This window comes from Macaca thibetana, chromosome 9 (genome assembly GCF_024542745.1).
Source record: "Macaca thibetana thibetana isolate TM-01 chromosome 9, ASM2454274v1, whole genome shotgun sequence".
Taxonomy (NCBI): domain Eukaryota; kingdom Metazoa; phylum Chordata; class Mammalia; order Primates; family Cercopithecidae; genus Macaca; species Macaca thibetana.
Window position 1 is genome coordinate 3,056,594 of NC_065586.1, and position 71,598 is coordinate 3,128,191.

The 71,598-nt window shown below is 46.7% G+C and overlaps 1 protein-coding gene across 3 annotated transcripts; it reads right to left on the minus strand.

The window, feature by feature from the left end:
- Positions 1-533: 533 nt before the first annotated feature.
- On the minus strand, positions 534-37,055 carry LOC126963269 (presequence protease, mitochondrial). 3 transcript variants are annotated; one of them, XM_050805456.1, is made up of 27 exons: positions 36,938-37,055; positions 34,236-34,338; positions 31,215-31,321; positions 30,112-30,263; positions 29,245-29,359; positions 29,070-29,166; positions 27,227-27,387; positions 23,483-23,609; positions 22,599-22,687; positions 21,656-21,784; positions 20,919-21,032; positions 20,314-20,410; positions 19,809-19,943; positions 18,479-18,617; positions 14,172-14,288; positions 12,586-12,718; positions 11,170-11,290; positions 10,986-11,062; positions 10,568-10,733; positions 9,765-9,865; positions 8,197-8,317; positions 6,550-6,624; positions 5,706-5,818; positions 3,479-3,604; positions 1,713-1,858; positions 1,028-1,130; positions 534-929 (listed from the first exon to the last, which is right to left on the minus strand). In XM_050805456.1, the coding sequence occupies exons 1-27, from the start codon at positions 36,991-36,993 to the stop codon at positions 836-838; spliced, it is 3,114 nt and encodes a 1,037-aa protein (XP_050661413.1). In that variant the 5' UTR covers positions 36,994-37,055; the 3' UTR covers positions 534-835. The 3 variants fall into 3 exon arrangements, with proteins under 3 accessions (XP_050661413.1, XP_050661412.1, XP_050661415.1); XM_050805455.1 differs by having other exon boundaries at positions 30,112-30,341; positions 36,938-37,015; XM_050805458.1 differs by lacking the exons at positions 29,245-29,359; positions 31,215-31,321; positions 34,236-34,338; positions 36,938-37,055 and having other exon boundaries at positions 30,112-30,163.
- Between the last annotated feature and the right edge of the window lie 34,543 nt (positions 37,056-71,598).

Below are 71,598 nucleotides of genomic sequence, written 5' to 3' on the forward strand. Positions count from 1 at the left end.
CAGTCCAAGCCACGGTCCTCGCTGGGACCTAGGTTGGAACTCTCCGATGACTCTTGCCAGAGTAGACATGGGTGCTGGGGTGACAGCCCTGCCGCCCTCGTGGGCCCCCCTCCTGTCGGGACAGCGTTTCTGCCTCCTAGCTCTAGTCTGCAGGAGACCACAGCTGTGCCTCAGAAACGGCGGCGGAGAGCTGTGTGGAGGGAGAGGAGACCCCAAAAACAAGCTGTTTGGGAAATCGGAGTCCAACGGCCAAGAAGAGCTGGCGTGCAGGCTCTCCTTTCTGGCTCTGTGAAGACGAAGCGAGCGCTTACTCACCCCAGCCCACCTGCTTCTCAGGACTGCTTCCATCCGGCCGCCCCGCTGAACTTCCGTCTGTTAGGAGGACGCTCCCACAGGGCCTCGGTGTGATTGAGTTTCATGAATCGGCACAGGCAGGCGTGGGACACCTTTGTGTACCTTTTCATTTCACTTCTGTTTTTTAGTAAAGGCCCTTAAAATAATGGGCCTACTTAAAATAATGACTCAAGCAGAGGTTAAGTCAGAGTTGCCCTTTATTTTTAGATTCTTAAATAAATATTCTAGAATTGAGGTAAAACAAGCCTTTCTGTCAGTAGAAAGTGAAAATTCTACGTGGTGCATCTTTGGCATTTCATGCATGACTATTTCAATGGACATCTTCCTGGTCGCTCTTAAGATTGACTTGCCAGTCAGTGGCAACACCTTAAGAATGACATAATATTCTTGGAAAAAGCAGTAGCATTTCTGACTTTTCATATTCAGCTCTAGAGGCCTGTTGTCTCAGGGGCTCCTGCGCAGTCGGGGGCGCCAGGGCCGCTCATCTGATGATCCAGGAGGGGTCCTTGGCGATTTTGGGGTTCTCGGGTCCAAGTATGGCCAGGCCATGCGTGCTCTTCCCAGTGCCGAGGTACCTGAGAGGAAGGCAGGTGAGGTCAGCAAGGACTGGCTTCTGCATCAGTGCTGTTAAGGCCTCCAATCCCAGGCGCTGTCTCCTGAACTCCCCACTCACCTATCGCTCACGGCCAGGAGCTTGTCGTGGCTGACGGCGAAGAGCTGCTCCCTGTGGACCTGCTTCATCTCATCCGAGAGGCCGTACAAGAAGTGGTCCATTCCTAGAAGACAAACCACAGGCACGGTGGGGCTGCCGCCCAGGAGCTCGCACAGTGGGCTGTGCCCTCGTGTCCCGGCGGGAACAGGTGCATCTCACTGTTACTTCACATACATGTTTCAACCACAGGGACATGTCTAACAGCCCAGAGATCACACCCTGACCTCCAGCTCCCACGAGCCACGCTGACTCTTACCAAGGCCTGCTTCTGCAGCGTGGATGCATTCAGGGCTGCGTGAGGCTGATAATGCTATGAGCAAAAGTGGCTCTACAGAGTAATGTGGCCAGGCCTGGGCCATGCCCACGTCGTCCTTCCACCCTAATGAGCCCAGACACTGCCGTGGGTTGGCCCCACTGGGCCTCAGATCAGTAAAACTGAAATGACAGGATGCACTCTTCTCGCCCGGATGTCGGGAAGCGTGTTTCCAAGGCCAATGTTTAGGGTGTCAGACGTGGAAATCCTATCACAGGCAAGGACGGAGACGCCAGAAGCTGGTGCTCCTGCCTGTACATGAGGGAACTCGGAAAACAGCAACGTCATCTGCGAGGCTGTGGACTGAGATTCTCACTGTTACACTCACAATACCTTTGTCTGAAGGAGCGACAGGAGCATCTACGGTTGAGAAGACAGAAAGTTTGGCTTCGTCGATGTCTTGCTGTGTGAATTTTCCAGACTTTGCCCAGTCAACAGCCTTCCCAAAAGATTGGAGCGTCTCTATTGTATTTGGGTCCCTAGGAAACCCAGAGAAATAAACAGGCAAGCATTTTACCAACAGACAAGTTTATGACAAACCTGTGACTTAACAGTTCACCATCTTCTATGGGTTAACAGCTCTATTTTACATCTGATCTAGTCCAAACAGCCCACTGACAAATTGCTCAATTACTCTCAGTGGAAATTTAAATCCCATCACATAAGACTTTCAACACGTTCTCCCTCTTAGACAGGGTCTGTCTGCATAAAGTCCTCCCCAGATGATTTAAATCCACCTTTCTGTGACCTCATCAGGAGAGGAAAGATGTGGAGGGTGGGGGCAGGTCAAGATTACAAGGAAATTACAGAAGACTCACATGGAAAAATCAAGCAAAGGTTTTCCTTTAATCTCCCTTAAGGACACACCCAGGGCAGTACAGGAATCAGCCTGAGGGGGCCGATCCAGACTTCCCTTTGTGTAAATGGAAAGAGCCCAGCCCTCCCTCCACCCTGACTCAGAGCTGCAGGGGGGCTGTGAGCTGCTTCCCCATCCTTGTCTAGAAGAGTGGCTTCCAGCACAGCAAGGGGGAGAACTCAGCAGGGTGGCAACGGCTACCGACTTCTCTACCTACGTGCCTGCCTACCTACCTAATCTATCTCTGCATCCATGAGCCAGGCTCTCACTCTGTCGCCCAGGCTGGCGTGTGGTGGCACAATCTGCTGACTGCAGCTTCAACCTCCCTAGGCTCAAGGGATCCTCCCGCCTTAGCCTCCTGTAGCTAGGACCACAGGCACTTGCCACCACGGGTGGCCAGCTCCTTCTTAAAAAGTGTTATAATATACGTTCTCTTGGGCAGCAAAGCTATAGACAATTAAGAATTTATTGTTTTAGAGTAACGGTGTTATGTTTATGAAAGCTAACAGTTGCATCCATATCAGGCACCTCCAACTGAAATGAGCTAAGAATGTTCTCAGGCTGTATCGCAGCCCCTCACCTGGGGCCTGTGTTCCAGGCCCCCCAGAGCAGGGCTGCAACCTCAGACAGCCACTATGGATACTGTGTTTTTCTCCTATACCTATGAAAAAGTGTATAGATTAGGTGCAGCAAGATATTAACAAAATACAACAATTATACTGTAATAAAAGTTATGCTAAGTAAAACAAGAGTTCTGTGAACAGAAGCTCTTGGATATCCACAGTGTATCAGATAACCTAGATGGCTACTGAGTGACCAACAGGCAGGTACCGTAGACAGCGTCAGCTTTCATCCCACTGCTTAGAAGAATGGTGTACAATTTAAAACTTCGGAAGTGTTTATGTCTGGAACTTTCCATTTAATATTTTCAGACTGAGGGTGACTGGGTAATAAACCGTGGAAGGCAAAACCATGGATGGAGGCACTACCGTGTTCTGCCAAAATATGCTGGCTTAAGCCAGGGTTTACTGAAGGCAAAATGCTTCCCGTTTAGGCTGCTGGCCCCAATCCTTGCACCAGAAAGGACATTGCTGGGTGTGGCTAAGTGCTCGAGAAGTGAAAAGCAGCACATAGAACAACTTTTGTCTAAAGTTCACTGCAGTAGAAGAAAATGACAGATAATCATGAGTAGGAGACTGAAACACCGTGTGCGTCCCAATGTGTGAACTACAGCAAAGCTCACCTGTAAGAGTAAAGGGTGAAGATCCCACTGTGGCTGAGTTTTGCGCCTCCACCGTAAGCGCCACCTTTTTCTCGAATTTCCGTATGCAAGAATTTAGCAGTCATCAAACGTGCAAGGATTTTAAGACTAAAATGAACAAGTAAAAAATGCAAGTTAAAAACACCATGGCTGATAAAAAGCATATAGACAATGAAGTAATTATTGGATTAAGTGAAAATGAAAATAAAATCAAGTTTTAAAATAATGCCGTATAAATTATGGTCCCATTTTTTGGTCTTGTTTTTTAAGAGATGGGGTCTCACTGTGTCCCCAGGCTGGAGTGCATTAGTGCAATCACAGCTCACTGCAGCCTTGAACTCCTGGGCTCAAGGGATCCTCCCACCAGTCTCCCGAGTAGCTGGGCCTACAGGTGCGTGCCGCCACACCTATTTTTACAGTTTTTGTAGAGGCAGGGTCTAGCTTTGTTGCCCAGGCTGGTCTCAAACACCTGGCTTCAAGTGATCCTCCTGCCTTCAAAGTGCTGGGCTTACAGGCATGAGATTTTCTTTTTAATTAACAAAAACTAAAAAGCACAAGGAAGCACAATTTTCAAGCAGTTGGCTTGGATTACAGGGTCGAAGGGAGAGGTGGTGGGGAGGGAATCTAACACTTCCAGCACCACACTGCTTAACTTGTTCCAATGCATATGTGGCATTTTTAGAATCTGGTAAAGCAGAAAGAGGTTATTTCTATTGTAAAGGCAAATGTGCAAATGAACATTTAAATGTCTCACATCAGAATATGGAAAAAAAAGGAAACAGAAGTCAAACTCTGAGTATAGGAATCCCTTAAGAAAACACACACTCTCCGATAAAGCACATTTCCAGGAACGGGGCTGATTTCCTCTGCCTTCCACTGCGAACGGTGACATCACATTCTAGATGATTCTAGAACACATCCACCTCCGACAGAAGGCAGGGCAGACAATGATGGTAGCGTCTGCAGCAAAGACACAGGCTCCTTAAAGACGCCCATGGCGAGATCAGCCCCGGGTCACCACTTCCACAGATGTGCCATTTCCCAAAGCAGATGAAGGGGGTCAAATAGGCCAGGTGGGAAATCAAGGAAGGAGTGGGCGTGTTCCCAGGGGCTGTGCTGGGAGAAGTCACGACCATCTCGTGTGGGCCCTCCAGGAGAAACCCAGCACCACTCGGGTGGCTGGGTCGCCGTCAGTTGGGACCAGCGAGGTTGGAGCCAGACCCTGGGGGTCTCCTCCTTGGTTTAGTCCCTCATGGGGGTAGCTGCCTGGGACAAGGATACAGGAAGTGAATTTCCGGGATATAACATGTATGCACAGATTTGTGTCATCCACACCCAACTGACAGGTCCCCAAAGGTGCATGTCTGTGAGTCTGTCCTCCTGGTCTGGCCAGTTTCCGCAGATGGGATGAACACAGCTGAGGGGCAGCCACACTTCGGAAGAAGGGGCTGGAGGGCCAGTCCGTAGGCTGCAAACTCCCTCGCCCCACGCCACTTTGGGAACAGGCCTGGCCCTCACTCTCGGCTGTGGCTTCGGCCGCTCAACCCAGGGCCTCCTTCTCTGAGCTTCTGACTTGGTGGGGAGACAGGGGAGGCAAACTCCTCAGAGGGACTGCGAGGCGGCCTCCAGCCCTGCCATCTGCAGGGCTCTGCAGGACCACCTGGTTTCTCCCCACCGTCCTGTCCCTCTGTGGCCCCGGGTCAGGCACCCCCCACCCACCCACAGTCTGGCTCATGAGGTTCTCCTGCAGCCCCCATGGCTGCCTGGGTCACCTCCCACTCTCCCTTGTGGCTTCGTGTCTTGATCTACCTTTGCTGTCATTCCATGCATCTGTCCTCACGAAGGCTTAATCTACCATGTTTATCAGAGGTCTCAGCCTAAATTCATTCAATTTTTACCTAGAGATGAGATGAGTACATGGGGCATTTTGAAAGGAGTCTGTGTTTAGGGTCATAAATATCTGTTTTGTTTATAGGACTCAATAACAGAAATTGTTTACAAAAATGACTGGCTCTAAAGCTGGGCCTTTGTTCATAAAGACTCTGCTGTTTAAAGAGGGCTGCTCGTAGACTCACACAGCCCCAGGTCCAACACTCAGAGTCAGTGCAGACTCTTCCTGTGCTAAAACATGCCCTGTGAACTTGAACAGGCTTGACCAGCTGCTTCCATAAGGCTCAGGCCTGAGAGGTCCCGACCTCCACCCTCCTACCTGGCATGATCTGGGTCCGTGTAGGGGACAGTTCGGATGCATTCGCCCACATAATTCACCGGGAAGGGCATCAGGAAGTGAGTCTTCATCTGCCAGGGCTTGAAGGTGGGTTCCTGAGGGACAAGGTGTGGTCAGAGGCGGCCGTGCTGCCACACACCACCCACGACGCTGGGACTGAACCCATCTCAGGGGTCCCATCTCCGTGACAGTCTGCAGCCAGGTGCTGGGACGCAAGAGCAAGGCACTGCAGTTACGTCGCTCCACACTATTTCTCACTGTAAAACGGACATGAAGTCCTCCAATCTTGACGTGATGCTTTAAAGTATACTGTTCAATTAAAAACATTTCATTCTATACCACTTGTATCATAGTTATATATTTATGTTTCATATGTTATACCATAGGAATATGTTAAATCACTTGACTCCACAAGGAACCAAACCAAACAGCATCAGCACCAGGCTGAGTGGGGGAAAGGATCTGTCAGGCTGCCCCACTGGAGTCGACTTGGCTCAGGAGCTACGTTCAAAGGAGGGTGAGTTGCCCGGGAGGAGACCGCACGGAGCAGTAGCCCTCTTCCTGGGCACAGGGAAGACGCACCCCGTACCAGGGCCCGCACCTCCTCGGCACAGGAGGACACACTCCCACCAGGGCCTTCACTCAGCACTGTCTGAGAGAGAAAAGGCTCAGGGTGGCAGTGACCAAGGACGCACTGAACTCGCAAGTCTAGGGACACGCCAGCCCCACGGACAGGCGGACGGAGGAACGTTCACCATCAGCGGCAGACACAGCCGTGGAGGGAAGCACCCGCCTGCTGGGAACCCAGATGGGCTGTGGTTCTTACCATGACCAGCTTCCTAATGATCTGGGAGCTGTGGAGAACGTGGGCATCTCCACCAGAGCTGCTGGGCACAGGTTTCTGAAAATCAAGTTTCCAAGAGAAAAGACAAAAATTCAGAACTCACTTGAAATATGTAAGAAGGAACAGTGGGCCGGGCACAGTGGCTCACGCCTGTAATCCCAGCACTTTGGGAGGCCGAGGCGGGAGGATCACGAGGTCAGGAGATCGAGACCACCCTGGCTAACACAGTGAAACCCCGTCTCTCCTAAACATACAAAAAATTAGCCGGGCGAGGTGGCAGGCACCTGTAGTCCCGGCTACTCAGGAGGCTGAGGCAGGAGAATGGCATAAACCCGGGGGGCGGAGCTTGCAGTGAGCTGAGATCCGGCCACTGCACTCTAGCCTGGGTGACAGAGCAAGACTCTGTCTCCAAAAAAAAAAAAAAAAAAAAAAAGAAGGAGCAGAGTTTATACAATTCACAGAGCTAATATAACAAGTGTTAGGGCAGACTTGTTTAAGTGTTTTAAATAATAAACGCTTAAAAAAAAAAAGGACAGAAAATAAAAATAGGCTGGGCACAGTGGCTCATGCCTAGAATGCCAGCACTTTGGAGGCTAAGGTGGGAGGACTGCTTGAGTCCAGGAGTTTGAGACCAGCCTGGGCAATGTAGTAAGCCCCCATCTCAACAAAAAATTTTTAAAAATTAGCTGGGCACAGTGGTGCACACCTATAGCCCCAGCTACTTGCGAGGCTGAGACTGGAGGATCACTTGTGCCCAGGTCACGGCTGCAGCTAGTTGTAATGGCACCACTGCACTCCAGCCTGGGTGTCAGAGTGAGACCCTGTCTCAAAATAACAAAAACTAAAAAAAGAAAGTGAATAAAAGAAATTAAGAAAATTTTAAAATAAATTTTCAGACAGTCAAGGAAAAGGTAGCCTTGTTATACAGTACAAAGAAAATATTTTAAGCTTTCTTTCTGCACTTTCTCGTCATTAATCTGTGAAATCAAGAGGACACGTAAAGTGAAAGGGCTGCAGGCAGAGGGGCCTAGAGCAGCAGGAGGCCACCTGCCATGGGCTCCACTCCCAGAGGCCAACAGAGACACCACACCCAGAACTGAACCAGGGATACGCAGACACCAAAGGAGAAGACGTGAGCGCCAACCTCGTCCACTGAGGAGCATGGCTTCTCTACTGACATCCATGAACTAGACTACAGTTCTCTTTGTAAGTTAATCAAATTTACTAAATTAGTTATCACCAACATCACTGTTCTATGTCAAATCCATGGATTCGGGAGTCATAGAAACAGCAGTAAAGCAGCCTTCTTGAGGCCATGGTTTTGGGCCATTCTTATGCCAGCATATCCCAGGCGAAGTCTGTTTTCCTATCAGACTACTCACTGCAAGGCACAGAAGTGAGTGCAGCATCTAAGGCCACACCACAGAGTCTGAACTCACTAAACTGGGCCAACACTGGACAACATATTTAATCCTCCTGAACCTGAGTTTCTTCATCTGCGTAACGGGGGATATGAACCCCGACACGCTGGACTATTCTGAGAATTGAGTTAATACGTGTAAAACATGACAGCTGCTCCTGGCACCTGCCAGGCGCTCACCAGGCGCCAGCACCACCATCAGCGCATACCTCGACCGTGTGTGGGCGCACAGGCCTCCGTTCCTTCTTACTCCGACTGATGCTTCTCAGGAAGTCTTCGACCACTTTTTCTGTCTGAGACATCTGCTGAGGAGTCGCATTCACTGAACACCTGTTTTAAAAATTACGTATACATAAAACCATTGTTAGAAAAAACAGTTTTAGTAATTCATCACATTTTGTATAATAACTCAATGATGTTGGTTTTATAGAAAATAATGTTCAAAGTGTTAAAACAAACAGCAGCCAAATGTGGAAATACCACAGCTGCCTCCCTGCTCTGCAGTGCTTCAGGTTATCAAGAGATTTCCGCACAGTTCAACGTGGCAGCTAATGAAGCCGTCCAGAGGTAGAGCCTGAGACCCTAAACTCCTGTTCTTCCGAAGAGCAAAGAAAATACAGAGACTATTAAGATCTGCTAACCATGCCTTCGGAACTACGCTATCAAAACACTGACAGCTTTCAACACTACTGTCCAGAAGTCATCCATTTGAAAATGTGAACTGGTTGTTAAAGCAGAACATTATAAAGTGCAAAAAATTACCATGCTCTCAAAGTTACATGAAAACAGAACTCGCCCAAATTCTACAGAATTGCAAATACTACTATCATATGAAATCTACTTGAACTCTACAGTGTATTGACAGAGTGTGTATTTTTCCTTTTGGCTGTAAATCCTAAACTTACTCTAGTTAAAGTAACAGCAGGTACCATTATATTAATACTAACTATATCCCAGGCATGTATGCTGCCTTGCAGATATTCTTTTATTCCTAAGATAAACCTGCAAAGGAAGGTTTTATGGAGGAGGAAGCAGAAGGCCCCAGTGGCTCAGCTGCCCAGGACCTCCTAGGTGCGAACGTGAGCGCTGACCTGGCACCAGAAGCTAGGCCGGCCTGAGCCCAATGCCAGGAGCCCCTGATCGCCAGGCTTCACCTCTGCCCACCCACAGACCGCCCTGTAGAATCTGCCAGGGATTCACAAGACATGACTGGCAAAAGGCATCAGGACTCTCTGTGAAGAAGGACAAGTGACTTCAGCAAACATTTTCTTGTTAAGTACTGACAAATACATCAATGTCACTGACAATAAGATGCTGAAAATAAAACTGTCAATCATTTTTAAACTTCATTCATGCTCACACACCTGAGGGCACATAAGGCCAACTGCAGGTGTAGGACTGAGCTGCCAGATATTTCCTCAAAGCATCACAGAATTATATAAGAAACTACTTTTACTCTGACCTTCGGCAAGCTCACCCTTACGGATATCTCAGTTACAGACCATTTGCTTTTGGAAGCAACATAACTACTGCTCTCAACCTATTTGCACTTCTAGAACAAAATTAGCCTGCTTTCTTCCCCATCTCCTACAACTTTTAATAAGCTTAAAATATTTCTTTCTTAGTTTATTAGAACACTTGACATCTACAATAAATTCTGTAATCTTTACCTTTACCAAGCACTTTCTATCTTGAAGTTTCTACAAGTAAAAAATACCTAAAAACTATGCTTAATAGAATGAATCATAAAATATTTAGAAACAAATCACAAATGCACCTCATATTATCACCATTTAACAGGTGTTTCTTGATACGCGGGAGCTTCCTCAGGATGGGTTTGATATCTGTCATTTCTGCAATCCTCTTCATCAGTCGCACCTGAGCCAGAGAAAGCTCGCTCAGAGAGAGGCAGAGGCCACGACAGACCCAGAGAAAGCTCGCTCAGAGAGGCAGAGGCCACGACAGACCCAGAGAAAGCTCGCTCAGAGAGAGGCAGAGGCCACGACAGACCCAGAGAAAGCTCGCTCAGAGAGAGGCAGAGGCCACGACAGACCCAGAGAAAGCTCGCTCAGAGAGAGGCAGAGGCCACGACAGACCCAGAGGAAGCTCGCTCAGAGAGGCAGAGGCCACGACAGACCCAGAGAAAGCTCGCTCAGAGAGAGGCAGAGGCCACGACAGACCCAGAGGAAGCTCGCTCAGAGAGGCAGAGGCCACGACAGACCCAGAGGAAGCTCGCTCACACAGAGGCAGAGGCCACGACAGACCCAGAGGAAGCTCGCTCACAGAGAGGCAGAGGCCACGACAGACCCACTCAGTCTGAACCAAGCACCCGTGACATCAGAACCCTGCATCGGCAGGGGTTATGTGTGCAAGTGTGTGGCTTGAGGAGGGCTGGAACTGGGGTACAGGGTGGTACAAAGAAGAAGATGAGTTAAAACCAACCAATCAATTCTTCCCCATATTTGGTCAGTTAGAAAGTTAGCATTTCTGGGACATAAGTTAATGTATTCCCAAAGAAATCAGTAACTCTGGAATATGTGGCTAAACCAGAGTAACAGAGGTTCCTTCCAAGCTTCTTACCTGATCCATCCCGCTGAAGGTCTCCTGCAGGTCCCCTGCGGGCGTGAGGGTCCGGCCTGCCCTGATGGAAGCGTACAGGTGTCCAGAGTCGGGAATTCCATTGGCGAGCTCCTGGGCGGTCATCTTCACCAGCACCTTGAAGTGCTCCTCTTCTTCAAAGCATGGGCTATGGAAAAAGGAGAAGAAGAAATTCCTGGAGACCCATTCATCATGTCCCTTCAATATCGTGGAAAATTGATTAAATATAAGTTTGCAGACTACTTTAACGACCAAAGAAATTTTATAAGTCCATACGAACTACAAGTAAAAGTCAGACTTGGAAATCAACACACACAAGTAAGATTGTCTATTTTAAAGTACTTCAAATGAAGATCTCTAGTACACCCCAAGAATGGACAATTCTTGCAAATAAAGTTACTTGTTAAATATTTCACTCCACAGATGCATCATGTCCGGCAGGTTTCGATCCAGGCAGAGAGAGGAGAAAAGCACACCCTGAACCAAAGAAAACACAGAAGAAAGGAATTAGGGCCGAATCAAACAGTGACAGACACTGGAGAAAAGCTTCCCACCGCAGCTGTCATCTGACGGTAACCGGCTACCTGCTCGTAGGTGTCCATGTGCGAGTCGTCGGGGAGCACGTGGGGAGAAGCGCTCATCCCTCCGGTCTTCAGTTCTATCTGCTGAGCCTGCTTCCGGTAGTCAAGAAGGCCGCAGCCCAGCCTGACACAGCAGAGAAGCACAGCCCCAATTACAAGGCAGTCCTTACTGAATCATTTTTAAAAGCATGCATCTTGAATTACAAGTTGCTGCCATTAATTGAATAACTGCAGCTTTGCCAACCTCTTCACAGTTCGAAGGTCATCAAGCAGGCACACGCTCTAACCTTTGCCCTCTAGAGTTCACGCGTCCCCTCCCCCAGGAAGACCCCAGTTTCTCCCGCCTGGGAAGTCAGTGTCCAGAGGCACAAGACACTTGGGTGGCCAGTGTCTGCACTCAAAACAACATTCTAAAATACGCATTTCCAGTTGTAAGCTTTTCAATAAATGTTTTATGAGGACTCCCTACTCTCTTCGCCCAGATCACTGTGATACATACTTCCTTTGCTCAAATGTCTGGTAGCCTGGGCGAGGGAGTCCGAAGGCTAAAGACTTTGTAAATTTTTAAGAAAAGTATTTTCCTCTCAGCACTCACGCTTGTGAAAGAAACATTCACAGTGACACTGCTAATGCCAGAAATAACTGAGTCAAGGGAATGACCAGGAGGTGTTTTCTAAATGGCTACAAAAGGATGAACAGCAGCAGCTCTATTTAAAAAGGCAGGGAGCTTTCAAACCCATGAAGACATTTCTCCATCTGAGCGGACCCTCAGCCAGGGTGCAGAAGGGCCACAGCCAGCAGCTTTCTGCTGCACGCCGACAACGTCACCTCCACCAACGGAAGACCCCAGCTGCACGTCAGCTTGGGCAGCGGTCTCTGAAGCTGGCTGCGGGGTTCCATGTCCCCCTATTATCCTGGATAGGAACGGGAGCCCACAGCCCTGTCTACTGCTTGTCCTGCAAGCTCGGCCACCGCAGAGCTGGGCAAAAGGTCAAGTGTTGATGTGGGTACTCGTGTGTGTGTTTCCAGACCTGTGCACACCCCACCTAGGGAGGACGCCAGCAACTACAGGTCAGCTCGGAGGAGGAGCAACGCAGGCAGGAGGCACATCCAACTACTCACACTTTCGGATTAAACCGTCAATCCTTTCCAAAGCTTCACAGATTCATATGCTAAGATAGAGATCTCTAAGTATATCCTTACATTATACCGTAGATTCATAAATATTTCAATGTAATATAGTAAGAAAATGTTACTTTCATAAAAAATTCTAAACCAATATATTGTACACCATACTTACACACTAACATTGTAAGCTGTGATTCACTGAAGGTAATTCCTACTGATGCATTAGAACAACACAGTTATGCACACAAAGCAGATGTTAGTAAGACACACAAGGGTGTGTTGCGATCGTACTTGGTGAGGACGCTGCAGAAGAGGGGCACATAGGGCCTCAGCTCCTCGGGGAGTGTGTTCAGGCTGGAGAAGGCCCGGAAATACACCATGCCATTGGTGGGCTGGGCGCAGTACTGAACAGGGATATCTCCGGCTAGAAAAACAAAAAGGATTTCATTTTTATTGTTGCCAGTAAAATTTAAACCACTTATAATATTTAAAAAACGCTATTTATTGCTTTTCAAGCATGGAGATTTAAAACTTATACTAGAGTTTATATAAACTTCTCTACTGTATTTTCATGATAAAAAACTGGTGTCTTCAATAGTAAAGCAACCCGCGCTCTCCAAGGAAAGGGAAAGGAAGGACGGAACCACGACTGCAAGTTCCAGTTACCCAACCTCTCCCCGTCAACCAGAGAGAACTCCGACCAGGTGCCCCCAAGAACCCCGGGCCCACATCACACCCGTCCTCAGCGCTGCTCATCTTCCCCAACAGGCCCTGCCACCCTCTGGCCCCACAACAGAAGGCTGCCCCAGGGCCCCAAACAAGGCTCCTGGTGTTCCCCACCCACTCTTCCTGACCTCTTGAGGGGAGGGCTGGGCATTCAGCTTCGTACGTAGGTTCCTACCTAGCAGAGCGCCCTAGACCAGCGGAGGGACCAAGGCATGGAAGGATGACTGATTTATTCTCACTCTTAGCAAACACTTAATGAGATTCACAGACAAAAACTGCCAGGGTTAACAGATCAGAGAGATGTCAGCCTCGATTTCCACTCACATGCGCGTGCACACACACGAAAATAAACAGGATACAAACACGACAAGCGCTGTTAGAAGACAAAAGGCGGGCTGGAGACGCTTCACAGGACTCAGGGATGCCCAGGGTGAAATCCCATCCCCGTCCTCGAGGTGCAAGTGACAGCCATGCTGCCCTCAGCTCAGTCACGTCCGGCCACACCTGCTGGTAAGCTCAGCATCAACACCGTCCCAGGTGAGGGCCTCTTCAGCTACCCGCCGGGAGCGAGAGAGAGGAGGCACCCCAAGAACTCAAAAGCAGCGACAGACCATGGAACAAAAAGTACCACGGAACGAAAGGTGCCACGGAACGAAACATGACATGGAACAAAACGTGTCACGGAATGAAATGCCAGGACACAGAAGGGGGATAAACTTGGCCTCCAACTCCCTTTCAACTCAACACCCACCTTTCCGGGGGATCTCCTCCCTCTGCTTCCTCCGTGCTGATGGCAGGGGAAACAGTTGGGACAAAGGGCTCTGAGGATGCCTCTATTTTTTAAACTGCACTTAATACAGTCACAGCATAACCCAAATCCTCATTTGATTCTAGAAGCAGGAAATCAGAGCACCCTATCAAACCCCTCTCAGGAACACACACATAGGCTCTTACTGAGTGAACGCGTCTATCACCACTGAGAGTTAGGAACAAGGCAGAAGACACGTATGGAGCAAGACTATGAACGCACAGGGCTGCTCAAGTGTTTGAGGGAAAACCTCCAAGACGTGATTCTAGTGCTTCTGTGAGGAGCGGTATTTAATTTCCCCAAGGACCCCGAGACCCGGAAAAAGCGTAGTGTTCACAGTGACCTGCCAGGACCACGTCCAACTGTGTGACAGGTACGGTGGGCTCAATATCTGACACTTTCAACGCCGGCAGGCAAGAGGCATCTTGAGGTTTGCTTTGTTGAGTCCGTAATTCTAAACCTAAAAAAGAAACAAGAAAAAGGAATATTCGGGGCCATAATTAAAAGGATTGATGCAACTTATCTCCTATGTTATTATCTTACATCCAGAATTAGTCGTCCGTGCCAAGTGTGAGGAATACAGGAGCACTATGGTTTGCAAAGTATCTCCTATTTCCAGGCTGACCAGATTTAGATGCACTAATAACTTCCTTAGTGGGAAGCCCTTTTCCTAATTCTCACTTTCAATTACTGAACATTCTGCTGGGGAGTGGTGGTTTGCTCAAGAAGCTTCTCCTCCACCCCTCCAAAGTTTACATTAAATAGATTCGACTTGTTTTCAGAGCTTTCAAACCACTTCTTGTTGGACTGACATTTAGTGATCTTTATACTTATCTTTTTTGTTTTCAGACACGGCCTGGCTCTGTCACCCAGGCTGGAGTACAGTGGCACCATCTCAGCTCACTGCAGCCTCTGCCTCCTGGGCTCAAGTGATCCTCCTGCCCTAGCCTCGTGACTTTTTTTTTTTTTTTTGGTAGAGACGAGGTTTTGCCATGTTGCCCAGGCTGTCTCAAACTCCTGACCTCAAGTGATCCTCCCACCTTGGCCTCCCAAAGTGCTGGGATTCCTGGCATGAGTCACCACACCTGGCCCTATACTCGTTTGCTATTGCTTCATTTTCACTAATTTCAACAAAAGACTTACACAATCACATAAATCACACAAATTACAGTGGTGCTTAGAAAGACACTTCCTGGGCCTGACAGTCCATTCATCAATGAGGGAGGCAGCACCTTTACAGCGGACCCCTCCACTGAGCCACAGCCTATGCGGAAGATCCTAAGACCCAGGTGTGTCCCCCGCCCTGATGGCCATCAGTGAAGCGGCTTCACAGTGCTACACTGTGCCAAGCAAGTACACGAGTGCACGATTCCACGACTCCCAGGGAGGGCTGTGCCAGGTTCCCGCTTTAACTCAGTCCCCACAGACAGCACTCCTGGTGTCTGCTGGGCTGACCTCCCCCATGTTCCATTTCCACCTTCTGAAGTGCCCCGAGAGCGTGCCACACACTTAGACACAGGACCTTGGGGCACAGTGAGCATCTCAGGCAGTGTTTCCCCTCCACAGGTGCCCCACCGTGGGCTCCAGCCCTTCCGCCCACCTCTGGAGCTGCAACTGCCATCAACCACCCCCGCTCCCAGAGGCATCTGGAGCCCAGGCTCCCAGTGGCAAGGAGCTCAGACCCGGACTCGGCAGGCTTCCCTCACCGGCTCACCACCTACCTAACATCTTGACTTTCCCGACCTCATGCCACTCGGAGGTTTTGTAATCTGTGGCTTTGCCAGGAAGCTCCCTCCTGCCTCTTCCCTTACCTGGCCTTCCCCGTGGTTCCTGGGCCCACCTGCACTAGAGCACGCCACAGCTACCCTGACATCCCAGAGCTCCTTCTCTGAACACACTCACTCACAGTGGGTAGAAAAAGCCTCTGGCACGTTCTCTTCTCTGTTTCCTTTCAGCACATCACACACTCCCTGATGGTGGAGGCTTTACCCCTGCACAGTGCTTAAGACACACACAAGACCAGAAATCAGAAGATTCAAGCTTTTACTAGTTTCCCATTCACCTCTTCTGCATTGTTGTTCTCTACAGATTGGCTTTAATTCACAGAATCCTAACACTGCCGTGCACACTTTAAGACTTACTGACCTGAAATAACCATTCAACGCACTAGCACTGTGCCCTCCTTTAAAGGAGCTCTGCAGTGAGTGTGTAAAGGAGAACTCTGTAGTGTGAGGACTGCTCATTAACCTACTGGTCTGGACTACAGTATACTGGGTTTTCTTAAAGCACAGCTCTGAGGTCAGGCCAACGAATATGAAGTAATTTAGGAAACGTACAACCTGTTGCCTACTCATGGAATTATCTTGTGTACTCATGAATAACTTCAGTAAAAGTGGGAAGATTGGAGCTTGTCAATTATCACAAAACAGAGCTTAAAAAAAAAGACTAAGGTTAAAAAAAAAAACCAGCTTAAAACAGTTGTCTCTAAACAAGAATTCAGATAGAATAAGAACAGATTACAAGTTGACATTAATTTTTCTTTTACTATATAACTTCAACCTTAGCATGATCAAATGAAGTCACTTACTTTCCACCTAATGTCCACTCTTACCTCCTGACAAGCCTGACAATTTCTCACAGAATCCCAGCCCAACTAGCTTTTTTTTTTTTTTTTTTTTTTTTTGAGATGGAGTCACGCTTTGTCGCCCGGGCTCAGCGGCGTGATCTTGGCTCGCTGCAAGCTCCGTCTCCTGGGTTCATGCCATTCTTCCTGCCTCAGCCTCCTGAGTAGCTGGGACTACAGGCACCTGCCACCACGCCCAGCTAATTTTTTGTATTTTTATAGAGACGGGGTTTCACTGTGTTAGCCAGGTTTCGATCTCCTGACCTCATGATCCGCCCTCCTCGGTCTCCCAAAGTGCTGGGATTACAGGTGTGAGCCACTGCGCCCGGCCCCAACTAGCTTTTTTAACAGGAAAAGTGTGTGTGTATGTGTTGCATTTATTTTTAAAAGGCTTTATTAATACATAACTTACAAGCAGTAATATTCACAATTTTAAAGACACAATTCAGTGAGTTCTGAAAAATGTGGCAAGTTATGAAGCCACCACATCACAGCACTGGGCCTTTCTCGCACCCCCAAAACTCTCCCATCCCCCCTAGAGTCAACCAACCCCCAACCCTGGGCCTCCAGCACTTCTCATCTGCTCTCTGTCCCTGCAGCTTTGCCACATCCACGGCTTCCCATGAATGGTCTCGGTATGTCACCTGGCTCCTGGCTTCTTTCCCTTTGTGGGAAGTTTCTGAGATGCACCAATACCAAGGGTGCATCATTGTCGTGCTCCTTCGCAGCTAGTGGCATTTCTTTGTAAGGATGTATGTGTTGATGAAAGTCTGGGTTGTTTCAAGTTTTGTGTGGATACCTGTTTCCATTTCTCTGGAAGGAACATTAGGAGCGGGGCCTTCCTGGTCCATGCGTGTTGGCTGGCACTGTGAGAACTGTGACCCTGTTTCCTAGGTGGCCACACCAGTTTGGCTCCTTTGGCAGTGTGTGAGCATTCCCCCTGCCTCTCAAGACTGACGACATTTGGTGCCGGCAGTAATTTTTAAACTGCTAGTCATTCTAGTAGGTGTATAATGGTGTATCACTGTAGTTTTAATCTGCATTTTCCTGATAATTATGATACATTTCCCTAAGAAAGTAATGAGATTATTTCCATGTAATGATTTATGTGCCTAGTTGCCATTAGGATCTCTTCGATGACATCTGTCAAAATCTTTTGCCCATGCATTAATTGGGTTGTGTGCTCTCATGACTGAATTGTTGGTTTTTCGTATATTCTGAATACAGGTCTTGATCAGACACCACTTTTGCAAATGTTTTTTCCCAGAGGCCGAACTACCTGTGAGAATCCACCTGGGTCCCCTTCTCTCCCGTGGCCTCCTCCCTTCCTTCACTCCTGCAGCCGCTCCCGCTGCCACTGCCAAAATCCCCTGCCTCTCAGCAGTTTTCTCCATTCAATTTCTCTATTTTTCTGCAAAACTATCCCGAATGAGGCTGCTGCTACGCTGCTCCCTGACCTGGCAGTTCTCCTGCCTTAATCCATGAAGCACCCATGTGCTCCCCGTCTTCCACACAGGCCCTCCCCAGGGCCACTGGGCACACCTGTCTCCCCCACACACGCTGTCTTCCCTCCATGCCCAACGCTCCACCATCCCTGTGTGCCCCACGCCTGTCCCACAGAATCTTGGTGCTGCTCTGTGGCTGACACACCCCCTCTATGCCTGAGACAGGCCTCTTCCCAACACACAGCTCTCACTGTCCACTCTGCTCACAGGCCATGCAACACGCACTGCAACATAACAATGGTACTGGCATGTTATGGCACCTGATAAATACAAAGTATTTACAAAATCTGTAAATACATCTTTCCAAGCTACTTCTTTTCAGTGACTCCTGCCTTTCCTACTGAGCTATGAGGGCAATTTTCTGAAATTATCTGAACCCACTGCACCGAACGTGAGCTCTGTCGGTGCCCAGTGGACACCTGCTGGTTGAAATAATACCTGTCTCCAACTATTAACTCACTAACAAGTGCACTCGGCCTGAGTGCAGGTCAGGCCTCGCCGGCTCGGAAGGAAGCCTCGGACCTTTCTCGTAGATCTGCTGCCTGTCTCCGGGGGACAGAGCCTCCACCTTCTGCTTGAGTTTCGTGGCTTCCACTTGCGCCTGCTTCTCATGATACTTGTCATCTGGCCTCATGGACAAAGTCAGCTTATGCTGGTTATTCTGCAGCAACCACAGCAACAACAAAAGCCAAGTGAAAACAAGATCTTATTACAATCTAACACTCAACAAGCTTCTGCTGGTGTGTTCTTGGTCCTGTGGTTCCACTTTCCCACTTTAAAAACAGTAATAATAGAACGAACCTCAAGAGTTGTTTTGCCGATGAAAGTACACAAGTCTTATAAAACGCTTACCACCATACCTGCCTGTGTAGTAGTTACAGAATTCATAAATGCTATTATTCTACTATTATCATGATTATGGTCATTAGGTCTTAAGCATATCAATACTAAACATTTTCACTACATCTTAGTTGTAAAAAGGTTTGCACTTTTAAGTACTATAGATCTTGGATTTTAGTCTAAATTGAAGTTAATACAGAATTCTGTTTTTTGTCTAGTGTTCATTCTACTATTAACTTCTAAAAGGCTAGAACTATATTTCCCATTCGATACTTTATAAATTATTAGAACAAAACACATGTTGATGTAATACAAAAATAAACGTTAGGTTATTTCATGTACTTTCCTTGTTTCAACAATTAAAAAAACTACACATGCACAAAATGCTCCCATATAAAATACTACAGAGGTAAGATAATTAGAAGACACCAGAAAGTTCATGGAAAATAACTTACAATAGCTGAGAGAAACTGCAGGTCAAGTTATTAAATCGTATCTCATGCCTAAAACAACGGAACCTACTGGAGAGTTCCCCTTCAAAGTAGACAACAGTCTTTCCCACCATGGGAACACTTTTTAAAAGTTCTACCATAATAACGAGTACAAAGCAAGGAACAGGCAACCAAGCACAACTGCCCAAAAATCTGAGAAAACAAACGCACAAGCATCAAAAGTATTCACTCATGAAAACCAGAAGATTCATTACATTTGGGTGACTGTTCTCCTATTTTATATTCTTCTACTAATAAAAGAACAATATATGCAAATGTTTTGTTCACACACACATACATATATTCACATACTAAAAATGCACACAGACATTCATCTAAAAAAAACTCTCAACTTGCATTACAATCTGGAAAATAAAGTTAATGTAAGCATTTTTTAATTAGAAATTCAGTCACCCATTAACAGAAATTACTTAAATGTATAGATTATGTTCCTAATATTCCTTTCATTAGTATAAAATTCAACTTCAAAATTAGAGAAATGAATTATCCAACTTTCTTACCTTAAAATACTGTTTTACTTTTTCTTGCAAAAATTTTGGATTTTCCTGCAGGCACTGTCTGAATTTAGCCAACTGATTTCCCAACTTCAGGAGCTCCACAGGGTCCCCGTCGTGGTTCCAGCAAGAAGCTATGTACTGGAAGGAAGATTTCCACATCCACAATGCAGCTGGTACCACACAGTACAACCTCCACAAACAGCCCAGACTTGATATTAAGATCCTAGTTTCTATGTTTAAATATACCACAGATGATTGTTTATAACAAAAGTCATGTAATTATTTGGATGGAGAAACAAAAAACCTTACTTTAGCTCTATTTTGTTCTAATAAAATAAAAACCACAGGCTGAAATAATGTTTAGGAAATAACCAACAGATTACCAGTTATAAATCCTTACCCATTTAAAGTAATCAATTTCACATAAAAATATCAAAAAGCCAATTAAGCTAATAACAAGATAAAACATCTATTATAAAAGTAAATTTGTTGTTGAGAAATCACTTACTGATGTCAGCATCAGCCCAAAGCTGGTAGACTGATGTTTCATCTGTATTTCAATTTTATGAAGTAAAGCCTCAATTCGATCATCTTCAAATCCTTTCCTAAAGAATACAATGAAGAACAAAGACGGGCCAGACACAATGGCTCATGCTTGTAATCCTAGCACTTTGGGAGGCCAAGGCAGGAGGACTGCTTGAGGCCAGGAGTTTAAGACCAGCCTGGGCAACATAAAGAAAGCCCATCTCTAACATACAAAAATTAGCTGGGCATGGTGGTGTGCACCCTAGTTCCAGCTACTTGGGAGGCTGAGGTGGGAGGATCACCTGAGCCCGGTAGGAGAGGAAAATGCAGTGAGCTGAGATCACGCCACTGCACATCAGGCTTGGTGACAAAGTGAGACCCTGCCTCAAAACGAAACAAAAACCTAAGATATAGAAGAGTTTTAGAAACAAAAAGTGGCAGAGAGAACATTTAAACAACTTAATATGAACAAATGCATATTATATGACAGAGAGGGAAGGCCCAAACAATGGATCAGGCTCAGCTCCTCCCAAAAAGTACGCAGAAATGAGGAACGAAAGCAGACTGTTACAAATAAGCCACACTTACTCAACTACTTCATCAATCGTTCTGTCTACGAGGCTTCCGACTGTCTCGATGTCTTTCTCTGCAATCCCTTGGAGGCCGACACTGAAGTAGGCCTCCCTCGTGTAGCCATTATATCTAGAAGACAAAACCAGAAATGATGCACTGGAATCCAGGCACGTTCATCATGCCCTCGTCATATGCTTGATTTAAAGATCAGAATGAAGTGCTTCCAACTCCAGCCCCTCCACTGAAAAGTGCATTCAAGCAGTGTTCTCAAGTAATTGGTTCCATGTACATCTATGTCATTTTTACATCTTTTTTTAAAAATTAAATTTAAACTTTTGAGTTATGGCAGGATAAATATCAAAACAGAGAACTGCTGAGTTTTACACAATTTTAAAAATTTCTAATACTTAATGACCTGACCTGTAAGAGACAACACCATGACATTCTGAGGCCCTGGAAAAGCTGCCTTTGTGCTGGGTGTTTTATTTTGGACAAACGCCCCCTTGAGGCGACAGAAATGGCTGGCACTGGATCCAGGATCTCATCCAGAGCTCCCTGATGGGGGCGGCCATCCTGTGCACCATGAGACACTCAGCAACTTCCTGGTCCACCATCTTCCAATTATAGCGATCAAAAATCCAAAAATGGTCCAGATATTGTCAAGTGTGGGGCGGGGACAGGGTGTGGAGGTGAAGGAGCAAAACTGCCCCCAACCAATCAGAACTACTGATCTAATCTAATCATAAACTCACCCAACATCAGGAGAAAAGTCTGTGCCAAGGCCAGATTCAATCAAGGCTTTGTAAAAGGGAGAATTGGGCCCAGAAGTCAAGAGTGAAGACAGAAGACTTAATGTGAAGGCTTCGAATGTGTCGGTGATGCTGCATCGGAGGAAAAAAAAAAAAAAGGAAAGGGGAGGTAAGAGAAAAGGGAAAATTATTGGCCCTTATGCACATTTTATTTAGAATCACTACATATCTTTCTAGAAATTCTTGCATTTCAACATTTATTTTAACAATTTTATGAGCAAAAGAGAATTTCCCTTAAATACTGGGATTTTTGAGGGGGGTACAAACCATAAAATTAACTTCACTGCACATGAAATGCTCCCCATGTGACAGCCTGCCAGGCACTTTCCACACGTGATTTAAATGACAGGCACAGTGGCAGCACCATTAAGGAGACAAGGAACAAGACAGGAGAGGTGCCAGCCATGGAGCTGCAGGCTGAGCACGGGAGGGCCCAGAGCCTTCCCTTCCTGAACACCCGCCGGCACGGTTCTGAGCTACTCTCGTGAAACCACCGGAATTACAAAGTTTTGTATGTGGTGTATTTTGCCGAGGTGCGTGTTCACAGTACCATTCTCACACTCAAAGGGACCTGTGACCTCAAAATGTGAGCAATTGCTGGTCTGAGGCATTCTTTTCTCTGTAGGAAGAAAGCTTTGAAATACAATAAGTAAATTACTTTTCTTCCGGAGGGCTATCAAAAATGATTTTCCTCAAAAACCATTTCGGATGTTATTAAAAACTTTGACATTTTGTTCTCTTTTCCTAAAATCCACTTAACCCCTGAATCCTAACTGTGTATTAATTATTAATTTACATTCAATTGTAGAACTCACTTCTGAACTTTCTAGTAAGAATATTTTCCTCATGTTTTTGTCTTGTGTGAGCTTTGACAGCATATACTTACTCCGGTAAGAGGAAGCTAACGCTGGCAGTTGTTTGTTTAGAGGGATCTGTAGCAAATGAATCCGGGCCACATGTTATCTGGAATTCCCTCTGTAAAATGACGTGACCTTGTGAGTAGGCATAGTGTCTGACAGTTGTTAACGACTCTACGTTATCTGGATACACAAAATGGACCGAAACATGCTTTCCGCTAAGTTAACTTTCTTTTCTTTTTTTTTTTTTTTTTTGAGACGGAGTCTTGCTCTGTAGCCCGGGCTGGAGTGCAGTGGCCGGATCTCAGCTCACTGCAAGCTCCGCCTCCCGGGTTTACGCCATTCTCCTGCCTCAGCCTCCGGAGTAGCTGGGACTACAGGCGCCCGCCACCTCGCCCGGCTAGTTTTTTGTATTTTTAGTAGAGACGGGGTTTCACCGTGTTAGCCAGGATGGTCTCGATCTCCTGACCTTGTGATCCGCCCGTCTCGGCCTCCCAAAGTGCTGGGATTACAGGCTTGAGCCACCGCGCCCGGCCAACTTTCTTTTCAAACAAGTAACTATTCTTTTGGTTTGAAAAGATCTCCCATACTCTGTACCGACCATGACAGCCTCTGAAATCCCATCACAAACACCCAGTCCAAGTCCCCGTGTCAACATGTTTACCAGGCAGGACACAAACACGCGGGGCCTCGTGTCAGCATGTTTACCAGGCAGGACACAACACGCGGGGCCTCGTGTCAGCATGTTTACCAGGCAGGACACAAACACGCGGGGCCTCATGTCAGCATGTTTACCAGGCAGGACACAAACACGGGGGCCTCGTGTCAGCATGTTTACCAGGCAGGACACAAACACGCGGGGCCTCGTGTCAGCATGTTTACCAGGCAGGACACAAACACGGGGGGCACTCACAGGCTTGTCCCAGGGTGTCTGAGCTGGCACCGTGGTGCTTGGTTCGATTTTCTGGAATTTGCTCAGTGCTTCCTCATGAATTTGTTTCAGATGCTGTTCTAATGGAAAATTACCATACGTGAAGAACCTAAAATTTTAAGGGAATATAATTAGTCTGTTTTAGTTTAAAAGATGTGAGATCAAGGGCTGTCTTTTTCACTGAAACACAGTACACAGGACTGCCCCTCACCCAAGGTCTCGCCTTTCGGTTTCAGTCACTTTTACTCAACTGAGGTCCAAAAATATCACGGAACTTCGAGAGACCAAAATTCACGTAACTTATTACAGTATACTGTTATAATTGTTCTATTTTATTATTGTTGTTGTTAACCTCTCACTGTGCCTAATTTATAAATTCAACGTTCATCACAGGGCATGGTGCTATTCCTGGCTTCAGGCAACCACTGGAGTGCAGTGGCACCATCACAGCTCACTGCAGCCTCAACCTCCTGGGCTCAAGCAATCCTCCTGCCTCTGCCTCCTGAGTAGCTGGAATGCAATGATGCAATCTCAGCTCACTGCAACCTCCACCTCCTGGGTTTTAAACAATTCTCCTGCCTCAGCCTCCCAAGTAGCTGGGATTACAGGTGCCCACCACCACGTCCAGCTAATTTTTGTATTTTTAGTACAGATAGGGTTTCACCACGTTGGTTAGGCTGGTCGTTTTTCAAACTCCTGACCTCAGGTGATCTCCCCGCCTCGGCCTCTCAAAATGCTGGAATTATAGGGATGAGCTACCGCGCCCAGCCAGCTAATTTTTAAGTTTCAGAGATGAGTTCTCACTGTTACCCATGCTGCTGTCAAACTCCTGGCCTCAAGCAATCCTCCCATCTTGGCCTCCCAAGGTGCCTGGATTTGTAGGCATGAGCCACCACACCTAGCCAAAAATTGATCTTTCAAACTTCATCTAGAAATGTGACAAAAACCAAATGAGGCCGGGCGCGGTGGCTCAAGCCTGTAATCCCAGCACTTTGGGAGGCTGAGACGGGCGGATCACGAGGTCAGATAGAGACCATCCTGGCTAACCCGGTGAAACCCCGTCTCTACAAAAAATACAAAAAACTAGTCAGGCGAGGTGGCAGGCGCCTGTAGTCCCAGCTACTTGGGAGGCTGAGGCAGGAGAATGGTGTAAACACGGGAGGCGGAGCTTGCAGTGAGCTGAGATCCGGCCACTGCACTCCAGCCCGGGCGACAGAGCAAGACTCCATCTCAAAAAAAAAAAAAAACCAAATGAGGTATTTGTTAAAATACTTTATAACCCTAGGTACAGTAATAGAGTAATCCAACTGACAATTTCACAAAACTCAATTTTTGGCAACAAGTTCAAGGTTATACATGTTAATAAAGATAACACATTTATTCAACCAGAGGAAAAAGGTTACAGTGACAGAATTTATCTTTTTCTTTACTATGCTGCCTAAGCTATGGTTAAGGTTTGGGGAGCTAGTATCTTAAAGAACCTTCAGTAATTTCTCATTCTAGAATTTAGAAACAAACTTTACACTCTCGGGGTTGAGAGAATCCAGGAGAAATCACCACCCCTAGTGTCCAGATGCTACTCTCCAAAGGCCCTTCCCCACTAGCCACAGAAATCAGAGCTCCCTGGGAAACAGAGAGTTGAGCCTCTGAAGCAGGGAGGGCCTGGCTGTGCATGCGTTAGGGAGGTGGGGGTGGGGGCGTAGAAACCAAAGAAGTGAGACCAAAACAGGCCAACAGCTGCAGCAAATGTGGGCATAAAAATAAATAAATTCCAACTGATCACATAGTCTCAAATATACACACATACAGAAATATTTGTGAGGTCACAGTGGTACTAAAAAACAAAACAAAGAAGACTGGGGGGAAAAAAAAGAAGAAAAGAAAGAACTCTCTTCTCCATGTTGGGCGCGGTGGCTCACGCCTGTAATCCCAGCACTTTGGGAGGCCGAGACGGGCGGATCACGAGGTCGGGAGATCGAGACCATCCTGGCTAACACGGTGAAACCCCGTCTCTACTAAAAAATACAAAAAACTAGCCGGGCGAGGTGGCGGGCGCCTGTAGTCCCAGCTACTCAGGGAGGCTGAGACAGGAGAATGGCATGAACCCGGGAGGCGGAGCTTGCAGTGAGCTGAGATCCAGCCACTGCACTCCAGTCTGGGTGACAGAGCGAGACTCCGTCTCAAAAAAAAAAAAAAAAAAAAAAACAGCCTCTTCTGTCAACATTAGAGGTAGTTCCTGCACCACCCCTCCTCCTCAAACTGGACTTCCCAGGGAGAGCAGCCGCCCCTGCCTTTTCCATAGAACCATATTTCAAGATAACCCGAGAGCCCCAGCTGATGTGGAGCTCTTCTTTGAAGAAGTCCAGCAAACGAATGAAGAATTACAGAATTTGAAAACTTCACAAACTCTAATAAATGATTCAGGCAATAATCCTCAATGAATATGAAAACCATTAATAGGTTGATGAGGAATTATCACAGGACACCAGAAACTCAAGTGCACCAGATGGTCTGTGGCTGAAGGGAAAAAGCAGATCTTCACAAGACAGTGGCCGACTCTCAGCATGCACCCCGCTGGCGTGAGACCCCCAGTGGAGGCAAGCAGGCCTCACAGGAAGGTAGGATGTGGCCACCTATGCAGAGCTCCCCACGAGGGACTCTGCTTAAAAAGGCGCAGCCTGACTCAAACTAAGGCTTTGGATCTAAGTTCCAGTTCTCAGGAAACACAGGAACATGGTACCCAACACCACACAGGAGCAGCAGGACACCTGGAAAGTGAGAGCGCCCGGAGGAAACCCGGCCTGTACACTCCTCTGCCGTCCGAGAGGGGGCCCAGGAGAGACCCGGGTTGACCAGCTGTGATCTGTGGGACCCTGTGCAACAAACACTTTGGGGCCAACTAGAAAATGTGAATATGGAATAAGAAATAGGCAGTTTTATGAAGGTATGTTTTATTCTATTAAAACTGTAAATGGCATTAGCTCATGTAAGAAAAAATCCTCATGTTTTAGGGTCACAAATTCAAATATTTAGGAGTAAATGATGACATTTATAACTTACTTCCAAAAACTTCACAAGGAAAAGGATATCTTCTACGTGATAAGTGTTTAGGGGCTCATTATCCTAGTCTACTTTTCTGTATGCTTGAAAGTTTTCATAATTCTTTTTACATAAACTAACCTTGCAAATATGTTTTTACATTAGCATTTATATGTAAATTATTAGTGTTTTATATAATACATATAACTATATTATTACTATAATGACCTTATATTAGTGACATAAGAAACAAGCGATGTATCAGAAAGTGCGGATGTGATGAAGGTTCTGTGACTGCATCCACTACCGGAAGAGCACTTCTCCGTGCCAAGGACAGGCTTGAAGCTTCGCACACCCTGGGTCGGGGTGGGCACCATCCATGCACCCCCCCTCTGTACGCAACAAAGCTGGATGTGAGGCAAGAAGCTGGGGGGCCAGGACCCTCCTCTAGGGGGCTCTAAATGCCATGTTTGTAACCACCATGCTGAGCCCACTGAAGGCTATCATTGTAAATGTCCAAAATCAATGTCCAAGTAAGATAGGCACACTTAGGCCAAGAATCTTACCTACACTTAGATATTTCTTAAGCATTGCTAAATGTGAGAGACCCCATGTCATGAAATTGGAAGAACACAAACAACTCAACTTTTCACAATCCATCATCAAACTTTTCCAACAAAATATTACCTAGCATTGCTTGGGTGATAGTGAGTGGCATGAAATTGCTTAAGCTGCTCCCACGTAAGCTCCGGGATGCACAGTGGGTCACCCCCGGAGACCACTGAGTATGTGTGGTCGGGAAGAAGTCTGTTTTGAAGGTGCTGGGAGAATATCCTCTCATTGTCTGTCTTGAAACGTGAAATAAATAAATAAGAATATATACATGTAAAATAATACACACATGCTACATTACTTACAATATATGCAATTGATCACATTCTGGTGCATATGCCTGTAATACTTTGCAAATAAAACTGTTCTAATGGTTTTAAAAAAAAAAAAAAAAAAAAAAAAAAGACACCCCTGCAGCCATTGTTTAACACTGTATTCACTCATCACCCATGCACAGGAACCAAGGATTGAGAACAATGGACTTTTTGATGTGTGTTGCAACAAACGCATAGCCGAGGGCTGTAAATCGGAGGGATCACCAGGTCTGCCCACCAGCCAGGAGGGAAGTGGGGAGAAGCTCTCACCCCAACTTGAGTTTCAAGAAGACTCCTTGGAAGAAAAGACCACCAAATTGAGAATGAAAAGGTAAGAAATAGGCCGGGCGCAGTGGCTCAAGCCTGTAATCCCAGCACTTTGGGAGGCCGAGACGGGCGGATCACGAGGTCAGGAGATCGAGACCATCCTGGCTAACACGGTGAAACCCCGTCTCTACTAAAAAATACAAAAAACTAGCCGGGCGCGGTGGCGGGCGCCTGTAGTCCCAGCTACTCCGGAGGCTGAGGCAGGAGAATGGCGTGAACCCGGGAGGCGGAGCTTGCAGTGAGCTGAGATCCGGCCACTGCACTCCAGCCTGGGTGACAGAGCAAGACTCCGTCTCAAAAAAAAAAAAAAAAAAAAAAAAAAAAAAAGAAATAGTTCACCAGCTGAGGGGGCCTACGGGAATCAGAGAGCAGGCCACCCACGAGCCTCAGGGACACCAGCACAGGCAGGTTGTCAAAGTCACAAGAGGACATGAAGACACGGGCCCAGGACAGCAGCTCTTAATCCAAAATGGTCTCAAGACTCCTTTACACTCTGAAAAATTAACCCATTTATGCCTGAGGTTGCAATATTTTTGGTAAAAATTCAGACCTTGGCAATGACCTTGAGCTGTAGGATATAAATAACTCCCACAAGCTTAGGATTCCAATAATGGAACACTAGGCATAAATGGGTTTTAATGAGGACCCAAAGAGCTTTTGATTATGTGGGCTTTTTTGCCTGTGTAGGTGCCTGTGTGTGTTTATATAATTTTTCTATATTCTAAATTAAAGCTGAGACATTTAAAAAATACGTATTCATTAAGGTAAGCCATCATTACATGTTAATATAAATATGTTTGAAAATTATTTCTCATAACAAAGTGAAAAACGGACTACTCAGAGTGATGCTGTGTTGCCTTTTTTGCAAACCTCTGTAGTGTCTGGCTCAGAGGTGAAGCTGGACTCCCCCATCTGCTCTGTATCCAGCTTGCTGCGTGTCACACACCTCGCCACACAGCCTCTAGAAAGTACACCATGTACTTGGGCAAGAATGAGTGAAAAAGACAATGTGTTGATAGTGGTATGAAAAGAGCTTTCTCTCGCTGCAGATCATACACGGGGGTCGCCAGACATGGTCTGAGACATGGTCTGAGACAGCAGCCTGGCCCCGCTACCCCCGGCTTCTGCTCACAGCACTGACCCAGCTAATTCAAGAACATGTCACGTATAATGAGAATATTAAATAAAAATCAATCACCTTCCAGATGTGTCTATATCATGGTATTGTACATGGGTAAGGTAAGCTGAACACAACATAAAAAAGGAAGAAAACTTACAAACGCTCCCTTCATCTCATTAAAGACGACTCCTTTAAAGACCAAGGGCGTCTGGGGGTCACTAGGATTCTCATGTTCCAGCCGCCATCCTTCCTGCCTGAGGACAAATAATTATAAGCTGACAGTGACTCAAATACTAAAGTCTGTATCAACTAGTTAATCACTCATGACATACCAGAAATCCAGCTCGCGTAAACATGGGAAAAAGGTGGCGTCCAAATACACCGAGAGGAGATTCTGAAAGTCCTTGGGATTTTGTGTGGAAAATGGATACAGAGTATAATCACTAGCTGGGTACAAATGAAAAGTGAAATTGTAAAATATAACAGATTTCTACTAAAATTATTGAAAATCAAGCCTCATTTCCCCTTTGTCCTAGGACAGTAAGTTGTAGCTATTCTTGAGATGAGGCAGTGGCTCCATGCTCTGGCCCCCGACCTCAGCCACTGTCCGAGCTCATCACCCTGAGGGACGGCTTTCCCAGCCGGTCTCAGGATCTGCACTCGATGGGCACCAGGGCTTTCTTCAGCGAACACCTAAACTCTCTCCAGTGTCTCCAGAGACTTTCACACGTCTACAAAGACGACCTCATTCTGTAAGAGCGTGGATTTAACCTGCTATTTGATGCCACTCCTTTACAGAGTGCACTGTTCATCGTCACCCTCTCCACTAGCGTCAGTCTTACTAAAAGTCAAACATCAACGTTACTGGTAACTCTGGAGGCCTGGCATTGTAGCGATATCCCCAAGAGAAAATTGTTTTCAACCTTTCTGGGAAAAGTTCACGTACCTTTTATTAAAACACTAGTTTTTATAATCTCGCTACCATGTGGCTTTCCTGAAGGATGAAATTTCTAACGTCCTTCAACTAGAGAGGGGTAAAAATTATTCTAGAACATTAATTGCCCACTCCTGTCATCCCTTCTCAGAAACTAACTGAATTCCAGTGGGTGCGCCTGGCAAACGCAAACGCGGTTTCCGTTCAGGATGCTGGTCTTACCTGTGAAGGCAAACGCGGTTTCCGTTCAGGATGCTGGTCTTACCTGTGAAGGCGTTCATGAACGTGGAGAGGGACCGGTTCAACATTTTGAAGAAAGGGTCTCTGCACGGATATTTCCGAGACCCACAAAGGACGGTATGCTCAAGAATGTGAGGAACACCGGTGCTGTCCATGGGAGTGGTGCGGAACTGCACACTAGGGAAGAAGGAACGGCACGCTAGGGAAGGGGAGGAACAAGGAACGGAAGGCCAGGGAAGGGGGAGGAACGGAACGCTGGGGAAGGAGAATGACTAGAATGCAAAACGTTCATCTTAGTGCTGCAGACACAGTTCCCAGACGCATCATCACCTCAGGCTACTAGAAATCATCATTCTGACACTACAATACTCTGATACAGGGTTTCCCAACTCTAATGTAAATCACTGATTCAGACTATAAAATTATATTTTGATGAGATTGTAAGTCCGTGTAAGTTTCTCCTTATTTTTCAAGATGCTCTGTCATGTGGCCGGGCGCGGTGGCTCAAGCCTGTAATCCCAGCACTTTGAGAGGCCGAGGCGGGCGGATCACGAGGTCAGGAGATCGAGACCATCCTGGCTAACACGGTGAAACCCCGTCTCTACTAAAAAATACAAAAAACTAGCCAGGCAAGGTGGCGGGCGCCTGTAGTCCCAGCTACTTGGGAGGCTGAGGCAGGAGAATGGCATAAACCCAGGAGGCGGAGCTCAGCAGTGAGCTGAGATCCGGCCACTGCACTCCTCTAGCCTGGGTGACAGAGCGAGACTCCGTCTCAAAAAAAAAAAAAAAAGATGCTCTGTCAATAAAAATACTAGTGAGATGATATTTTAAACCACGTAATGTAGAGTCAGTGCTTTAACTCAAGCTTGTCTAACCCACAGCCTGCAGTCCGCATGCTCAGGACAGCTTGGAATGCGGCCCAACACAATTCCTACACTTTCTTAAAACATTGCGGTCCTTTATTTATTTATTATTTTTAGCTCATTAACTGTCCTTAGTGTTAGTGTATTTTATGTGTGGCCTGAGACAGTTGCTGTTCTTCCAATGTGGCACAGGGAAGCCAAAAGATTGGACATCCCTGATTTAAATAAAACATTCAAGACCATGTTCTTACAATGCACCACGTACCTGAACAGATTATTCGTGTCTTCTCTGGCCAGGTGTAAATACCTGGCTCCTGTGTCATCATGGCTGAGCTTCACTGCCGTCAGGAACAGCTCGGGAACAGATGTCACCTGAGTTAACCAGAAAAACACGACCAGTTAAACAAAATGGCCTTTGAAATGGTGATCTTCAACACACTGAGAAAACTGGCTTTTCTGCCTGAAATTAGATGATGCCGGGAAGCCAGTACTTCAGAGCTGGAGAGAACAGAACCATCCTGTCCAACTCCCTTATCCTACAAACAAGGAAAGGAAGACCTAAAGAAGGCAGATGAGAATGTGTGTGTATATATATATATTTTTTGAGTGCTTATTACTGGCTAGGTATTTTCTATTTTTTTATTTTTAATTTTTTTTTGGCTAGGCATTTTCTAATCATGTCACATATACTCTGTGAGGGAGGTATTCTCATCCTCATTTACGGATGAAAAAACTGAGGCTCAGGGTGATGACATAAGCTGCCCAAATCAGAGCCAGGATTCACCCTGGTGTCTGCCCTTCCCACGGTACTGAGCTGCACCGAAGTAACACAGCACCCTTTCCAACGTCTGCTGAGTGCCCCCTGCTTTTGTGTACTGCACCTCAGTAACACAGCACCCCTTCCAACATCGGCTGTGTGCCTCCTGTTTCTGTGCATAGAATCTCCTGTAGTGCGCAGAACCGGCCTGCAGGGAGGGGCAATGCTGGAGTGGGCTAGCTGGCGACAGTGGGGAGAGGCTCCAGGATCAGTCTTTGCTTCTCCTAGTGTGGGATGGATTCTCGGTGGTAGCTGGAAGCACAAAGCTGGGGCTTCCAGAACAGCTGGAGGGGCCAGGAGGCTAGAAATGCCCCCAAAAAAGCTGAAAGACTCCCGACTTCTGAGTGGGATGGAAGGTCTTCTCCTACTTTAGGTAAGCCTCCGGGTAAGTGTCCATACTCCTCGGTATGAAAGAAACTGTCTTCTCTTTCAGTCACGCCAGCCGGCCCTCTCCCGCAATCACATACCACGTCCCTGTGATCACCACGCCACTTGCCACCCCCTCCGTCCAGGGGCCATGAGTCACCTGGCCAAGCGCACACAGCAAGTCGCTGGCAGAGGTGAGACCTCGGGTCTCCTCAGCCCAATCTAGGGAGCCTGCCATCCAACAGTCATGCATAAGCGGCCCACTATGACCTGCATCACCTACCGCTGTTAAATTACTTGTTTCCAAGCTTACTGTACTTTGTAACAGACGATCAATGCATTTAAAATCAGCAGATACAGTGAGATGTCTGCTTTCTAACAATATATAGCTTTAATAATAATAGCGCTCATGGTAGCTATTTCTCAAACAAGAAACATGACTTATCCTAAGTTTCTATGGCTGGACACAGTGGCTCACACCTTTAATCCCAGCACTTTGGAAGGCCAAGGTGATATGGTTTGGCTGCGTCCCCACCCAAATCTCATCTTGAATTGTAGTTCCCATAATCCCCACATGTTGTGGGAGGGACCTGGTAGGAGGTGATTGAATCATGAGAGCGGTTCCCCCCATGTTATTCTCGTGACAGTGAGTACGCTCTCACGAGATCTGACGGTTTTATAAGGGGCTTCCCCCTTCACTTGTCATTCTCTTCCCTGCCACCCTGTGAAGAGGTGCCTTCCACCATGATTTTAAGTTTCCTGAGGCCTCCCCAGCCATGCAGAACTGGGAGTCAATTAAACCGCTTTACTTTTTAGCTCATTCTTTATAAATTACCCCATCTTGGGTATTTCTTCATAGCAGTGTGAGATTAGACTAATACACAAGACAAGAGGATTGCTTGAACCCAGGAGTTTGAGACCAGCCTAGACAACAAAGCAAGTTTCCATCTACACACACACGCACACACACACACAATGAGCCAGGTGTGGGGGCACCTTGTCCCAGTTATTTGGGGGACTGAGGTGAGAGAATCGATTCAGTTCAAGGCTGCAGTGAGCCAAGATCACGCCACCGCACTCCAGCCTGGGCGACAGGGTGAGTCCCAGTCTCCAAAAATAAGTACATTTCTATAAAATTTGAAAAATAAAGGAGAAGAATCTACCACTCTGGGTGAGGCCCTTATTAATAGTCACCAGTACTATAAACCCAGGTGTCTTTGCCCGGCCTTTGCAGGATTTCACAAATGCACTGAGTCTGTTGTCAGGACTCCCATGCCTGGACCTTGACTGGAACCCCCTAGTCACTTCTCTGACTCCCTTGCTGGAGCCCTGCCCAGAGGCAGCTGCTTTCTCACACCACCCTCTCCAGGAGCTCTTCCCTCTCCCCCCAGCAGCAGCAGCAGCAGCAGCTCCTGCCCTTGTCCTTGGCCCTCCCCATGGCGTCCACCATGTGCCTCCAGTCACAGCCGCATCAGTCTTTCTAGACGGTAAGCTGTTTGTCTTTTACATTTGCTACAACATCAAGCATAGCACAGAGCCAACAGCTGGCCAAATATGTGAAGTGTTGTCATTTTTAGTTACTATGCTAAAAAAAAAAATGGAAAAGGTTTACGCAAATAACAAAACAAAAAACAAATGAATCCATTTTAATATAAACCCAAGCAAGTATAAGTCCACAATTTCTTCTTTATAATTTTGAAACCCAAAAGGCTGAGAAAACTGAAAGATTCTGCAGAAGTTTAGAGCAAACTATTTGATGGCAAAACCTGACTGAACAGATCACGCACTGAGTCTTCGTGCTCACACTCAGCGAATCATCAGGTTTGGCTGCGGAAACCCTAGTGTGTCTGATGACAGAGACCCAGCTGGAAGTGTTACTCTCAAATCTGACAAGAATCAGGCTTCGCAGGATTCCAGGAAGGGACCGGGGGTCATTTCTCTCACAAGCTCTGTTCAGCCGAGTAGCCATCATGCAACAGGAGCTGGGCCAGGGCCTTGGGACACAAGGACAAGGCTAGTCTCCCCCCTGAAGGGCCCGTACCTATGCCAGAAGCCACACCTGCAATGTATGTGGATTTATAAGGAGGTGCCGAGGACCCATACCTGGTTTACGGTGAATCCGTGGATCTTGTCTCCTAGTTGATACCGTAGAGCCCTCTCACAAGCCCGGTTACTGTTCCATCGCCACGCTCTGTGGTGTGCATGTCTAGATTAAAAGTCATCTAAGTTAGATGAGCTGCAGGAAAATTATCTGGCTAACATTATTCAGCCACATAGTGAAAATACTCTCATGTGATAAAGATTATTAATTAGAAAAAAATTAAATACTGCATCTTCCAAAATCTTGCACATTCCAGAAAACTAATTTCTGGTAAGGTCCTTCCCATTTTAATGACCTTTTATCTTAACTAAAGCTTCAGTGTTGGAAACATTTTCTTTATACATGTTCAAAAATAACGATAATACAATTATGGTTTAAATTCCCCTTAAGAAACTCTTAAACAAAAGGGCTTCTTTTCCTCACAAGCCTTCAAAATATTGGAAGAAATTCACACTACAGTTAAATCCCATTACATGCCTACCGAATTGGTGAAAACTTAAAAAGCCTAATATTACAAGGAACTCTCACACACTGCTACTCATACTGCTCTCATACTGCTACATACACTGCTACCTGTCCCACAGAGAGTACAAAGTGGAACAACTTTGGAAAAACACTTGGCATTCTTTAGAAAGCTGAAGAGGCAGGGCATGGTGGCTAACACCTGTAATCCCAGCACTTTGGGATGCCGAAGAGTTCGAGACCAGCCTGGCCAATATGGTGAAACCCAGTCTCTACTAAAAATACAAAAATTAGCCAGGCGTGGTGGCGGGTGCCTGTAGTCCCAGATACTTGGGAGGCTGAGGCAGGAGAATCGTTGAACCCGGGAAGCGGAGGTTGCAGTGGACCGAGATCACGCCACTACACTCCAGCCTGGGCGTCAAAAAAGAAAAGAAAAGAAAAGCTGAATACTAGAAATCCATTCACCTCTTGGTCTATATCCTCCACACCTTACACTGCTGCCCCAGCACTCACAGACAAGATGGTCAGCACGAACTCTGACAGTCCCAAACTCAACTCACCTGGAGGTGTAACGACAGCGAATGGATAAACTGCAGACTAATCATTCAATTAAAAAAAAAACTAACCAATAAAAGTGCCTACAACTGCATGTAACAAAGATACAGGTCACATAATGTTAAACAAAAGATACACACGATACAGTATTATCCTAAACAGGTATTATTCAAACAGGTAAAAAGATATTGTCAGAATGCATAGAGATGGTAAAATATTTTTAAAAAGCAAGGACATTTCTGTATGACAGTGCTAATCTAAGAGGGAAAGAGAGGGTAATGAGCAGTTAGGGGAAATCTTTGGCTTGGTCATGGGGACACTGTTTTTTTGTTTTTTTTGAGACAAGAGTCTCGCTCTGTTGCCCAGGCTAGAGTGCAGTGGTGCAATCTCGGCTCACTGCAACCTCCACCTCCTGGGTTCAAGCAACTCTCCTGCCTCAGCCTCCTGAGTGGCTGGGACAACAAGTGCTCACCACCACGCCCAGCTAATTTTTGTATTTTTAGTAGGGACACGGTTTCACCATGTTGGCCAGGCTGGTCTTAAACTCCTGACCTCAAGTGGTCCGCCCGCCTTGGCCTCTTAACATGCTGCGGTTACTGGTGTGAGCCACCGCGCCCAACCTACTCATTTTCTAATTATTCTCACCTGGATGAAATGGGTTACACCTGTAAGCCCAGCAATGTGAGAGGCTGAGGAGGGGGATCACTTGAGCCCAGGAGTTCAAAACCAGCCTGGGCAACAGAGCAAGATCCTGTCTCTTAAGAAAAAAACACACACAAAAAAACAACTATTATTCTCTCAAATTGTATTATATGTCTTATGGGATTTTCTACATTAACGTATCCCACCGAAATATTTTAAAGATATGTACAGGGAAAAAAAAACACCTATTCAGTCACTGGCAATATTAGGAAGATATGCTATAGTCAACATTTGCTTACTGATTTAGCAAATTTCAGAATTATGGGACAGAGAAGCATTTTAAGAAGTTACTTATCAGCAAGGACATGATAGGAAACCCCTGAGCGGTAAGGCCAGGGTCTCCCCCGAACTTTCCAGTAACCTGCTGCCAAACTCACGCCACGGACGCCCCGTGTCTCCCCCCGGCCTGGGCCGGCAGCGCTGAACTGTTACATTAAATACGGGCATGTGGATTACCACGAACACTAAACCGCTTCGTCATTTTTTTTCCCCATAAACTGAGTCATTAAAAAACCAAAACAGTTAAATTCCGGGAGGCTTCAGTTCTCTGAACACAGCCGGACTTTAAGAGTGGGCTGTGGGCGCCTCGGGTCTCTTAAGGACTCGGCCTCCAACAAAAATGAACTAGAAGCAAAGATATCAGCGAGAACCACAACTGCCGGCCCCATTTACTACCCCCATTAAAGCCCACGCCAATGGAGGGCCCTGCCCGGAGCGCCACGGGCAGACCCGGCCCCCAGCCCGGAGCATCGCCCCGGAAGCGGGCAGGAGCTCGGGGGTCCTCGGGCCTCGGATGCGGGAACCCCAGGAAGGGCTCGGCGCGCAGGACCCGGCAGGGGCTCGGGGTGCGGGGCGCCCACAGTGAGGGGAGCTGCCAGCCCTGGGTTCAAAGACGCAGACCCCTACGTCTCCGGCCCGCCCTGGACCTTCCTCTCCCGGGAGCCAGCACGCCGAGCACTTCTAGCCGCCGACCGCAGCGTCTCACCCGCCGCTCTGCCGCCTCAGCGCACTCAGCCCCTTCCGCCCGCCGCAGCGCCACATGGCGTATGACCAGCGCGGGGCTGGCGAGGGACCCCACTTAACCCGACGTAGGGCGTGGGGCGGGGCTTGCTGTGACGGCCACCACTCCTATTGGTCACCGCGAAAGGCAACGTCCTCTGCGATAGGCTGTAGATGAAAAGGGCGGGCCTCCACTGCTCTGGGACGGGCGGAAGGGCGGTGCAGAGGGCGATGGGCGGGAGGGGCGGGGCCGACATGCGGAAGGAGGTGGGCAAGGCGAGGGGCGTGGTCACGGGTAAAAGGGGCGCGGCCGGCTTGCCGAAAGGGGCGGGGTGTGGCCATCAGCAGGATGGGACAGTTGATAGGAGGGGGAAGTGGGCAAGGGAGAAGTGGGGCGTGGCGAGAGGCGTGTCTATGCAGATAGAGTGGAGCCTGGTGAAGGGCGGGGCTGCGCAGGTGAAAAGAGGGGCTCCTGGAAGGGCGTGCTATGTTGGGCGAGGCTGGGCAAGTGAGGGGAGGAGCTTAGTGAGGGGTGGCTCTTTGCAGGTGAGGAGTGGAGCCTAGTGGGAGAGGGGCTTTCAGGAGAGCAGGGCCTTGGGGGCGGGGCTTGCGTGCGAGAGGTGGGGCCTTGTGGGGGCAGGGCTGGCAGAAGAGGGTGGGGCTTGGTGATCGACCGAGCTGTTCAGGTGAGGCTAGTGGCCTGCTCAGAGGCTGCTGGAAGCTGGGCCAGGTGAACCTTGGTAGTCCTCTCTGGCCTTAGTCCTGTTTGTAGGGCTGAGCTGAGCTCCAAAGGCGTCCTGCTGCCCCTCCAGGCCTGAACCTTGGGGGCTGGGGGGCTTCTTGGATGAGGTCTCAAGGCCTCATGGCCGGTCCCACGGCCAGGGCCCCACGGTGTCACACGTATCACGGATGGCCCCCAGTAAAGCACAGCTCCGAGTTCCTGCATGGGAGCCAGTGGCCCCCGCTGCTGCCTCCGCGTTCCTCTGCGTGTCGTGTCTAGGAAGATGCACCTGAGCCCCCTGACATGGCCCAAGTGCCCAAGGGCCCTTCTGGGAACCCCCAGAGAGGCTGAAGGAGACCTGCGTATGAGTGGGTGGCCCTGCACTGTGGGCCAGAAGGGGCCCTGGGATTAGCCATGCTTGGAGAGGGTGGGGCAGGCCTTGGAGGAAGTCCGCACCAAGTCTGACCTTCTCGGTTTCTCAGAGCCTCTCTTCCTTCCTCCCTTCACCTCCTCCGTCTTTTTTCCCTTGTATCACAAATACAGACTTAAATCTCCCTCTGTCTCCTAATGGGCTCTGAAAAAAAAGAAAATAAAAATAAATGGTAAGTAGATGGCTGCAGTCGGCTGGAACAAGCTAAAGCTTTGGAAGCAATGTGGAAGGTAATACTGTGAGAAAAAGTCACAACGTGTCTACCCCAAACTCTCCATAGGGCAGTCAGTTCTGGGCTGCAGGTAAACACATACCTCCTTAAAAGAGCGCAAAGGAACCAGAACAAAGGCAATAATAGGAGTGACAGACACAAACACATTCTGCCTCATCACCTGTCTTCTAGGGAGAATTTGGGTGTGCGCACACAAAATATCCGAGTCAGGTCTCAATCAATTCAGAAAGTTAATTTTGCCAAGGTTAAGGGCATGCCCATGACCCAGGAGGTCCCGATGACGTGAGGCCAATATGGTCGTGGCACAATTTTTTTTTTGGAGGAGGGGACGGCATCTCGCTCTGTCGCCCTGGCTGGATTGCAGTGGTGCAATCTTGGCTCAGTGCAACCTTGCAACCTCAGCCTCCTAGGTTCAAGCGAGTCTCCCGCTTCAGCCTCCCGAGTAACTGGGATTACAGGCGCCCGTCACTACGTCCAGCTAATCTTTTTTTTTTATTTTTATTTTATTTTTAGTAGAGACGGTGTTTCACCATGTTGGTCAGGCTGGTCTCGAACTCCTGACCTCATGATTCGCCCGCCTCCGCCTCCCAAAGTGTTGGGATTACAGGCGTATACCACCGCGCCCCGCCACAACTTGCTTTTACACATTTTAGGGAGATATGAGACATCCACCAATATATGTAAAATGTGGATTGGTTGGGTCCAAAATGGCAGGGCAACTCCAAGTGGGGCTTCCAGGTCGTAGGTAGATAAGAAGCAAATGATTAGACTTTCACTGAACACACAATTTATGTTTGAGAGGAGGGTAGAGGAACAGTCACTGATGCCTTAGTCTGGCTCAGTGAAACAGTAGGGCAGAGGAAGTGATCGGATATGCATTTGTCTCACTTGTGAGCCTCAGGGGGATGGCTTTGAGATCTGCCTGTCCTTGGTCCACAAGGAATTTCCTTGTGGACAAATTGTGAGAAAGGTATGTAGCTTTTTAAAATCCTTATAGCTGTCTTACTTAGGAATAAAATGGGAGGCAGGTTTGACAGTTCCCAGCTTGACTTTTCCCTTTGGCTCACCGATTTGGGTTCCCAAGGTATTATTTTAGTTTCACGGGTCATACCTATTAATAAGTCATCATTACATCTCTGATCCTGGGGGAGATAGTTTGGTATCATTAACCCTATTGTGAGTGGCCAGGAAAATGAAATACTGGCAGGTTATGGTGTTTTTATTTCTTTGAAAATAGATGCTGTATAAGTCTAGTAATTACCACTTCAGAGTGTGTTCCCATAGCATCCAAATGTCACTGATGGATAACCTAGATAAACAAACGCCCAAACATTCACAAATAATTATTTTGAGTAGCATTCAACCTAATTTTAACACCTACAGGTAGTCTCAGTTTATATTAACACAAATAACTCCAACACAGAAATTAAATGTCTGAAATTGTCTATGCAATTTGCTATGTTACAAAAATATATCCTATGTTATAGTGAAATTCATTGTTTTCGTGAAATTAGAAAGCGATTTTAAAAAAAATCAGAATAGATTGTGACTGAAACTTAGAAGGGCAATCAAGTGAATATTGAGTGTTAAAGGTTTAATTGTGTCTACCCAAACAGATATGTTGGGGTCCTAACTCCCAATGCCGCAGAGTGTGACTTTATTTGGAGATGGTCTTTACAGATATAATTAAGCTAAAATGACATCATTGGGTGGGCCTCACTCCAGGATGGCTCATGTCCTTATAAAAAGGGAAAATTTGGATGCAAGACAGACATACACACACAGGGAAAATGCCATGTGAAGATAAAGGCAAATATTGGGGGTGAAACCCTTTATAAGCTGAGGAATGCTAAGGGTCGCCCGCCAATAACCATAATCTCAGGATGAGGCATGGAACAGACTCCGCCTTCAAGCTCAGAAGAAAGCAACCTTGCGATATCTTGATCCTGGACTTCCAGCTTCCACAACGGCTACATAATACATTTTTTTTTTTCTAATCTACCCAGTTTGCAGGACTTTGTTACCATGGCCTCAGCAAACAAATACAGAGATGTCAAAGTACTTTTACCTCAGAAAGAAAAATATGCAGTGGTTTAACCAAATATGGTGTTTTCCAAGATTGCATGTCATGAACATAATACACGCTTTTGGAAAACCTTTATTTCTGAATTCATCATAAATTAAAAGTGATGATTGTTGGAAATTAAAAATAAGGGATTAACTCAGTGCCTCTAAATGTACAATTATAGAAATGTATGGAATGTCAGCACACTGACTGTTAATGACAAAGTGTAAGGAGAAAGAGCCTCCTACTTTCTGAAAAACCCAGGCACCAATCCTAGTACCATTCATTCATTCATTCCTTCATTCTTGTTCACTCAACAAATGATCATAGTGTTACCTATTTGCTAGCCACTTAACTTTGCTACTTATGAGTTTGAATAAAACATTTCATCTTTCTGTTGAACTTACAAAGATAGACTCACCTTTCAAAAAAGACAAGGCTAGGCTGGGTGCAGTGGCTCACGCCTGTAATCCCAGCACTTAGGGAGGCCAAGGCGGGCGGATCACAAGGTCAGGAGATCGAGACCATCCTGGATAACAAGGTGAAACTCCGTCTCTATTAAAAATACAAAAAATAGGCCGGGCGCGGTGGCTCACGCCTGTAATCCCAGCACTTTGGGAGGCCGAGGCGGGCGGATCACAAGGTCAGGAGATCGAGACCACGGTGAAACCCCGTCTCTACTAAAAATACAAAAAATTAGCCGGGCGCGGTTGTGGGCGACTGTAGTCCCAGCTACTCGGGAGGCTGAGGCAGGAGAATGGCGTGAACCCGGGAGGCGGAACTTGCAGTGAGCCGAGATCGCGCCACTGCACTCCAGCCTGGGCGACAGAGCGAGACTCCGTCTCAAAAAAAATAAAAAATAAAAATAAAAATAAAAATACAAAAAATTAGCTGGGTGTGGTGGTGGGCGCCTGCAATCCCAGCTATTAGGGAGGCTGAGGCAGGAGAATGGCATGAACCCAGGAGGCGGAGCTTGCAGTGAGCCAAGATCGCGCCACTGTAGTCCAGCCAGGGCGACAGAGCAAGACTCTGTCTCAAAAAAAAAAAAAAAAAAAAAAAAAAAGATGAGCCTAGATTTTCTTCAAGTTTACTTTCAACCCTAAAATTCCATAATTTTGTTGTCTCCGGTCTTACTTGTGACAGTGACCACAGCATTGACTTCAACTTTCAATGTGTTTTCTGTGTAAAATGACCCATTGAGAAATTCAAATTAGGCTGATCATGATTTAATCTTTCCTTCTAGGTATCTTCCCTGATTTCCACCTTTGAGGGAGATCAGCTCTTTCCCTAAGTGTAGTTTAACTTTGCATGTTTTAAGTTGTTATAGAAAGCCTAGAGTGTTAAATTTCTCTTGGCTCAGACCATTAATAATTTTTTAAAACTTTACAAATGTATATACGCATGTGAGGAAAAAAACCAGGGTTACTTATAACTAAAGAAAAGTCACAGTGATGATGGGATATTTATTATTAATATCTATTGGATAAAACTGTTCCATAAAACAAAGACAAGTAAGGTTTGTGAAGTGATGGTAATTATGTATTTTCATCCTCTGGGCATGGTGTAGCACTATATTTTCTTGCCTTTTTTTTTTTTTTTTTTAAAGCACTTCAGCATTATCTCTATAAATTTTAAATGCACGCACTTTTTTTTTTTTTTTAAACCAGAAATTTCACTTCATGAAATTTCTCCCACAGTTATATTCTCACAAGGGCCCAATGGTATAAAAATAAAAATGTTCCCTGCAGCATTTTTTTTTTTACTACAAACAAATATAGAACATAAAAACCTATCAAGAAGAGTTTTCTTAAATAAAATATAACATATTTATATAATTAAATGCTTTGCAGATACTAAAATAGTCATATGTATCATTTTTCGTATATCATACACATACTACAAATTGGTAAGCAAAAGAGGCAGCAGCAACTCCATTCTACATGCAAGCTGCACCTCTCACTTAAGTGGGAAAAAATCAACTCCCTTGTGAATGGGAAGAATCCACAGGAGTTTCTTAATTGTGAATCTAGCAAAAACACTTTAATGAAGGACATTTACAAAAATCTAAATAAATGGCAAAATATACTCTGTTCATAAATGAGAAACTTAATATGATAAAGTGGTCAGTCCTCACTAAAAATGCAATATGATTCCAGTAAAGAGCCCAGAAGAGCAGAAGCATGAAGTGAGTCTAAAATACATATAAAGGAGAAAAGCTTCAGGAACAGGCAAGTCAATTTTGAAGAAGATCCAGGTAGAAGACTTCTTCTCCCAGCTATTAAGGCAAGCCTTCTTACTAAGGACCTGTTTTTAAAGACTTAGAAAGTCTTACAAAACTATCTTATATAGAACAGTGTGGTGTTGGCACCGAGAGAGGCAAAGAGGTCAAAAGGAAGAGTAGGAAAAGCCAGCGGCAGACACGCTCGCATGTAGAGGAGACACTCGTATGGAGAGGTGTGAGGTATGACTGAGGCAGATGACTGGAGAACAGATTCAATCAATGCTGTAACGCATATGGGAGGAAATAAAACTGCTGTTTCAATTCACCCCACCTACTTTAAGGCCATAGTGACACTATCTTTTATTTCTTCTAAGGGTTTGCAAGTTTTACTTTTCTTACCCATGATTTTAATATACATGATGTGAACTTTATTTCTGCTTTCTGTAATAGAAAAAGTCACGAAGTTTAAAATGACCTCAGAACAGGCCAAGCGCAATGGCTCATGCCTATAATCCCAGCACTTTGAGAGACCGAAAAGGGCAGATCACCTGAGATCAGGAAGTCAACCATCCTGGTCTACATGGCGAAATCCCATCTCTACTAAAAAAAAACAATACAAAAATTAGCAGGGCGTGGTGGTGGGCACCTGTATTCCCAGCTACTCAAGAGGCTGAGGCAGGAGAATCACCTGAGCCCCAGAGGTGGAGGTTGCAGTGAGCCGAGATCATGCCACTGCACTCCAGCCTGAGCCACAGAGGGAGACTCTGTCTCAAAAAAACAAAGCAAAACAAAACTGACCTCAGAATAAGTTGTTAGATTGGAACCTAACTCACAGTGCAATGCTTAGGAAGGAGTTTAAGCAGAGAAAAAAACTTCTGCCTGCCTTACTATGTTTGTCATCCTTAAAACTGATTAATCACATGCTATCCTTAATGTGTATTTTATCCTTAACATGTGTGTCATTCTAAACATGTGTGTCATTCTAAATATGTGTTAATCACATGGCATCCTCAACATGTGTTTGCTAACACTGAAAATACTTTAACAGGAGGCAATATCTTGTGTTCCAAATTGGTCAAAATGCTCAAAATGCAAAGACCCACTTACTTAAATTCACACTAAGAGTGAATAATGTTCTAAGGGAAATTATTGGAAGGAAAGAGCTGGCAAGTATCTGAGGACATCAGAAAAGAACATCATCACCAGTGGAAATGATTAAACAGAGAGAGAAAAACAAATGTTGGGAACTTCCAAAGACAAAATGTATTTTCTCTAACTGTTTATTTTCTAAGGCTAGCCATTGGGCAAATTCCAATTGTTTAGTAGGTTCAGACTTTTTAACAGTAACTGCAGGTGCCACTGTTTTCACTGTAAACGACCTGACAGCTTGGGGAAGGACATGCCAGTCCACTCGGTTACAACACAGAACAATTGTATTTAAGGCTCTGTGTTTTGCCCTGTTATCTGTCTCGTGGTCATGGATTGCTTTCTTTATGAGACAAGCCATTCCATAATAGTTGTGATGCTTTAAAACACTTTTATCATTGGTTTCATGGGTACGACTGCAGGTGGGTTCATAATTTGAGTCACTCTTTGTTTGAAAAAATATTAAGCTCCCAGGGTAAGCTACATAGTTTGCTGCTGCTAAGTTTTGGATAAGAGTGTGTGTGTGTGTGTGTGTGTGTGTGTGTGTGTGTGTGTGTGTGTGTGTGTGTTCTCTTTTTTTTTTTTTCTTTTCCAAGACAGAGCCTTGCTCTGTCGCCCAGGCCAGAGTGCAGTGACTTGATCTCGGCTCACTGCAACCTCTGCCTCCTGGGTTCCAGCGATTTTCCTGCCTTAGCCTCCAGAGTAGCTGGGATTACAGGTATGTGCCACCACGCCTGGCTAATTTTTGTATTTTTAGTAGAGACAGGGTTTCACCATGTTGGCCAGGCTGGTCTCAAACTCCTGACCTCGTGATCCACCCGCCTTGGCCTCCCAAAGTGCTGGGATTACAGGTGTGAGCCACCACGCCCAGCCATGGATCAATGTTTTGGGAGGAGCACTTCAGGTGGAAATTAAAGACATTGTCCCTACCTTTATGGTACCGTTGGTGTAGTAGAGATTTCAGAAAAATAAATGGAAAATCGTTGTGCAGTCTAACACATTCTGTAACAGATAAACGCACAGTATGCTGGGGGAGGGCAGGCGTGAAGATCTCATCACAAAATTATGGTTCAGAGAAGACTTCTTGGAGAAGGTCAGATGAGGTTTCCCAAAAATTATGAGTTTGCAACAGTTTAATTTGTGTGTAGGAGTTCCTTAATGCGGCTGTAACAAATTGCTACAAACCCAGTAGCTTAAAGCAACACAAATCAACTATTTAACTAAATAGAGACAGAGTATCGCTATGTTGCTCAGGCTGGTCTGAAACTCCTGGTCTCAAATGCTGCTTCTGCCTCTGCCTCCTAAAGCAGTGGGATTACAGGAGTGAGCCACTGTACCTGGCCTCAGATTGATTAACTTGCAGTTGTGGAGGTCAGACATTCGACACTGGTCTCACTGTGCCAAAATTAAGGTGTGGGCCGGGCTACATTCCCTTCTAGAAGCTCTGCTGGAGAATCTGTTTCTTGCCTTTTCCCGCCTTTAGAGCATGCTCACATTCCTTGGCTGGGGGCCCGCCCTCCATCTTTGAAGCTGGCAGTGGTTGGCCCAGTCTCCCCTGATGCCGGTCCTCTGGCTCTGGTGCCTCTGCCGGGCTCTCCTCTCTATTTAAGGACCCCCTGTAGTTACCTCGGGCCCGCCCCGATAATCCAGGATAATCTCCTTATTTTAAGGTAATCTGATTAGCAACTTTAATGCCACCTGCAACCTTAATTCCTCCTTCCAAGTCTCATAGCATATTCACAAATTCTGGAGATTAGAATATGTACTTATTTGGGGGCCATTATTCTGCATACCACAATGTTTAAATAAGGTCTCCTGGCCAAGTACAGTGGCTCACACCTGTAATCCCAGCACTTTGAAAGGCTGAGGCAGGTTTATCGCTTGAGATCAGGAATTTTTTGATCAGCCTGGCCAACATGGCAAAACCCCCCAACTTTATTAAAAAAGAAAAAAAAAAATTAGCCAGGCGTGGTGGTGCATGCCTGTAGTCCCAGCTACTCAGGAGGCTGAGGCAGGAGACTCAATTGACTGTCTCCAAAAAAAAAAATTATAATAAAATAAAATAAAATAAAATAAATAAAATCTCCATTCTGTATTGTAAAATAGAAGAACTTTTAAAGATAAAATATTTAGTTGCTTATAAAACAAAACGTTTTACCCATCTGTTGTTAACATTTTCAAGTAAAATTGTCAGATTTATATTCCTAAAAAGAGATAGTCTATTGATATAAGCTCCTTTTTTTTCCACATTTTTTTCTTCAGCTTCTTTTTTCAGTTTCATTAATAGTCAAAATAGTTATTGTACAGATTAAATGTGAAGGCTTTATTGTAAATTGTTGGTATTTTCAGCAAAACATTCTACAATATTCTAGCTTATTTGTATGAATGAGAAATTTTGATATGCCTGAAATAGAATTATAGAAAATGCATATTATAATTTAATTTCCAGGCATCAGTTTTTGGAGCTTTGAGAGAAATTCCTGTCAGTTATAGAAAGAATAAATGGGTCCATATCGGGGCATGGAGGAAGGAAAAGAGTGCCCATGACAGCATTTGTGCACCACTTTTTTGCAGTATTGTTTGTGGCAGTGAACTAAATGTTCCTTTGTGAAATGTCTTTTCAGTGGAAACAAGCCAGAGGTAATGGCACATTTGTAAAATAGAAATCTCAGTGGGAGAAACACTGGTTTCGCCCTCCTCAGTTGATTTTTTTCTGATTCAGACAACATCATCACCAAAAGTTGGTTTCTTGTAACACACCTTCCAACATTCTCATCGTGAAAATTACTGTTCCTTGATAATGATGAGACACCCTTCTTGGGGAAACAGTGAGGATCTTTTGGGTATGAGAGAAACAAATTTGTACCAAAGTATGAGTCCCGGTGGGTAAGAACCCAGGTTTATTATGTGCCACAGGCTGTCTGAAGTGGGAAGACGAAGGAGGGTTTTTTTTGTTTGTTTGTTTGACGGAGTCTCACTCCGTTGCCAGGTTACAGTGCAATGGCATGATCTCGGCTCACTGCAACCTCTGCCTCCCGGGTTCAAGTGATTCTGCTGCCTCAGTCTCCTGAGTAGCTGGGACTACAGGCGCCTGCCACCACGCCCGGCTGATTTTTGTATTTTTAGTAGAGACGGAGTTTCACCACGTTGGCCAGGATGGTCTCAATCTCTTGACCTTGTGATCCGCCCGCCTCGGCCTCCCAAAGTGCTGGGATTACAGGCGTGAGCCACCGTGCTCCGCCCAAGAGTCCTATTTTTAACTAAAGGGTCTTTAGGGAGGCCTGACTTTGAAGATATGAAGCTGGGAAGGCCTAAATTTAATTATCAAATCCCAATTCAAAGGAGGAGCAAACCAAGTTTCAGGAATTCGATTAGAGAGAAACAAGTGAGAAACGAGGCCCAGTGGCTGGAGCGACTTCTGCAGATCCCACCGGGTATTTGTTCATCGGCCCTCCTGTTTCTGGCGAGGGTATGCTGCCCAGGTTTAGGTCTGGTCTTCATATGTGAATTTGAGGCAGATACCTGCAATTCTGTACCTTTCGAATCAGAGCCACCTTTTCAAATTTATATTGTTGCCTAATATATTTCTAGAGAAATGAAATCTTTTGGCATATTCTTCTGTGAACATTAGCAATGCTTTCAAGGCAAGAATAGATTATCTGAGTCAACATGGTTTAAACAGATAGGAGTTTACAATATGGCTGTATTTGGAGATAGGATCTTTACAGAGATACTTAAGTTAAAACTGAGGTTATATCCGGGTGGGCCCGGATTCAACATGACTGTTGTCCTTTTAAGAAGAGATTAGGACACAGGCAAACCCAGAAGATGGCCATACAAGGACACAGGGAGAAAAAGGCCAGTTACGCACCAAGGAGAGAGGACTCAGAGGGGACCAACCCTGCCGACACCTTCGCCTCAAACTTCTAGCCTCCAAAATTACAAGACAATTTGTTTCTGTTGTTTAAGCTGCCCAGTTTATGGTATTTGTATTTGCTTGAGGCCAGAAGTTTAAGACCAGCTTGGATAACTTAGGCAGACTCTGCCTCTACAAAAAAAAAAAAAAAATTAGCCGGACATGGTGGCGCATGCCTGTAGTGCTAGCTACTTGGGAGGCTGAGGTTGGAGGATCACTTGAGCCCAGGAGTTGGAGGCTGCAGTGAGCTACCATTGCCCGTTGTACTTCAGCCTGGGTGACACAGAGAGACCCTGTCTCTAAAAAAACAAAAGAATGAAAAATAATAAATAAATTAAATAATCATCTTTAAAAGTATCATAGTATGATTTTCTTTTTTTTTTTTGAGACGGAGTCTCGGTCTGTCGCCCAGGCTGGAGTGCAGTGGCCGGATCTCAGCTCACTGCAAGCTCCGCCTCCCGGGTTCACGCCATTCTCCTGCCTCAGCCTCCCGAGTAGCTGGGACTACAGGCGCCCGCTGCCTCGCCCGGCTAGTTTTTTGTATTTTTTAGTAGAGACGGGGTTTCACTGGGTTAGCCAGGATGGTCTCGATCTCCTGACCTCGTGATCCGCCGGTCTCAGCCTCCCAAAGTGCTGGGATTACAGGCTTGAGCCACCGTGCCCGGCCCATAGTATGATTTTCTAAGCCCTAAGAGTGTATCACCCACTCCTGGAACCATTTCTAGTGTGTTGAGGTTTCGTATTGTCTTTTGTTGTTGACTGTTCTTGCCAGTCCCTGAAAATGTCAACTGGAGCTGAAGTCAGTTCATCAGTTCCCCAACTCTACCCTCTTTGCTTTGCAGAAAAGATAATTACGTTTCTCTCCTCATTCTTAATCTCTTTCTTCTTCTTTTTCTTCATCACTGAAAAGATCACCAGGAGATCTGAATAGTGGGGAGGAGAACTGTATTGCGATTCCATTTTGCAGATTGGGAAGAGACAGTTTCTGGTATGTGCTGTGGGTGCCCTCTCTTGGAAGAGGGGGAGAGAAGGTTGGGTTTTCTGCCTCACAGGGTCCGCATCATACAATACAGTCCTGCATACTTGGCAGGTGTAGGGGGAAAGCTATACATATTAACGAGAGGGTTGAGTACATGTGCAGTGGATACCATATATGTAACATACATCTCATGTTCACGTTGGAGTGGGCTTTAGCATTAAGATGAGGTGGCATTTGGCTCTCTACGTCAAAAGGTGAACTACACAAAGACAGTTTTTGCACGGCCTCTGTGAGTTGCTGAAACTGGCTTAAGGTCTGCAGTTGCTTATGGGAAGAAATGTTGGTAAGGCCAGCCGTCTGCCCAGCCAGAGTTGTCATGGTCTGGGTTTTAAATCAGAAGTAGGAGGGCTCTGATAACTCCTATTCTTAGGGAGTTTGGCAAGAGTATGGTTTTTCTTGCAGCCTTAGGAATTTAGGAAGTTGTCATGCCAGCCAAGCCTGGAACCCTAGACTTCTAGGTAAATTTTAATTCCTTAACCTTAGAGCCCATCTTAGTTAATAAAGGGATACCTATTTGGGTCTCTCAGATGACATTTTCTTTCCCCTCTTCTCCTCCTCCTCCTTGTCCTCCTTCTCCACCCCCTTCCTCCTTCCTCCTTCTTCCCCCTCCTCCTTTCCCCCTACTCCTCTATTGCATCCTTCAAGACAGAAAAGAAGCTATCAGATGCCCTGCATCGTCCTGCCTAAGATCCTTCAATTGGCCTTAATTTCTATAGGATTTCCTCATCTGACTCTACTGCTTTTTGTATGATACGCATAAAATGTGATTTCTACCAGATTGCTTAGGATTATCCTTTGAATAGAAAAGAATTGGTCCTATTGAACAAGTTTTGTCATCAGAAAGATTTGGGTTTGGATCTCATTTTCACCACTTTCGGGCTACTTGACCTTCAGCACTTTACCTAAATTCTTTAAAGTTTAGTTTCTTGTAACATAGGAGTAATATTTCTTATCTCATAGAATATGTAAAGTATTTACTGTAGTATCTTTGATATTCATAGAAATGGAAAAAAATGGTACTTTAAAAGCTTTAAAGCTGATATTACCAATTACTACCATTATAGTAATAATAGTCATTCTAACAATCGCCTTACTCCAAATAGATTTCTTAAAGGGTTCTTTTTTTTTTTATTTTTTGAGACAGAGTCTCGCTCGGTGGCCCAGGCTGGAGTGCAGTGGCCGGATCTCAGCTCACTGCAAGCTCCACCTCCCGGGGTCCCGCCATTCTCCTGCCTCAGCCTCCCGAGTAGCTGGGACTACAGGCGCCGCCACCACGCCCGGCTAATGTTTTTTGCATTTTTAGTACAGGGGTTTCACCGTGTTAGCCAGGATGGTCTCCATCTCCTGACCTCGTGATCCGCCCGCCTCGACCTCCCAAAGTGCTGGGATTACAGGCGTGAGCCACTGCGCCCGGTGTCTTAAAGGGTTCTTAACAATTACTTTACTATCCCTTATTTGAGCAATGTCACTTTAAAGTATATATGAACACACATTTATTTATTCTACTTATAATCTGTTGTTTCTTCACAGTATTAATAAACAATAAAAACATCTATTCTCTTAGAAATACTTAAATTTGAAATGAATAGGGATAGTTTCAATTAACCCAAAGGAAGAGATAGCTATAGACTTTTCAGGACCCATCATCCACCCTTACATCGCATTATAAGAAATTACTATCTCATTTGTAAAATGCAATGGGGGATAATAATAATAGCGCTCATCACACAGGATGTTGCTGACAGTGAAGGCAGTAATGCATTGGAAGTGCTCATCCCAGTGCCCTACAGGCAGCTTTTGCAACAATAACGAGAGGAGAGCTGCCCATGGGCTATCACTTCCTCCTCACTGATAGCATCTTAGTCTCTCTAGGAGGTACCCACTCAACAGATGCAGTTCACCTTTATCAGCGCAGCTGAATTCTTTGCGGCTGCTTTAGTTATGATGGTAACATAAACTGCCACTTGAGTTATGATGATACTATAGAAAGTTGTATTTAGAAAAGTATCCCTCTTCAATGAACATTTTTTCACTACATATTTATTCCACTACCTATTTAGGAATACATATATAGTCAATGTAATGATCTCATCATGCTTGTTGTTGTACATCTATTTATTCATTTGTATTAGAGAATCTAACTGTTGAGTTAATATATATCATTTATATTTTCCTCTTTTTCAGCATAAATTATACATAAACTATTTAAACACGGATTCCAGTTTTTAGAAGGCCTTTTGAATATTCAAGTTCTTAGAGTATTATAAAGAGGAACATTAAACCTATTACTTAGAGAAAACATACATGTCATCCATGAACCTAGTTGTGATATGGACAGAAGGCAGGGAAATGCTGGGTGGAAAAGGGTGGTGCCCAGCGAGGGCCACACCGTCAAGCCTGGGACCATGGCCCAAAGTAAGAACATGCATTCTTGTTTTCCTGCTTGAATGTTGCTTTTTGGCCCACCCTGCCCCCTATCCTGTACCCATAAAAGCCCCGGGCCTCACTGACAGAGCAGCAGAGAAGGAGAGAAGAGAAGCAGCAGCCAGATGTTGGAGAAAAGTAGCTTGACTTCAGAGGGCCGGCTTGACAGTGGGACCTCGAAGAGGAGTTCCGCTGGGGATGGCCAAACTCCAGAGGAAGACCCCCTTCCCACTCCATTCCCTTTCCAGCTCCCCATCCCATTGAGAGCCCCTTCCGCTGCTCAATAAAATCCTGCACATTGACCACCCTTCAATTGGTTTGTGTGACCCACTTCTTCCTGGAGCCCACACAACAACCTGGGTGTGGGTGCAAGAGGCTGTCACACCGTCCCTTCACTGAGCTGTTTAAGACTTAAGCCACCCACAAACAGCAAAGCTAAAAGAGCACGCTGTAACACACATCCTCTGGGGCCCTGGGGGTCTTGGGCAACCCCTAGATGTTGCCGTGGGCCCACACAGAGTTCTGCTGCTGCCCGTTGCCCACAAGTGCACATCCCGGCCTCTGTACCTGCTCACCTGTGTGCTCCCTGTCCTGCAAGGGGTTGAGAGCTGCCAGCTGAGTAAATGAGCCAATCCCTTTCTGAGTCCCATGATGGGGTCAAGGGAATTATCAACCATTTCAGTCGGGCTGTCTTGGTAGTCAGTGTAATTGACTTGGACCAACTAATTGGTGATCTGATTAATTGCCTCATCATCTTCTAAATCAATCTGAACAAAGTTCATTCATTGCATCGGAAAGATTTAGCTTCCAAATCAATGTGTAGGGGATTTGTTGATAAACTGACTTCACTGGAAAACCTGGCTAGGATTCAACTGCTTGTTCCAAGTCATTCGTATGTGAAATGAAATTGGGTTTTAAAATTTCAATTTATTTTCATTCACAAGACTTGCTCTCCAGCGACATGAAATAGAAGCGTAACCTTCACGGAGGTGAATAACGATCATGCTCCTGCAGAGATGGTTGTGCTTTCATTGTGACAGAGCAGTGTCTCAGATCTCCATCACTCAACATGGTCGCGGAACAGTTTGTTTCTGATCTGTGATGAGGTGAGGTTGAAACCCGAGAGCTGAGAAGAGGTTGAAGTTCTGAAACGAAGAGTTTGGAAGTTCAGAAATTGAGGAAATTGAGTGTAGAAACTGAATTTAGAAAGTTTAGCAACTTTTATTGCATTTTAGCAAAATGTTATCTATTTACATTTAAGATAAAATGTGGAGTTATATTTATTGTAGTTTCTTTTCTTAGTAATTAATTTTTATTGTATTTTAGAAAAGAATCAGTCCACCAGGACTGGAGATTTAAAACAAAACAAAGCTGTTTCTTCCTCACAAATAGTGTGGGAAGTACTGATTTAAAGGAAGGCTTTGAGTGCAGTGAGAGACTTTTGTGGGGGGCCCTCAGCCACCTGGAAGGGACTCTCATCCAGGAAGTTCTTTTTTGTTTTTTTTCAATTATACTTTATGTTCTAGGGTACTACATATGTATACATGTGCCATGTTGGTGTGCTGCACCCATTAACTCATCATTTACATTAGGTATATCTCCTAATGCTCTCCCTCCCCCTTCCCCCTACCCCACAACAGGCCCTGGTGTGTGATGTTCCCTACCCTGTGTCCAAGTGTTCTCATTGTTCGATTCCCACCTGTGAGTGAGAACATGCAGTGTTTGGTTTTCTGCCTTTGCGATAGTTTGCTCAGAATGATGGTTTCCAACTACAAAGGACATGGACTCATCCTTTTTTATGGCTGCATAGTATTCCATGGTGTATATGTGCCACATTTTCTTAATCCAGTCTATCATTGATGCACATTTGAGTTGTTATTTTCCTTCCACTGAAAGACAGGGGCTACAAATCTCCTCTCCATATCATGTGAGCCGAGAGGTGCAGCTTGGAGCAGAAAAACACAAAGACTCAGATGAGGGTGGGTTGAGCAGAGGCAGGGATTTTAGTCTAGGAGGCAACCATAGCCAGTGTTTTACAGCTGCTGACAAAATACAGCAAATAGACTTGGAAATTGAGTTGTTAAAGAATCATGTTCCGCAGGTAAATATTGGCCTGGAGCAGGGGCAGGGGAGGGAAAGTGCTGGTGTCTCTCATTTGCAAATCCCCTTGGTGTAAATACTCCCTCTGTGGATGGATCCAGGGACCAGTGTGAGGCCCTGCAAAGCAGAGATGCTACTAACTGGCTTTGGACCCAGCATAAGCCCGCATAGCACACCCCCGGGTCATGGTAAATGTTCAGAGAGACTGCAGACAGAGAGACAAATGCAAGGACCTGACCGTGTCCATGCAGAAGAGTGGGGCACAGAGGGAAGGATTTAGGTGAGCCAGAATGAGGACAAAGGAACGCTGAGAGGACTGGGCAAGGTCTAGGATGCTTCTCCAGCCTTCTCCCAGCATCATCTGGAAGAAACTCTCAGCAGTACCTCCAAGACGTGAAGCTGGAAGACAATTCCAGTAAGACACGTTTGTGGCGTTTTGTGCATGAGTGGTCCTGTATAAGTCATCTTGCTACATTGTATGTGCTTCTTTCTTGAAGTTATTTTCAGTTAATTGTTTAAATGATAAAAGGTCAATAAAGAATAAAGATTCTTTGCTGAGTTAGGGCATCTCCAGGACTACCTGCAGGTTGAATAATGCACTAGAAGGGCCCATAGAACTCACCAGAAACATTGATTATAATGAAAGGGTGCAGAGTACAATCAGCCAAGCGGAGAGGTGCTGAAGGCAGAGCCCTGGAGAGACCCACACAGAGCTGCCACCTCCTCTCCTGGTAGAATTGGGGCTGAGCCTGCTGCTCCCAGAAACAAGGTGTGGCAGCTCACACGGAGCACAGCCAGCCGGGATGCTCCACAGGCCTGCGTCTGGAGGCTTCCCTTGGACCTGGTCACAGAGACATGGTTGACTGCGCTTGGCTGACCTGTGGGCCCCAGCTGCCTCAGTCTGTTTGTGCCCCTATCACAAAATACCTCGGACTGGGTAGTTTATAAAACACAGAAATGTATTTCTCAAGTTCTTGGGGCTGGGAAGTCCAAGATCAAGGAGCCTGCAGGTTCAGGGGCTGGAGAGGGCTGAGCTCCGCTTCCAGATGGTGCCTTGTGGCTACGTCTCCTGGAGGTGGGCAAATGCTGTATCCTCATAGGATGGAAGGGACAGAAGGGCAGGAGTGTGCTGGATTCAACCTGCAGCCCTTTCATAAGGCATTGATTCCATTCACAAGAGTGAGGCCTTCATGACCTAATGGCCTCCCAAAGGCCATACCTTTTAATACTGTTGCACTGGGGAGTAAGTTTCAACATGAGGTTTTGGGGGGGACATCGGCGTTCAAACCATAGCATCAGTTCTTCACGAAGTCATGCCAATATGCATGCTCCAAAGCCCCACCATGAATCATATTGTTAGGCTCTGCGTGTGGCCCAAGGCCCCAGCTAGACACAAACACTCTTACCAGAGAAGACATGCCTGTGGCTTAGACGTGACCTCCCAGGAGCTGAGGGCAAAGGCCAGAGTGCTCCTTGGGTAAGGCTAGTTTTTTCTTTTTTCTTTTTCTCCTGACAGGGCCTCTCTCTGTTGCTCAGGCTGGAGTGCAGTGGTGTGATCATAGCTCACTGCAGCCTCCATGTCCCAGGCTCAAGCGATGTCCCCAGAGGAGCCGGGACCACAGGTGTGTACCACCATGCCTAGATAATTTTTGTATTTTTTGCAGAGATGGGGCCTTGCTATGCTACCCAGGCTGATCTCAAGCTCCTGGGCTCAATCCTCCCATCTCAGCCTCCCAAAGTGTTGGGATTACAGGCATCAGCTACTGTGCCCAACCAAAGGTTGGTTCTTTACTACATACCGTTGAAAGTGCTATTTTTTTTTTTTTTTTTGAGACGGAGTCTCACTCTGTTGCCCAGGCTGGAGTGCAATGGCCGGATCTCAGCTCACTGCAAGCTCCGCCTCCCGGGTTCACGCCATTCTCCTGCCTCAGCCTCCCGAGTAGCTGGGACTACAGACGCCCGCCACCTCGCCCGGCTAGTTTTTTGTATTTTTTAGTAGAGACGGGGTTTCACCGTGTTAGCCAGGATGGTCTTGATCTCCTGACCTCGTGATCTGCCCTTCTCGGCCTCCCAAAGTGCTGGGATCACACGCTTGAGCCACCACGCCAGGCCTGAAAGTGCTATTATATAGAAATATTTCTTTTTTTTTTTTTTTTTTTTTGAGACGGAGTCTCGCTCTGTCACCCAGGCTGGAGTGCAGTGGCCGGATCTCAGCTCACTGCAAGCTCCGCCTCCCGGGTTTACGCCATTCTCCGGCCTCAGCCTCCCGAGTAGCTGGGACTACAGGCGCCCGCCACCTCGCCCGGCTAGTTTTTTGTATTTCTTAATAGAGACGGGGTTTCACCGTGTTAGCCAGGATGGTCTCGATCTCCTGACCTCGTGATCCGCCCGTCTCGGCCTCCCAAAGTGCTGGGATTACAGGCTTGAGCCACCGCGCCCGGCCTATATAGAAATATTTCTAAATTTCAGAGACACTGATTGAACAACACAACTACCCTGCCAGGGCTCAGAGTGAAAAGAACAGAAAAGTCCTGCCCTTTATTAAGTGCTGATTGACAGGGCTTATTTCTGTATTTAGATCATGTCTGCAGAATGTATTTCCTTACATTTATGCACATATTAGACAAATCAATCACAGTGCTTGATGTATCCACAGCCCCTTCCCCAAAATCAGCTTCCACTCACATTCCCCACTGGCATCTCCAGCCTCAGCCACCAACACTATGTGCTGCAGGACAGAGTCTGTGGCTCCCACTAATTTAGAAATGGGTCCCTGGAACCACCAGCAGTCTGTCCACCGGCAGCCAAGGTCTATGATTGACATGATGTATTCATCAATAGTTATTAGCGGAGCCAATAGGAAGCCCTCTCTCAATAATTTCAATTGGAAGTCAAAGAAAGACTCGGCATAGGAAGTGGGAAGAAGTATATCTGAACACAGTGTAGCTAAATTCTGTTAATAGTGTGGTTCTAGGGCCCCCTCCCCTTCCAGCACCTCAGAGCTGTCTTGGATGCACTATATCCTTCCCTTCCGTAAAAACTGACCTTTTTGTGATTTTAAAACATTTTCCTGAGATTCCATTTCCTCATCACCTCACACATATGCTTAGAATGGACCCCTCTGTCTGCTTGTGAGAAAAGTAAAGTAAAATAAAATAAATAAAATGAAGAACAGACCCCTCTGCGCCTGATCTAGCCTGACTGGCTCTGCATTCCCCGCACTCCACGTGGGCAAATTGAACCAACTATTGTAGGTCAGTGCTGTATCAGCAGATGGAACATGGAGCTTAGATCATCTCCATGTTGAATAAAAAGGGTTGCAGGATTAATGAAACAAAGGCAATGCAAATCATCAGTGCTTGCTGCTCTACGAAATCTTTGCATGCCTTTTATAAGAAAAGGTTTAGTCTCATGCTTTTTAAAAATGTAAATGACAGGTCTATATTAATAGTGATCACATATTACAGGGCTCCTTAGGTTTGGTATCATATTCTTTTTTTTCCTGAATACTAACTATGATAGGCTGTTTTATCTCTTTCTAAAGAGACATATTTGTCATAGTTCAATAATGAATACTTAAACATATCACGTTATTGATAAACATTCATTTATATAATATAGGCCATCTAACATGAATCGATTTGTAAGTGGAAATTTTTTAATGAAAAATTTAAAAAGGGAAAGTAACCTGTTCATGCACCATAAATTTCACTTAGTTTCCTTAAATATTAAGGCTACACAATAAACAGCATCTGTCTCTTCTGGGATTTCACAGGTAAACTCTTCTTCTCAGGTTTTTGGCAGGTATTTCGCATGTGTTAATTGGATGTCAACAAAGTAATCCCATATGAAACTACGGTCACAATTCCAGTCTTGGCTTGTAGTGGGAAGCCAGCAGCAAAGTGCGCTTCACCGAGTACGGTGCTGGGGTGCTGGGAGTTCAACTCCATGCTCTGCTGCTGCCGGGCTGTGTGGCTCTGGGCAGCTCACACAACTTCTCTGGGCTTCAATTTCCCTTTCTGCAAAACAAAGAGCTTCAAGCCAACCTCAATATTCCTTTTCTGTTCCAACATTCTGTTATTCCATGAGTTAGTTATACAGTAATGATAAGACAAGGAACAACACCCACTTATAAACAAGCATCACTGCCCTTCTTTGAAACTTGTAAGCATTCGTGGAGAATGCAGCCCCCATCCCTCCTCTCTCTCTCTCCCCAGCCCCTATTTGCCAATAGCTCTCCTGCAGTCATTGAAACCTGGTTTAACAGCAGATCAATAAAACTTCTGCTGAGAAATAGACTTGATGGATAGACTACTGAGCAGACTACAGAGTTTCAATGGTAGGACTTATAGAAATATATTTGATATATTTGTATATTGTATATTATTTTGAAATACTGAAAATAAAAATTTAGTTCCCCCAAAGTATACCCCTCCCTCCTGACCCAAGTTAACTATTTTCTTGCTTTACTTTTCCTCTTTTCTTTTCCTTTCCCTTTCACTCTTTTCTCTCTTTCTTTCTTTCTTTTAAAAGGAGTCTTGCTCTGTTGCCCAGGATGGAGTGCAGTGCATGATCTCAGCTCACTGCAACCTCCGCCTCCTGGGTTCAAGGGATTCTCCTGCCTCAGTTGCCCAAGTAGCTGGCTTTACAGGTACCTGCCACCGTGCCTCGCTAATTTGTGTATTTTTAGCAGAGATGGGGTTTCACCATGTTGGCTAGGCTGGTCTCAAACTCTTGATCTCTGGTGATCTGCCTGCCTCAGCCTCCCAAAATGCTGAGCTTACAGGCATGAGCCACCACACCTGGCCCTTGCTTTACTTTTCATATATGTTTACTATAGGTGCATGCTCTCTTAAAATACATGTATTTACTATTTTCCTTGATTTTCACCATATAAAATAATAGCATATGTTGGGTAAATTTTTGGGACTTGCTCTCTCCACTTAATAGTAAAATACATTACTAAGATGAACTCACATCATTGGATGTCAAACGAATAGTATTGTTATTGGGTTATACGAATGTGAACAGAAAGCACATGTATTGGAATCAGTGAAATACAGCAGCTGAAAATGTTACCATATATATTAGCAATCCCAGGTTCAGGGAGTAAGCCAGGAGCAGGGTTTAACGTAACATAGGCATAATGAAATGAAATGAAAATAGTTTCTGTCATGCGCGTCCGTGTGAAGAGACCACCAAACAGGCTTTGTGTGAGCAATAAAGCTTTTTAATCACCTGGGTGCAGGCGGGCTGAGTCCGAAAAGAGAGTCAGCAAAGGGAAATAAGGGTGGGGCCGTTTTACAGGATTTGGGTAGGTAAAGGAAAATTACAGTCAAAGGGGTGTTGTTCTCTGGCGGGCAGGAGTTGGGGGGGGGTCACAAGGTGCTCAGTGGGGGAGCTTTTTGAGCCAGGATGAGCCAGGAAAAGGAATTTCACAAGATAATGTCATCGCTTAAGGCAAGGACTGGTCATTTACACTTCTTTTGTGGTGGAATTCATCAGTTAAGGCAGGGCAGGGCATTTGCACTTCTTTTGTGATTCTTCAGTTATTTCAGGCCATCTGGGCGTATCTATATACATGCAAGTCACAGGGGATGCGATGGCTTGGCTGGGGCTCAGAGGCTTGACAGTTTCTGTATAACTATTCCCTAAGTGAATTTCTAGATGGAATTTGGCTCTGCTTTAAAAGGCGCAAATAAAACCAGGTGCAGTGGCTCACACCTGTAATCTCAGCACTTTGGGAGGCTGAGGTGGGTGGATTACTTGAGCTCAGGAGTTCAAGAGCAGCCCAGACCACATAGTGAGACCCCGTCTCTACGGAAAATTAAAACAATTAGCTGGGTGTGGCGGTGCGCAGGTGTGGTCCCAGCTGCTCTGGACGCAGAGGTGGGAGAATCGCTTGACTCCAGGAGGAAGAGGCCCCGATGAGCCATGATCGTGCCACTGCACTCCAGCCTGGGCTACAGAGCAAGATCCAGTCTCAAAAATGGGGCAAATAATATATTTTGAAAGTCATTGCATTTCGTCTCATTGATACAATCGTTTCCTCCTAAATAGAGTTGAATTCTCAAATCTTTGATTTTCAGCAGTGTTATGACAGGACAATGCCACTAGATGGCTGCCTTTCTTCTAACTTTGACAATTTCCTTGGCATGGGCTCTGCATTGAGTAAACATGTCCTTTACATGGTTTATTTATTTTTACTAAAATTGCTTTCATGACAGTTATTCAAACTCACAACCACTTCATACTGCTAGGCTGGCATTTTGAACAGGATAAGTGAAACAGCAACTGTCGCTGGAAATGGATGGAACGTCACGGTGAGTTCTAAAAGGACAGGGAGCTTGTGCGGTGCCCTGTTGTAAATAAGCTGTAAATAAATGCGGGGCACCCCTGTTGGAAACTGGAGCTCTGGGCGTGGCGTCTGGAGTGGGTGTGTGCTGCTTTTGCTTCGGAGACGTTCATTTCCCCTCCTCCGACAAAAGCTCTTCATTCGTAGCACGTGGCCAGCGTGGGCTCAGCTCTGAGTTCGAACGCAGCTCTGAGTTCTAACGCAGCTCTGAGTTGGAGGCCTGGCCCATCAGAGCGTTTCCCTGCCTCCGGCTACAGGGATTGGATAAGGAATGAACTGACGACCAAGTCAGCAAAAACTCAATTCCAGAATTTTGGGGGACTCTTAGGAAAGTTACTTTTCTTTTTCACTTGGGTTTCTGAGAGACAGACTAAGCCTCCCCAAAATGAAGCCGCGGAAAGGCAGGCAGGGCAGGAGAGGGAAGGACCATGGTCCCATGCTCTGCACCCTCTACTCACCCTGCCTGACGCCATCTCTGCTCCTGGATTTTCCACTTTTACAGCTTTAAGCTGGTGTCTTTCAGTTGCAGCCCAAACTCCGGAAGATATGAAGTCAAAAGACAAACACCATTTGACTGGACTACTTTCTGGCTACAGTTTTGACAAACCAGTTTGTGTCTAGAAGGACTACCGCTCCAGTAACCTTCCCTCACTTTGTAGTTTCCAGGTGCCTGGTGTGTCCTGGATAAGAGGAGAGGGACAGCAACTGGTGTGAATGATGATATCTTAGCGGATGTCATGGACATGGCGTCCATCAGCACCACAGACGAAAGTAAGTGACTTCTCACGTCCACCTAAAGGCGTGTCATTGGACAGAGGTTTATACAATGAGGCTTTGCATCACCGGAACCACCCCAAACTCCATAAAGAGCAGCAGAGACATGTCAAGAGAAAGGGGAGTAGGGAAGCTGAAAATATGCCCTTTACATGTCGAGAAACATGGCTTCTGGGGTCCCCTGTCTCTGTCTCCCTTGCTTTAACTCCTGGCAGTTGATGGACGCTGGAAAGCCACCGTCTGCCTTCCAATTTCCAGGGAACAGGAATCTTGTTTCTACCCACCAAGTGCATTGTCAATGTTTAGTATTGAGAGATAAAGCCTTATTAGGAAACAAAAGAAGTTTACAAATAAAGAAAAAAGAGAAAAACAAAATGTCTTCTAAATAAACTATAGTTCAGTTTAACACAAATTCAAAATAAAACGCAAACAATCCATGATATTGAGAATTTCAAGTGTCCTGGCTGGGCACGGTGGCTCATGCTTGTAATCCCAGCACTTTGAAAGGCTGAGGCAAGCAGACAGCTTCTTTTTGGGAGTTTGAAATGAGCTTGGATAACAAAATGAAACCCTGTCTCTACAAAAAATACAAAAAATTAGCTGGGTGTGGTGGCACACGCCTATGGTCCCAGCTACTCGGGAGGCTGAGACGGGAAGATGGATTGAAGCCGGGAGCTCAAGGCTGCTATAAGCCATGATTGACCCACTGCGCTCCAGCCTGGGTGACAGCAAGACCCTGTCTTAAAAAAAAAAAATTCTGTTCAGGGAAACAGGGAACAAGTAACTGATTGACTCAACTTCTACCCTCTTACTATTTTTTCTATTTGTCCTCACTGAAGTCTGTTACTCTGTCCTCTGACGGGAGGCCCTGGTGGCTCCTGGGCTGGGATGGGGCCCCCTGTGTGCACAGACCCCTTCGGGAAATGGAGTGGAAACCTGGGAGTTTGTATGCGGAAGAGTCAGATGGAAGCCCAGGAGCCAGCAGACACTGAGCACCTGTCTTTGTCACCACGCAGGGCTCTGCCCATCACAGGAGGGACTTGGGGGCTCGGGTTCCAGCACTTTCTCCCCTGGCCTCAGGCTGGGGGAGCAGCTCCCGTTCACCCACTGAGAAGGCCTGTGCAGGCTCTAGTGTCCGGGAGAAGGGCCGTGCCTCATTTCCATCTTCCCAGGAGGCCCGTCTGAAAAATATGGCACTACCACCCCTGTTTCTATTTCAGCTTCCCGTTATTTTTCTTTTTTCTTTTTTTTTTTTTTTGAGACGGAGTCTCGCTCTGTCGCCCAGGCTGGGGTGCAGTGGCCGGATCTCAGCTCACTGCAAGCTCTGCCTCCCGGTTTACGCCATTCTCCTGCCTCAGCCTCCCGAGTAGCTGGGACTACAGGCGCCCGCCACCTCGCCTGGCTAGTTTTTTGTATGTTTTAGTAGAGATGGGGTTTCACCGGGTTAGCCAGGATGGTCTCGATCTCCTGACCTCGTGATCCGCCCGTCTTGGTCTCCCAAAGTGCTGGGATTACAGGCTTGAGCGACCGCGCCCGGCCGCTTCCCGTTATTTTTCTCAGTTCATTGGAATATGGGCCTAGAATTTCCATCTCAGCACAGTCTCTGCCCTATTCTCCCACTTGCTGGCGGTCTTCCAAGAGCCATCCCAGCAAACACTGGGGCATTTTTGAGTTACGCCTCCAGCCCACCACGGGGACCGAGCCTGGACCTTTGGATCAGAGCTTTACTGGTGAGGCCAGTGCAGAGGTGGGTGATATCATGGATTACCAAGGTGGGCTCTGGAGCCAGGGCTCTGGGTGTAAGTTCAGTTCTACTCCCTAAGGCTGTAGGACCCGGGCAGGTCCCTTGGGGGCTCTGTGACTCTGTTTCTTCTTCTACAAAATGGCAGTATTCATGGAAGAGCTCCTGGCTCAAGGGTTATCAAGATTCATGAGTACATACAGGTAAAGCACCCAGCACAACGTATGGTATAAATGCTTGTTGCTGTGAATATCATCCTATTCCCCGGTGGTGTTTGGGGAACCTGTTTTCCCCCCTCTCCTGGGTAGATTTGCCTGCAGTGAGTGGGAATTCTGTGGCTCCTGGGGTCATCGGCGAGTCCCTCTCCGGCTTCTCCCTCCTGACTGAGAATTGCTGGGTGGCCACACTTGGGTGTGTGTCTCTCTCCGTTCTCTGTTACTTGTGGCAGCTGATGCTTTGAAGCCATGATTCCAGTTGGAACTGAGAAGCAAATACTGCCCACCTGGCCGCGGACACTGGCTGCCCGTTCAGAAGCTGGCCAGTCACCAGCAGCTGCCCTCTGAACGACTGCCTTCGAGAATGGCTAGTTTGCCAAACATCAATTTGTTAAAATTACAGGTTTATCGTTTCTTTGAAACCAACTTACCCTACATCAGGCCACAAACTGGGTGAATACGCAATTCCAGGGTACTGAGCCTGGCTGGTGTTGACGCTTCACTTTCTTGTTTTCTTTTTTCTTTTCTTTCTTTTTTTTCTTTTGAGATGGAGTCTCACTCTGTCACCCAGGCTGGAGTGCAGTGGTGCGTTCTCAGCTCACTGCAGCCTCCACCTCCTGGGGCTCAGGCAATTCTTATGCCTCAGCCTCCCAAGTAGCTGGGACTATAGCACATGCCATCACATCCAGCTAAGTTTTGTATTTTTAGTAGAGATAGGATTTCACCATGTTGGCCAGGGTGGTCTTGAACTCCTGACCTCAGGTGATCCACCCACCTCAGCCTCCTAAAGTGCTGGGATTACAGGTGTGAGCCACTGCACCCGGCCAATGTTTCACTTTCTAAAGCCACATTTTTGAGGTACACAGCCCATGCTTCATGCCAGGCCTACGAGGGGGTTCCTGGTTGTAAACCTGTCTCTGACCTCCCAGCTGGCTCAGAGGTGTCCCCAACCCAGAGTCCCGAGGACAGCCCACTTTGGGGAGGAAGCTCGCTTCGGGTCCTGGGTGTAAAGCCAGCCAAAGCAGCACCACATTTCTGGTCTTGGCTGCCAGCCACAGTCTTCTCTCTCTTCTCAGAAATGGGTCTTGAATCTCTTCTGATCATGTGTCCATTGGGCTAGACTGGGAAGAAGTTTTCAGTTGTAGTCTTTCTAAAGAAGCATGACTATTGTTTCTGCTTCTATTTCAGCTTGCTGTCACCTTCCCTCAGTCCAGTGAGACCTGCACACGGAATTCTGATCTCAGCTCAGCCTCTGCCATGGTCTTCAACTTGCTGGAGGTCTCCCAAGAGTCATCCCAGCAAACATGGGGGCTCTTTTGCCCATTTATGTGAATGGCCACCATGGGGAATATTCCCGCCCCCTGGGGCCTGTGGCGGCTGTGTTCACCCGGGGGTGGGGAGGGGGGCCTGTTCCTGCAGGTGGGTCCTCAGTCCCCTGGCAGGGGCGTCCTTGGATGAGCTGTCCTGCTGGGGGATCACGCAGAGCTGCTGAGGGGAAGGAACAGGCAATGAGGCCGAGGCCAGGGGGCGTCCTCTCACTTCCTTCCAAAGCTTCCTTCTGGGACCTCTCATCTTGGAGGCTGCTTTTTCCTTTGGTTCATTTCATCTGGATTTTACCAAGGAGAAAATGCAGTGGGGGAAGCAAGGAGTTACAGGCCGAGGGCTCAGTGGTTTGCTTTAGTTCTGCACACCCAGACACCCTGGCCCCTTCCCCAGCGGTCCAGGAATCAATTCCAGGAATGCTCTGTGTCCCAGCCTCCTGCAGTGGGATCTCTCTCTGCTGCTTCCAGCCGAAGGCCACTGGAGGGCAGCAGAGGCCCAGCTGAGCCGGGCCGGCGCTGCAGGGACTCTGGGAACATCTCCCACTCAGTCTCCCTCATTCTAGGGCTAGTAGCAGGCAGGTGCTGGTTCTTTCTATGAGGAGGGGTGACTGCTGACCATTGCATTACCACACGGAGCAGCGAAAGGAGACACCCCCATCACGTCTTCCAGCAACGGCGGCTCAGACTTTTCACTGGGATCTCTCAAAAAGGCGTTCATTTAAGGGACAGCTTTCTGTTTGTGGATGTCTTAGGGTTGTCATTACACGAGGCTTATCAGGGACAGGGATCAGTGCTTCGGTGTCACTGGTGAAAAGAAGCTTATAAAACAACCTTCGGGATTAGCTCATTCGCCAGCCATTGCGACTGTGGCAAACCACATGGCCCCAGCACAGCGGGTGCTGAGTTCATTATGTGACACAGACTCTACAACGAGGTGGTGCTGAACAGACTTCATAAAATTGTCTTGTATACAACTCCCCGAATATTACTTAGGAATATAGTTCCGTTGAGGGCACATGCAGCCAATATTTATTTGAAAATGTGGAAATCTAGCCAATTGGATACATGCAGGTGATTGAGATAATCCAAACTTTAATGTCTTTTTGAATATTGCATTCTCTTGTTTATTCTTTGGCATTTAGACACAGTCTGAAGCTCAGCTGATTCTCATGATTTGGGAGTGGAACGCCCAGTGTTTCAGGTGAATTGTGTTTAGGGCTAATTTGGGCTCTGAGAAGGGCCTATTTTCTCCGTGAAAATCGTGACTTAAGGAGTGCTTGGTTGTCTTAGCCAGCTCGGGCCATGACAAAATACCGAAGACTGAGTGACTTCAACAGCAAACAGGGATTCCTCACGGTTCTGGAGGCTGAAGTCTAAGGTCAAGGCACTGGCAGATTCACTTCCTGATGAGGGCCTTTTCCTGGTTGAGAGAGGGCACCTTCTCATTGCATCCTCACATGCGAGAGAGAGAGAGAGGGGGAGAGAGAGAGGGCTCTGCCCCCTTCCTCTTCTTTTTAGAGCACTGGTCCCATCACCGGGCCCCACGTCGTAGCCTCTTCCAACCCTCATTGTCTCCCCAACTTCCCGCCTCTAAATACTGCCATATGAGGGGCTTGGGCTTTGACATGAATTTTGGGGTGAACACAACCATTCAACGCATGCCCAAGGGTTCACTGGTGGTCATATGATGGCTGAATCGTGTCTCCCCAGAAATCCTACATGGACGCCCCAACCCTGGGACCTCAGATTATGACTATATTTGGAGATAGGGTCTTTAAAAAGGTAATTAATGTAAAATGAGGCCGTCAGGGTGGTCTCTAATCCACAGGGTTGATGTCCTGATAAGAGGAGGAGATTCGGATGCAGGTGCACACACGGAGAAGATGCCGCCTGCAAGCCATGGAGAGGACTCGGGAGGAACCAGCCCTGCCCACACCATCATCTCAGACTTGCAGCCTCTAGGACAGTGAGAAATACCTTGCTGGGACTTAAAACCCCAATCTGTGGTGCTTTGTGACCACAACCCTTGTGCACGGATACACCAGGCTGGAGAAGCATGGCTCAGCCTTGAGGAAGCAGCAGAGAGATCATGCAGGTGGAGGCAGATGTGGGGAGGGGATCCAGCCACTGGCCTCAGCTTTTCTACACCCCCTGAGCTCCTGCCGACCTGGAGGTGTCTCCCAACCTGGGTTTAGTTTTAGTAGAAATCGGGGCAGCTTTCTCACAGACATTCAGGCAGCACACACAGAACAGACGGTCACCTGCCTGGATGTCACGGGGCAAAGTGAAGCACAAACACACACGGGCCTCACCTGCCCAGCGTGGCCGCAGGGTCGCCGGCTGGTTAGGGTCGCCGGCTGGTTAGGGTCCCTGGCTGGTTACGGTCCGTGGCCGGTTAGGGTCCCCTCCACTGCCAGGGCAGGTGAGGCCCGTGTGTGTGTCTGGGCTGGGACCAGAGTGAAGATTCAGGTTGCGGCGTCAGCAGGTGAGCAGGGAGGTGAGGAGGGCAGCTTGCAGGGACCAGCAGGTGAGGCAGAAGGAGAACTTAAGACACAGAGAAGTATGTGAGGAAGCAAATCGCAGCACACAGGGCCATCTGCGGGGCTCATTTCTGGAAGGCTGAGGATGGATGAGTCGTGTGTGTGGTCTCAACGATGCGTCAGGAAACCCACTGAGTCAAAGCTGCTCACTCTGGCTCAGGTGCTGCTAGCTGCTCCTGGCTGCCTTACAGCCTTCTAAGAGCCCACTGGAAACTCTCCAGACCTGGCGGCAAGCGGGTCCCCAGGTGTCAGGACCCGTGGCTGCAGGCTCATTCCCTAGGCTCAAGATCACCATCCTGCAAATGAGGCAAATGATTGGAACCCTGTCCCATCTGATCATAACTGATGCTTGCAAGTCTCGTAAAACAAGTAAAAACTGAGTGCTGGGTGGTCTGTTTGGGGTTGAAAGCATAGATATGAACAAGACACTCTTCCTCAACCAGAAGAGTGGATTCTTTTGGAGGGAAGGGGTTCCGGGTAGCTGGTTGTGCAGGGGATCCTTGTAGCTTGCCAAGACATAAAGCCCACCTTTGCAGGAAGCCAGACGCACTGGTCCAGGGGTAGTGCTCGGCCCAGCTGTCCGATTGGCCCTGCTCATTACTGGGGACTCTGATTGTATTAGTCTGCTCTCACACTGCTAATAAAGACATACCAGAGACTGGGTAATTTATAAAGGAAAGAGGTTTAATGGACTCACAGTTCCACAGGGCTGGGGAGGCCTCACAATCCTGGTGGAAGAGCCAGGGACGTCTTACATGGCAGCAGGCAAGAGAGAGCTTGTGCAGGGGAACTTCCCTGTGTAAAACCATCAGATCTCGTGAGACTCACTCACTATCACGAGAACAGCACGGGAAAGACCCACCCCCATGATTCAATTACCTCCCACCGGGTCCCTCCCATGACGCGTGGGAATCATGGGAGCTACAATTCAAGATAAGATTTGCATGGGGACACAGCCAAACCCTGTCACTAACCTAGGGAGGGCTTTCCTGTGGAGCACTTAGCACTGCCTGTGAACTTGCCACTTTCCCTGCCTGTTTACCCTCACTGGATTGAGAGTTCCTTAAAGTTTGCGATAAACTGTGTCTTGTTCACTTCTTCTAGTGCCTGGCATGGGATAGATGACCCGCTCATATTTGTTAAAGAATGAAAGAGAAATTTCAAGAACTTTGTTAACTCTAAATGACACAACCTACACATTTAGAAAGGAAACTTCCTGCCAAAGGTTTACAGGCTGCAAGGTGGCCATCCCAACAGTCTGGGAAGCGTAGCCCAGCCTGGAGCCTGCAATGCAGGCACTGCGAGGGAAAGGAGGATGGAACGGGGGTCCATGCTGAATGGATTAACCAATCATGCATATTCAACAGATTATAGGAGGATCTATGAATATTTATGAAGGGGGCTGGCACATGCATAATGAACAAACACGCCTGTTACATAAGACCCAAGTTCTCCTTGGGGTGTAAACCTAGCATTTAAACGAATTTCACTTGGGCCATATACATCGAAAGTTCTTTTCAGGACACAGAGGAACTTAAGTGCTCAGCCACTGTGAAGCGGCTGGAACCAGTCCATGCTTGGGGGTCTTTTTATCAGAAGAAAGTTACTGAAATCAGTCTCTTGCCTAATCAAAACTGTAGCGGTGGCTGCCGAAACGGGGTTCCGTTGGGCAGTGTCTGATGGTTGGTGAGCTGTAACTGCTGCAACATTGCTTATCTCGAGGCCAGGGCTTATTTAGCTGCCAGAGAAAAAGAAACACCTTATGAGAGTTAGAACACAGTTTATTCTTTAAGTGTGGGGTGCGTGACTTAACCTTTGTCTGGTACAGCCTTAGGTCCCGAGTATAATTTGGTATTGTATCGCCACAGAGTTCTCTCTGTCAGTCTCGTGGTCTCTGTTCCAACGTAAATGCTGGCCAGTTGTGCCTAAACCCCAGAAGAGTGGGGTGTGATGAGGCTTGAGGGACTTAGAATTTTCCTTTTGGCATACACTTCCCGATGGTGAATGCGGGAGCACGTGGCAGGCACTGCGGTTGCGGGGTCCTGGATTGGACCTGGGGGGAAGTTCACGGTGATGCTGAGTGAGGGTGAGCGGTTCTGGGATGGAACGCGACACGCTGAGCCATGCCACGTGCAATGTGTTTGCATCGAGAAGCCAGAAGTTTAGGAATTTTCTCTCTGCTGTGACCTGCAGTCCTTTCACTTCATCAGCGGGACTTTCTTTCTGAGGGACTGGGGGAGGGTGACTGCCTTTGAGAACTGAGAGAAGTGCGGAGTGAGGCGTGGAGCAGGTGGGTCGGTGGCTGCAGACTCCAGGTCTAAAGGCAGGCATCCCCATCATGATTTGCATGGCAGGCAAATACCCGGAGCTCCCACGGCCACGTAGGCAACACTAGAATCACCGGGCTATGAAAATCAGGTCTGCAGCGAACAGCTCAGTCTGAGTTCTCTACTGGAATTTTCCAGCATAACTTGGAAGTCAGAACTGTGCTGGGATCCCAGCGACTGGGGGAGGCAAAGTTGGGTCGGGGGAGGGAGGGTGGAGGCCATGAGGGAGACACAGCAACCTAGAAACGTTCAAATAAACAAAGAACCGGAAAATCAGAGCAACACCAGGTGAAAAGAAGGAACCCAACGGTGGGCGGGCTGTTGCTGGACGCCAACCTGATATGTGGCATGGTTTGCAGTGAGGCACGCAGGGGTGAGCTGCCCTGGTGGGCGTGCCCACCCCTCACACTTAAATAACATTTTACATTTCATTCATTCATTCATTCATTGGTTCATTAGTTCAATAAGTTGTTTTTCTTTAATGAAAGCCTTTTGTTTCTGGGAACTTTCTCTGCTTGCCTCAAGAATGTTATGTTTGAAGATTTTTATGCTTCAGAATGTTTGTTTGTTTACTTATTTGTTTATCTTTTAAGGCAAGGTCTCCCTCTGTCGCCCAGGCTGGAGTGCAGTGGTGTGATCTTGGCTCACTGCAACCTCTGCCTCCTGGGCTCCAGCCATTCTCTTGCCTCAGCCTCCCGAGTAGCTGAGACTACGGGCATGTGATACCTTACCCAACTAATTTTTGTATTTTTAGGAGAGAAGGGGTTTTGCCATGCTGGCTGGGCTGACCTCGAACTCCTGGACTCAAATGATCCTTCCCTCTCAGTCTCCCAAAGTGCTGGGATTACAGGCATGAGTCACCGTGCCCGGCCTAGAATACTTTTTTTTAAAAAATTTAATTGTATTTAATTTAAAAATATTTTCATTTTGGATTCAGGAGGTGCACGCACAAGTTTGTTTCTATTTTGTGAGACTGAGGTTTGGGTTTCTGTTGATCCCATCACCTACACAGTGAGCACAGTACCCAATGGGAGGTCTCTCCTGGCCGTTCCCTCTCTCTTTTCTCTTGGAGTCCCCAGTGTCTACTGCTGCCCTCTGTATGTCCCGTGTACCCGGTGTTCAGCTCCCACTTAGACGTGAGAACGTGCGATATTTGGTTTTCTGTTTCTGTGTTAATTCATTCCATAAACATTTATTTAGGGCGTGGAATGGGGCCAGGCCATGTGCTAAGCTCTGAAAATGCAGACATAAATAAGTTAGTTTCTTCCCTGAAGTAGCTTTTGTTCCAGCAGGACAGCGCCAGTCGCTTTGTAAAAAGGTGATAATCACTGGGAAACTGTGCCTGGTGCTGTATTAGTGTGCGTGTCAAGTGCCGTGAGAGCCCAGAGAAGGCTGTGATGAATGCTGAAGCTCCTAGGGAAAGCACATGCGCTCACGAACCTCCTGGTTGTGTGACGGCTGTCATTCACACAGCCATGGCAATGCCTACACGCTGTTTCACAGAAAGCCGCGTCTACACTGTTCTCTGTACAAAGTCGGGAGTGGCCTTACATTAGAGAGCAGTGGAGCAAACACTGCACAGGGCATTACCGTTTGCCAAGCTTCTCAAGTGTCCTGATATCTCCCTCATGGAATTCGTATTTAACTAGTACACAACGAGCTTTCAACCCATATGTGAATATAGTGCCTGATACGTAAGCACAGGTGAGCCTACACACTGCTTTTGAAAATATTGGCCATGAAATGTGACATGCACTGATGCCCTGCTCTTCAAAAGACTCCAAGCAAAAAGCCCAAGTGATGACCTCGATCCTTGCAGATAATTAGGTGACATCCAAATGGTCCCCGAAGGAGACAAGAGCCCAGGTGTGGCACATTTCCAAGCATTACCGAAGACACACAGTGGCCAACCTCTCTGAGTCCCGAAGACGCTTTGTCTGTTTTTGATTTTGTTTTGTTTTTCCCTTAAATTCCTTCACCTAGGTAGACACCATTTCTCAGGATGGCCACTAAAAAGTCTGTAAAGTAAAAAGATACAAGAGCTGAATATCTTCTAGATTCCTTCCTTTCTAAAAATTCTTCATTGTTCTGTGTCCCATGTTAGGTCTGATAAAGAGAATGTTTCTTTCTTGCAATAATAATAGAGTATCTGGAAACCTCTGACCACATTAAAAACCCTGAGAAGACACAACCTCAGGATTGATAACAGAAGTCAGCTGTGATTAGCAGAGCAGTAATTAAAGAAGATAAAGAGGGTGAACGGTGCTGTCTTGCAGGGCAGGCCAGTCCGACTTATAGAACCTCCACGAAGGCAGGGATTAGTCTTATTTTCTCTCTGCTAATAAAAGATTTTTCTTTGTCCTTCTGGCCCATAAAAAGAACATTAAGAATCCAAATGCAGCAAATTATAAAATAATATCCTCAGGAGATGCTGAGACAATATATTTATTGAGTTTTATTAAAAATAAATATATCATTAAGTGAGACTACTACTGCAGTCTTAAAAACACAGAGGCCTAATCTCTCTCAGGATCCAGGCAAGTACATTGCACTAGAATGCTATTTATGATCATGCTTTCTTAGGTTGGGAGAATTATCTTTTTTTCTTTCTTCTTCTTCTTCTTCTTTTTTTTTTTTTTTGTGACACGGAGTCTCACTCTGTCACCCAGACTGGAGTGCAGTGGCACAATCTCGGCTCACTGCAACCTCTGCCTCCCGGGTTAAAGCAATTCTCCTGCCTCAGCCTCCAGAGCAGCTGGGACTACAGGCACCGGCCACCGTGCCCGGCTACTTTTTGTATTTTTCTTTTTTTTTTTTGAGACGGAGTCTCGCTGTGTGGCCCAGGCTGGAGTGCAGTGGCCCGATCTCGGCTCACTGCAAGCTCCACCTCCCGGGTTCACGCCATTCTCCCGCCTCAGCCTCCGAGTAGCTGGGACTACAGGCGCCCGCCACCACGCCCGGCTAGTTTTTGTATTTTTAGTAGAGACGGGGTTTCACCATGTTAGCCAGGATGGTCTCGATCTCCTGACCTCGTGATCCACCCGCCTCGGCCTCCCAAAGTGCTGGGATTACAGGCTTG

Bases quoted from the DNA above. Each gene is read 5' to 3' on its own strand.
- LOC126963269 (XM_050805455.1), bottom strand. From the start codon at position 36,993: ATGTGGCGCTGCGGCGGGCGGAAGGGGCTGAGTGCGCTGAGGCGGCAG. The intron at 31,322-34,235 runs GTATGGGTCCTC...TGGTTAACTCAG, and splicing joins ACGGATTCACCGTAAACCAG to GTGACATCTGTTCCCGAGCT. The intron at 29,360-30,111 runs GTAAGACCAGCA...ATTTGTACCCAG, and splicing joins GTTCATGAACGCCTTCACAG to CTAGTGATTATACTCTGTAT.